The sequence below is a fragment of the Heterocephalus glaber genome, unplaced genomic scaffold (assembly GCF_053883595.1).
Source record: "Heterocephalus glaber isolate CG9 unplaced genomic scaffold, H.glaber_assembly_v1.0 deba00001497, whole genome shotgun sequence".
Taxonomy (NCBI): domain Eukaryota; kingdom Metazoa; phylum Chordata; class Mammalia; order Rodentia; family Bathyergidae; genus Heterocephalus; species Heterocephalus glaber.
Genome location: NW_028258320.1, coordinates 39,298,486 through 39,370,574, shown reverse-complemented (window position 1 = coordinate 39,370,574; position 72,089 = coordinate 39,298,486). Strand labels below are relative to the sequence as shown.

The window sequence follows — 72,089 nt, the reverse complement described above, 5'->3', positions numbered from 1 at the left end:
ATCTCCATACTGATTTCCACAATGGTTGTACCAGTCTACACTCCCACCAGCACTAGAGCAGGGTTCCTGTTTCCCTACAGCCCCGCCAGCATTTGTTATTGGTTGATTTCATGATAGCAGCCATTCTTTCTGGGGTGAAGTGGAATCTCAGCATTGTTTTCATTTGCATGTCTTCAATGACCAGTGATGTTGAACATTTTTTCATGTTTTTAATTGCTATTTCTACTTCTTTGTCTGAGAAATGTCTGTTCATTTCAGATGCCCATTTTTGGATTGGGTCTTTAAATTTGGGAGGTCTGATCTTTTTTAGTTCTTTATAGATTTGAGATAGTAGACCTTTGTCTGAGGAAGAGCAGGTGAAGATTTTTTCCCACATTGTGGGTTGTCTCTTCACACTGCTGGTGGTTTCTCTTGCTGTGCAGAAGCATTTTAATAAGAAGAGATCCCACTTGTTGATTGTTTGTGCTAGTTCACGGGCAACTGAGCTTTGGTTCATAAAATGTTTTCCTACACCGATGTCTTCAAGTGTTCTACCTAACCTCTGTTCCAACTGGTTCAGAGTTTCTATTTTAATATTTAGATCTTTAATCCATTTTGATTTTACTTAAGTTCATGGTGAGAGATACAGGTCTAGTTTTAATTTTTGGCAAGTTGGAGCCCAATTTTTCCAGCACCATTTATTAAAGAGGCTATCTTTCCTCCAGTGAGGGTGTTTGGCTCCTTTGTCGAAGATGAGATGGCTGAGTGTGTCTGGCGTTGTTTCTGCATCTTCTAATCTGTTCCTCTGGTCCTCAAGTCTGTTTCTTTGCCAGTACCATGCTGTTTTTATCACAGTAGCTTTGTAGTAGAGGTGGAGGTTGGGGATTGTGATACCCCCTGCCATGTCTCTGTTACCTAGAATTGCTTTTGCTATTCTGGGTCTCTTCTTATTCCAAATGAATTTTTCGATTGTTTTCTCAAGGTCCATGAAGTATGCTGCTGGGATCTCATTTGGAATTGCATTATATATATATATAGCAATTTTGGAAGTATGGCCATTTTCACTATATTAATCCTTCCTACCCAGGAGCAGGGGATGTCTGTCCATTTTCTGATATCATCTTCAATCTCTCTTTTCAGAGTGCCATAGTTTTCAGAGAAGAGGTCTTTGATTTCTTTTGTTAGGATGATTCCTAGATATTTCATTTTTTTGGATGCTATTGTGAAAGGAATTATTTGCCCTATTTCTCTCTCAGTGAGCCTGCCATTGGTGTAGAGGAAAGCTATTGATTTTTGTGTGTTGACCTTGTAACCAGCTACTTGACTGAATTTGGTTATTAAGTCTAGAAGACTTTTGGTGGAGTTCTTGGGGTCTTCTATATACAATATCATGTCATCTGCAAATAATGACAATTTGACTTTTTCATTACCCATCTTTCTTCCTTTTATTTCTTTCTCTTGTCTAATTGCCATGGCTAATGTTTCCAGAACTATATTGAACAAGAGTGGTGATAGTGGATATCCTTGTCTTGTTACTCATTTTAGTGTGAAGGATTTCAGTTTTTGACCATTTAGTATGATATTGGCTGATGGTTTTTCATAGATGGCTTCTATCAGTTTGAGGTAGAGACCATCTATTCCAATTTTTTTAGGGTTTTTATCATAAATGCATGTTGGATTTTGTCAAATGCTTTTTCTGCATCTATGGAGATAATCATATGGTTTTTGTCCTTGGCTCTGTTGATATAGTGTAATACATTGATTGATTTGAGTATATTGAACCATCCCTGCATCCCTGGGATGTATCCCACTTGATCAGGATGTATGATCTTCTTGATGATCTTCTGCATTCTGTTTGCCAGTATCTTATTAAGGATTTTTGCATCTATGTTCATTAGTGAGATTGGCCTATAGTTCTCTTTTTCAGTTGGGTCTTTCTCTGCTTTGGGGATCAAGGTGATTCTTGCTTCCAGGAATGAATTTGGGAGTATTGCTTCCCTTTCAATTTCATTGAAGAGTTTAAACAGTAGCAGCAGCAGTTCCTCTCTAAATGTCTTGTAGAATTCAGCAGTGAAGCCATCACAGCCTGGGCTTTTGTTAGTTGATAAGTTTTTAATTATGTTTTCAATTTCATCGGTTGATATTGGGTTGCTCAGAATTTTTAGGTCTTCTTCGATCAACTTTCGTAACTCATATGTATCTAGGAATCTGTCCATTTCTTCTGTGTTGTCCATCTTATTGGCATAGAAGTTCTGGAAGTAGGTATTGATGATCCTCTGGATTTCTGCTGGGTCTGTTGTAGTTTCACCCTTTTCATTCCTAATTGCATGGATTTGGGCCTTTTCTTTCCTTTTTCTGACAAGGTTGGCTAAGGGTTTGTCAATTTTGTTGATTCTTTCAAAGAACCAATTCTTGGCTTCATTGATTTTTTGTATCATTCTCTTAGTCTCCATTGCATTGATTTCTCCTCTGATCTTTATAATTTCCTCCCTTGTATGAGCTCTGGGGTTGTCCTGTTCTTCTTCTTCTAGAAACTTGAGGTTCAGAATCAGGTTGTTTAATTGGGCTCGTTCTGTTTTCCTAATATGCGTATTCACTGCTATGAATTTCCCTCGTAAGACTGCTTTCATTGTGTCCCATAGATTCTGATATGTTGTATTGTCACTGTCATTTAATTGAAGGAACTGTCTGATTTCTTCTTTAATTTCCTCTGTGACCCATTGGTTATTCAGAAGTGTGTTGTTCAATTTCCACATTTTTATGAAATTTTTTTAGTTTCTTTTGCTATGGATCTCCAATTTCATCACACTCTTGTCCTTTGCACTTACTTAAGCATGTTCTATGTGTGAGTATGAGGTCTAATTTTGAGAATGACCCATGTGTAGCTGAGAAGAATGTGTATTCTGATTTTGTGGGTGGAAGACTCTGTAAACATCTGTTAAGTTCATTTCTTTAAGAGTTCGATTGTGTTCTAGCATTTCATTACTTATTTTTTGTCTAATTCATCTATCTATTTGTGACAGTGGGGTGTTGAGGTCTCCCACTACAATGGTATTAGTGCATATATGATTTTTCATGTCCGTTAGTATTTGTTTTATATAGTTAGGCCCACTCATGTTTGGTGCATAGAAATTTATGATTGTCATCTCTTCCTCTTGGATTCTTCCCTTTACAAGGATGTAGTGTCCTTCTTTGTCTCTCTTAATCAGTGTTGGTTTGAAATCTACTTGATCTGCCAAGAGGATAACTTCTCCTGCTTTTTTTCAGGTCACTGTCCCATGGAGTATTATTTTCCACCCTTTAACTTTCAGTCTATGAGTTTCCTTTTGAATTAAGTGTGTTTCTTGTATGCAGCATATTGTTGGAGTTTGCATCTTGACCCATTCTGCCAGTCTATTTCTTTTGATTGGTGAATTGAGACCATTAAAATTGATGCTTATAACTGAAACATATAGACTTGTCGTTGCCGTGACTTTTTCTTTTTGTTGGGTTCTCCCCCTTTACATTTAATTTCTTGTCATTCCAGATTGGTTCATTCTGCTTTGCTTCCTGGGGTTGTGATCCTCAATGTCTGTTCCTAGGCTATTGTGTAAAATTCTTTGGAGTGCTGGTTTGGTATTCATGAAGTTCCTAAGGTGCTCTTTGTCATGAAAGTATCTTATTTCTCCATCCATTTTGAAAGATAGTTTTGCAGGGTACATCAATCTGGGTTGGAGGCTGTTTTCTTTAGGGCTTGGAATATGTCACTCCAAGCTCTTCTTGCCTTGATGGTTTGTGTTGAGAAGTCTGCTGTGATTCTGATGGGCCTTCCTTTGTATGTGATTTATTTTCTCTAACTGCTTGTAGAAATTTGTTCTTCTGTTGTGTTTCTGGAATCTTAACAATTATATGCCTATGTGTAGATTATTTTTGATCAAGACTATTTGGAGTCCTATATGCCTCACTTATCTGTATGTCAAGCTCTTTTCCCCTGCTTGGGAAGTTTTCTGCCATTACTTCTGTGAAGAATTTTTTTATGTCACCTCCACTCTCTCCTGTTTCTTCACTGACTCCAGTCAGTCTTATGTTATTCTTCTTTGCATCATCTAACAGCTGCTGGATTGATTTCTCATGTTCCTTTATAATTTTAAAGCAATTTTTCTTTTCCTGGTCACTAATTGCAATCTTATCTTCTATATCTGAAATTCTGTCCTCACATTGACTCATTCTGCTGTGTAGACTTTCAGTGGAGTTTTTCATGTCCTGGAAATCTATTTGCATCTGTTTTATGGATTCCATTTCTTTCCTATATTGGTATTGCATCATGTTCCTGAGCTCCTCTCTAGATTTATTAATCATGTCTTGCACTAGAGGCACAATTTCTCTTTTTATCTGAGAAATTATTTCTGATTTCATTTTTTCCAGATCCCCTTTTTTTGCCAGTTCAGTGGGTCCAGGTGGTTGAGTATCAGAGTATTCCATCTCATTTCCTTTTGGGGTTGCTGTAGGTGATCTGGAAGTCTGGTTTTGAGCTTTATTTATGTGTTTTCTCATTTTGACTCTGGGGTGGGGCTGTTGGCACCTACACGGATTACCTCCTCTGAGCTAGGATAGGTGGGACAGGGGCCAGGAGCAGCTGTAGGGATGATGTCCTAAAAGCCCTTTCCTGAGGGCTGGGAGCTTCAGGAGGTATGGTGGCTCAGAAGCCCCTACCTCTGGGCTGGGAGTGGTGGGAGGGATGGCAGCCCAGAAGCCCCTTCCTCTGGGCCAGGAGCAGCAGGACAGAAGGTGGCCCAAAAGCCCTTTCCTCTGGGCTGGGAGCAGCGGGAGGGATGGTGGCCAGGAAGCCCCTTCCCTTGGACCAGGAGCAGTGGGATGGCAGCTCAGAAGCCCCTACCTCTGGGCCGGGAGCAGCGGGACTCAGTACCATGATCTGGTGGTCCAGGGTCCTCTGCGTCTTTGTAGTGTGGAACCAGGTGGCTGTACAGAGGAGCGGGGTTGGGGGGGATCCAGTGGATTGTTGCTGGGGCGTGGTTTGATTCAGCGTGTTCTGCGTGACTCAAGACCTTGGTAGGGCATGGGCAGACCTGCCTGTCTGCAGTGGGCTGATTCGGCATGTTCTGTGCCACTCAGGACCTCAGTAGGGCGTGCCGACTACTTTTCATTGTAATGATGTCATTTAAAGTTCTAAATTTTGATGGAATCTCATTTATCATTTTTTTTTCTTTTGTACATCATGTTTTTTGTATCCTAGGTAGTTCTTGCCTACCCTGAATTCATAAACATTTTCCCTTATAATTTCTTCTTAAAGTTTTATACTTTTAGGCTTTCTTATTTAAGTTCAATAGATCCCTTCAAGTTATTTTCATGTATGGAAATAAAGGGTTGAGGTTAATTTTTTATATACAGATACCAGGTGTTCTAGTGCTGTTTGCTGAAAACACTATCTCTTCCTCAGCTCTTGAATTGAGTTTATATTCTATAAAATGCTAATGTTAAATAATCTTTCAAAACTCAGTGGACCATATATGTGTGGTTCTATTTCTAGATTCTCTGTTTTATTCCAACGATCTATATGTCTTTCCTTACACCAACACTGCCTTTGATTACCGTAGCTTTAGAATAAGTCTTAAAATTAAGTACTAAACATCTTCCAACACTGGTTTTTTTGGGTTTTTTGTTTATATATTTTTTTAACTTTTCTAGGTCCTTTGTACTCCTACATAACTTTTAAATTTCAATATCCAATTCTTCATTTATAGCAAGTATACACAGATCTGAATTTTTATATATACCTTGTGTTTTCTAATCCTGCTAAATTCAAATACAAGTTCTAGGGACTCCTAGAGATTTCTTAGTATTTTCTCTGTAGGTGATCATTTCATCTACGTATAAAGATTATGCTTCTACCTTGCCAATCCTATACTAATTGTGTCATTTTATTCCCAGACTATTTTGGTGGGGCCTAGGTTTCAAAGTTTAATAGGCAGATAAAGAGTAAGCATATCTGCTCTTGTTCCCCACCTTAAGGAGAAAGCATTGTATCTTCTCCATTTATATAAGGCATTCTTGCTGGAAGTATGGAGTGCATGTCTTTAATCTGTTGAGAAGTTTCTGTTCTGCTTCTAGCCTCCTGATAGCTTTTACCATGAACAGTGGTAGAATGTAGTCCAATACTTTTTCTCCAACTAGTGACAGGATCATATGGCTTTTTCCTTTTCTCTGTTAAAATGATGACTTTGGGGGGTGGATCTTCCAATGCTGATCCAACACTGTCATCCCTATAACAAAACCATTTTCTACATACTGCCAGATCTGACTTCTAATAGTTTGTTTTGTTAAACAAATTTCTATGTTCATACTTTTTTCTTCTATTATCTTTATCCAGTTTTAGGATTAGCACAATGTTAATTTCCTAAAATGAGGGGAGAAGTGTTCCTTCTTTTTTCTGCTTTAATTGTTTGATATAATTTATCAGTTCAAATGTATATGAGCCTGCTGTTGTCATATAGATAGGTTTTCAAGCTAGGAATATACTTTCTTTAATAGGTGCTATTCAAATTTTATATTTCCTCCAGAGTTAGTTTCATTAATTTGTCTTCCAAGGTACTTCTTAGAAGTTGTCAAATTTATTTCAAGAAAGATTTTTGTAATATGCTTTCTATATCCTTTTAAATTCTGTAAAGTGTGTGGTATTATCTCCTAGATCTTGATACTGCAATTTAAAAATGTATAATTGATATTGTGTAACAGGAAGAAAAGGTCTAAAGGAGCAGAGGAAGTGGGAGAGGTATGTAAAAGGAAAAAAGGGAAAAGAAAAAATATGAGAAAAGGAAAAAAATGGAAACAAAGTCTTTGCAAATAGGGAAGGGTGGAAAGGGTGAAGGAAGGGCAAGGGAAGCAGAAAAAAATAAGAACCAAGAAACTCATGTAATGGTACAAGATCCCAATGATGAATGTAACTGTATTTTATACCTAAAATGTACTAATAAACTTAATGAGGAAAAAAATCCACCAAATAGTCATCTGATTTGTGCTTTCAAAGCAAGGGACTGAATAAATTTAGTTTGAAATTAGTATGCAAATGGCACACATAACAACCAACAAGGAGATGTCAGTCTGTTCCTGACTCACCCTGCACCCTCTTGAGAGCTGAAAGGAAGGCTCCAAACACTCTAGCACAAGCCCAGTAATCTCTGCAATTACTGTGCACACATAAGTAGCATGAGTCATCCCAACTCAGACAAGATGAAGAGCCTTAGGTAACAATCACATTTTTAAGGCTCTTCATATTCTTTCAAGTAGGATTTCTTTTTTAACCTTCATTGCATTTCTTCCCAAATCAGAAAGATAGCTATTATAAGACCCTTCCTAAAGGTAAAGAAACTCAGAACTATGTCCCATATCATGTAACTACCAAAGAATAGCACCTGACTCTTAGTAGGAGCTTCTCTTTCCTGTAACTTGTTCTTCTCATTCTGACCTGTTTCTTATTCTCCAAAACCCAATTTGAATCTACCTCCTCTGAGAAAATTTCCCCAAGGACAAATTATTTACTTACTTATCTGTGTGCTCGTAACATTTTGTAACCTACCAAGCCTTTCTTGTAGGCCTTGTGTGGTGGTTACCATTAGAGGAACTTCTTCTATGTATCCAAAGTGCTTAGTGTAGCACAGGGTTGGCAAACTATAACATACAGGCCAAATCTGACCCACTGTTTATGTACAGACTTTGAGCAAAGAATAATTTTTAGACTTTTAAAGAGTTGCAAGAAAAAATAGAAAAAAAGAATATAAGATAGAATCTATGTGTGGACTGCAAAGTCTAAAATCTTTCCTATCTGTCCCATTACAGAAAATGATTACTGAAGTTTGGACAGCAGAAGCAAGATCATAGATCACTGTATAAAAGTCTCTGGGAAGACCCCACTTGGACCATCTTCTCATTAAAGCTTATTAAATTCCAGACATATCAGACCAATAATATATCAGACTTTTTCACACCTTCATGTTGTTTGCTGCACTTTGGTTATCTAATGGTGTGTATGTGTGTATATGTGTGTATGTGTGTGTAACTTGGCCTCATTGTATTACTTTGTTGTTAGTGTGGCTGATTTCATTTTGCTCTGGTTATTCAGATACACCTTACATGCAAAGAATGGAATGTTCTTAGAGTTCAAGAAAGTCTGATTAAAAGCATACATACTAAGGTATAGCACTCTTCTAACATCTCCAAAAGTTCCCTCTTGTCCTTTCCCACTCAATCTCATCTCCTATCTCAAGTCAAGAGACACCAATATTCTGCATTTCTATCTCCATAGATTTTTGCCTACTATAAAGATTTGTATAAATTGAATTATCTATTACTTACTGTTTACCAACTGTGTTTTTTCACTCATCACACTGTTTTTTAGGATCATCCAATGCTATTTCAAAGTACTATACCCTTACCATTACCAATTCATAAGAGCCAAGTGGTAAATTTTCTAAAATTTTGAAAGCTGGTTGCTAAAACCAGCTATTATTAAAAATTAAATTATATAACTTAAAATTAAATAAATTATATTAAAAACAATGATAATACTAAAAATACATTATTTCCTAATTGTTTACCTACATTTCATTACCTGTTTTTTCAAGGATAGTTATATCCATTGTACCTGATGTGCTTCTGTGTATCACTTCCCAATTCCATGTTCATTGGTAGTTTAAAATTGGCCATGGTGGGAATAATTATACCATGGAAATCAGTAAACACTATAAATCAGAACTTCTTTATATTTGTGGCTAAAGATCCAGTTATTAAACATCTACCACTAGATATATCTATATTGTATATTTTAATAGCTCATTTATTATTATTTCTGAGTAGTATTCCAGTATATGGTCTTTGCGTTAGTTTTTCTTTGCTATGAAAAACATTCATGAGAAAATCAAATGATATAGCACAGAGATTTATTTTGGCTCATGATTTTAGAGGTTTCAGTCTACAGCCAGTTGGCTTCATTGTTTTGGGGGCCCGTGTTGAAATGATACATCATCCAGAAGTGTTAGCAAAGGAAACTGCTCATCTCATGGTGTCAAGGAAGCACAGAGAAAGAAGGGGCCAGCAGTCCTATACCTCCTTCAAGGGTACACCCTCAATGATATAACCTCCTTCCCGTGGGCTCTAACTCCTATAGTAGGCAATAGTCCATGGATATAGAAATTTCACCACCTCCCACTAGTGCCACCACCTGGAGACATTGAACTTTGGAGACACTTCCAAACCACACCAGTTATGTTAGAATTTATTTTCATACTTGTTTCCATTTTTGCTAGTATGAAGAAAGTAACCATGAATATTCTTCTACAAGCATATTTGCTGACTTATGTTTCTATTTATTTCAGTGAATGCCTTGGAAAGTTGAAGTTTAGATGTGAAATTTTGTTTACTGAAATTTTTTTGTTCGGTTTGCACTGAGGGGAGCATACTGCTCTATACATTAAAGAAATTTTAATTTTATTTGTTTTATACTTTTGTAAAGAAATGGTAGTATATTTTTCCTGTTGTATCCAATTTGTTTCTGTCCTTGGTTTTTAAAATTTGGTTTTCAGCAATTAGACACTGTGTCTTGGTTGGGATATATTGAGTTTCTTGATAAAAAAAATTTTAAAAGATACTGTTTTTAATCAAATTTGGAAAATGTTGCACCATTATTTCTTCCAAATTTTTTCCTACCTCCTCTGGAATCACAATTACACTTAATACATATTAGATAAATTGACATAGGTCACCAAGACTTTTTTCTTAAGGCTTTTTTCCCCTCTGTATTTCAGTTTGCGTTGTTTGTTACTCATACCTCAAGTTCCCCAACCTTTTGCAGTACCTGGTCTGTCACCTCACCAACTCACTCCAGTTGTTTTTTCATTTTGCATATTTTTTCAGTACTAAAATTCTTATTTTGGTTATTTTTATAATATTTATTTCCTCCCTTAGATCCTAACATGTTTACTCGTGATATTCTTTTGTTCCTTTAAGATGTTGCACGTATCTTAGCTTCAAGATGGGGGAGTAGAAGCCAGCAGCTAATCACAGATTCTGGACTTGGAATTGAGACACCTGGAAAATAACTTATTAGCCAGAAGAAAGAGAAGAAAAGCTCCGGGAATCAAGAAAGAGCTATCAGAAAAGCTAAGGCTCACAAAAAAAGAGAAGACAATCCAGAGAGAAAGACAAAGCATTCTGAAGCATTCTGAAGTGCTAACTCAAGCTCTCCTTTGGAGTGGGACCTGACTCCCCAAGCTCAAGATCAGCCCAGAGAGGGCCAGAACTCCACTGATAGACAACAGACTGACAACACTAGCCCCAGTTATTGTAAGCTGCAAATTCCGTGTAAGATTTTACTCTGAAAGTTTCTCTTACTTGGCAGATTGGCTTTGGAGAAGAGATTCACTGCCGCACCCACTGTATTTATAAGTGTGAATCAAGAGCATATTTTGAGGTTTTTATTAACACTGAACCACTCCAGGAGTCAGGGGTCTCAGAGCAGCCAAATTTCAAGGACTCTGGGGTCACCCTATGGCAGTGAGTAAGTGGGTGATGTCACAAGAAAGGGTAATGGAAAGGGGGAGGGCCAGTCACAGACCCTTTGAGAAATTTAAGCAGTGGTAAGCTCTTGCTGTGGAGGACACAGTGGTCTTGTCTTCAGTAGTGAGAAGCCAGGCCAGTTGCATGGGGTTTTCTAAGGGGATTAGATCTGAAAATACAGAGATTGAGACCAGAGTATTGTCTGGCCCCTCTTGCTGCTTACATCCAGCACAGAACTTGGTGGTCCATTTGCTTTCCCCACCAGCCAGCATGATTGGCGATATGCCACCACCTGGATGTTTGCTACTTCCTTCAGTGTATGAACAGAGAGGCCTCTGGAGCAAGCAGGGCACCTCAAGCCCACAGACCACAAGTTAGTCAGGGATAGTAGTGACAAGAGGCACATAGAAGAACACAAACACTAAAATCTCCTGGAATGAATACAACTCTGAGGCAGAAGAAATACTATTGACTGACCTCAAACTAGAGGAAAGGCAGAGCAGGACAGCATTCATGCAGCAAAATCAAGTAAAAAACAAAACAAAACAAAAACAAACCAAAAAAACTCAGTACTAATCCTTATTAATATGATCAGGAAGAAGGGCTTGAAGATAAGTTTGAAAAATTAATGCATACAACCACTAAGAAAGAAATAAAAACAAGAAATTACGAGGAAAACACCCAAGAACTCTGGGACATGGTTAAAAGGCCAAATTTAAGAAGTTTTGGTGTAGAAGAGGATACTAAGGTACAGAAAAATACCATAGAATATCTGTTTAGTGAAATAATAATGGCAATTTTCCCAAATCTTGGGAAAAATGTAAACATTTAGGTATAGGAAGTATTTAGAATGCCAAACAGGCACACCCAGAAAAGGACTTCTTCATGTCACATTGTAGTTAAAGTGGCCAGAGTACAGAACAAGAGAAAAGTATTGAAAGCTGAAAGAAGGGAGAAGCAACAACTCACTTATAGAGGCAAACCCATCAGAATATCTTCAAACTTCTCTATAGAAACCTTAAAGGCTAGAAGGACATGGAACACTGTGCTTTGTGCTTCAAGCTCTGAAAGAAAATAACTGCCAATCTAAATTACTATATCCATCAAAGCTATCCTTCAAAGATAAGTATAAACTTAAGAAATTCATGACCACTAAGCCAGAATTGCTGAACATACTTATAGAAATTCTATGCAAAGAAGAAAAAGAAGAGAAAAACTATTGAACTGAACATAAGAAAACAACAAAATGACAGCAATTAGTATACATTTTTCTGTAATAACTCTGAATGTAAATGAGCTTAATTCTCCAATTAAAAGACACAGACTGACATATTGGATTTAAAAAAATAAAACCCAGTGAGATTCCCATCTTGGCACTGTAGAGAAAGCAGTGTTCACAAAGTGCTACATGGTATGCAGCAAGATCAGAGTATGATTTCAAGAGATGATAGAATTCCCAACCATGGGAATACACCCTCAACATGATAGCAGCCAGCAAAATACAGAAAATAGAAAAGTTAGAACACGAACTGAAGCAGCACATAAGTTCATGTACTCACCCTGCATGTGTCTGGAGATACTATTGTTCACTATACAGAAGAACCACGAGGTCTCTCCACTGGGACATGGCCCCAATTCTGTGATAATAATAGCAAACAGATGCCAAAATAACCAATGTAGATTCCAGCCTGTGTGGAGATCTAACTACATTTTTCAGGAAACAAAATGTTTAGGGAAAGAAGGCCTAGGAAACTATTACGGTTTGTAGCTAGATGTTTCCCCAAAGCCTTATGCATTCAAATGTGGGGCTTTTGAGAGGTGACTGCATGATGGAGGCTTACAGCTGACTTGCTCATAGATGGAACCGGGTTAGAAGAGACAGATCATTAGGGGCATGGCCTGGAGAAGTTTATCTTCCTCCTTGTCTCTACCCTTAACACTCTGTCCCCCTACCACCATGCCACGAGCACCTCCTCTGCCATGCACTTGTGCTGTGCCCTTCAGCCTTGGAGCCAGCCAACTGTGGACTGAAACCTCTAAAAACTGGGAACCAAAATAATCCTCTCCCCCCTTAAATTAGGGATGTTGGGCATTTTGTCCCAACGCCAAAGAAAGTGACTAATAAAGGAGCATATGTGGCCCTTCACTCCAGAAGCCATGGCCTGCCCACCCAATGAACTCCATGGTTTTCCTACGAGACAAAGACCAGAATCTATGGTAATAACCACAAACAAAATTCTGACCATGAGCACAGATATTAGCCCAAGTCAAGAGACCTAGCTATCCTATGAGGTGCTAAAAAGTTTCAGGGGAAGAAGGCAAGGAGTAGCTATAGGTGGGCACCTGCCCCTGGTTCTAGTACCCACATACAGACAGAGTTATATAATTCCTGCCTCTCTGACTCTGGACAAGGAGAGATGTAAGAGCTAAAGTTAAATTCAGAGTCCTTGGGCAATTAGGATTTGAGGACAATGTGATACAGGGAAAGAGGTAGAAAAAAAGTCTGAATTAACTGAGTAAACTTCCCTAATACCCAGAGGGTGCTGAAACAATAAAGGCCTGAACAAGCTGAGAAAATGGAATCTGGAGTTCCAAAAATGGTGTGGAGACAGCAAGTGCAATCTTAAAGTTCGTGACTGGCAAAGAAACCTGGTCTAAAACTCACTGAAGGGAGCAGGGTAAGTGCCTACCAAGTATCCTGAAGAAAATAGAGACTCTGGAATTTGTCAGGCTAAAGATAATGTGCCTGAAGTTGGAAAGAGGGTTGGTTTTCCCCACAAACCTACCTGCAGCCAACATGTGAGAAAAATGCATGCAGTGATCTGTATGCATTCTCAGACTCCTTCACTCCCAAAGTGTGGATGTGGGACTTTAATGTGTGTGTAATTGTGTATGGCTATGGGTTAATGTTTAGATTTCTACCTTGATTTACATAGACCTGTTGGGTTCACCCTAACCAAGTGTTGCTTCTTCAATCTTCCAATATGGAGTTTCTGTAAGTGAAAATATGCAGTTAATTGGTTCCAGCACCCCTAAAGCCAATCACACTTTCCATTTATATTTCCATCTCTTGTCTTCTTTTCTTTCTTCTGCACCCTCACATCACCTCTAAAACCTCCTTTTTCTCTATCACCACCACCCTCTGTCCAGGCATAAAAATAATAACCATCAAAATCAATTTCCTCTTTTTTCCTTAGGTTTTTTTTCTTACTTTATTTTATTTATTTATTTATTTATTTATTTGGTACCAGGGATTGAACTCGGGTCCTTGTGCTTGCAAAGCAGGCAGTGAAACTACTGAGCTAAATCCCCAGTCCTCTTACTTTACTTTGTACTTCTTTTCATTTTTTGTGTCTGATTCCTTGGCTTATTGTTTACTACTACTACTCCTTTATTACCCTCCATTATTGAAAGAGTTGAAAAGTTTTTAAATGGTTTTAAATTAAGTATTGATACACCATTGGTTCTTCAGATATTGTTATTACTGGTAATTTTTCTCTCATCACAAGGCAGTGATAGAGATTGAATGCAATACTTTAAATAGGTGAAGTAAGTAACCACACACTGACTTATACCCAAAGCCAAGGGCACATCACAGAGTGCAACTCACTTACCAAAGAAATCTCAACTATAGTGGGAGAGCTTTCTACCCTAACTGAAATATAATGTTCAAAATAAAAATACAAAAATCATGAAAAAACAAGGTCTAAAAATTCAGAGGTCCCCAAAATTGATCTCAAAGACATTGAAGTAGATGAATTTCAGAACAAAGAACTCGAAAAACTAAATATCTAAAATACTTGAAGAGACAAAAGTCAAGACCATGAAACAAGTAAATGAACCAAATTCTAAGATGTTCAATGAGCTCAAAGAAGATGTAAATAAACATTAAATGATTCAAGTAATAAGGTGATCAATGAGCTTAAATAAGATACAAATAAAACGGTGAATGATTTAAGAAAGACAATGTATCACAGACCCATCAATCCTCTGATCTGCCAGGAGAGGGGTTTGGTGAGGGCTAAAGAAAAAAAGACAAAGAGACACACTTTCAAAGTACATGAAGGACTGGGAGGTCAATGCCAGAGCGGGCAAAGACAAAGACACTCCAAGATAACCACTATTTATTGGGTGTACGCAATAATCGGAGGGAGTATCAAGGTGACTCAAAGAGCAGCAGTAATCCTATATTGATGAGGATCTTAGGTTGATGAAGATCATAGGATGGTGAGATGGGCAAAGGATTCTTACAGTAGTAGGTAGGATGAGCTAGTAGGCTAATAAGGAATTCATTCTTCCCCCAGGTGAAACTTTTCTCTTGTTTTCATTACTACTGGAGCCAGGCAGGATGTCTTCAGCTGATGTAATCATGCCCTGGAGCATCACAGCATCACAGGACCATTGAGGCCTTAGCTGTGACCAGAGGCACAGAGAGTTATGTTTCCACATGCCATAGGTGGCCCGCACAGCAAGGAGACAATAGGCCTCAGACAGCCCTAACCATAATTATGAAATGATTTTTCCCCAAAAATTATATAGAACAGCTCCAACAACAATGCAGGTTATAAATTAACTCTTTCATAATGCATTAGAGATTATGAAAAGAAATCAAGTAGAAATCATGAAAATGAGCAACTCAATTGAAAGTTTTGACAGTAGACATGACCAAGCACAAGACAAAATATCAGAACTTGAGGACAAGGTTGATACACAAGTAGACAGTTTACTAAGGGATGCTCACAAAAGCAAGACACAATGAAAGGATGACCCAAGATCTCCTACTTGACTGTAAAAGAACAAACCTAAAATTATAAGTATTAGCAAAGGTTTACACAAGGAAACTAAGGTATAAAAAATCTATTCACCAAAATATCTGCAGAAAAATTTCCAATTCTAAGAAATTTAGTAGATACATAGGTAAATGAGCCATTTAGAACCCTAAATAGACAACAACCAGAAAAGAACCTCTCCATAACACATTACATGCAGAACACCAGAAATTCAGAACAAGAACTAACAATTAAATGGAAAAGAAAGAAAACAAAACAGCAACAAGTAAATAATGCAATGACAGATATGTCAATACCTATCAATCATGACTATCAATTCACCAATCAAAAGACATAGATTAGCAGAATGGATGAAAATCCAACAATATGCTGTATGCAGAAATACACTGAACATAAAAAGACATTCATACATTAAAAATCAGTGATTGGAAAACAATATCCCATGCAACAGGAACCCAAAAACAAGCTAGAGTAGCTATCCTACTTTCGATCAAAGTGGGTATCAAACCAAAGCTGATTAAAATAGATGAAGAAAGATGTTACACATTAGTTCACAGAACTATCCAACAGGAAGAGATAACAATTATAAGCATGTATACATCAAGCCACAGTGCACCCAATTTCATTAAACAAACTCTAATACACATAAAATATCAAATAAAAATCAATACAATTACAGTAGGGCACCTCAATATCCCACTATCATAAAAAAATCAATTAAATAAAATATCAACAAAGAAATATTAACTTCAACTAAACAGTCAAACAAATGGACTTAATAGATATCTACAGAGTGTTCTACTCAACAGAGGGCACACTCTCTTCAACAGCATATAGTTCTTTCTCCAAATTAGAGCACATACTAACTAATAAAGCATTCTTAAGTACATGCAAAAGAATTGAAATCTTACTATGCATTTTATCAAATAGTGCAATGAAACTAGACATCAATAGCAACAGAAACTATGCAAATGTATGGAAATTAAACATCACATTCATGAATAATCAATAAGTCATGGAAGAAATAAGACATTTCCTAGAATAAAATGATAATCTAGTAAAACATACCAGAATTTTGGGGACACAGAAAAGGCAGTATTATAAGAGAAGTTTATAGCTGCAATACTCACATCAGAAAAATGAAGGAACCCCAATTAATAACCTAATGATATATCTCAAGGACCTAGTAAAATAAGAAAAATCCAAATCCAGAGGTGATACAAGAAATAAAATTATAAAGATCAGAGCAGAACTCAATGAAATGGAAACAAAAAATACAAAGAGCAATGAGTCAAAGAGCTCGTTCTTTGAAAGTTAAACAAAATAGAGAAATAATTAGCCAATCTTGCCCCCAAAAACAGAGGCTTATATCAATGTAATTAGAAATGCAAAAGGTGAAATCACATTGCACACTGCCAAAATCCAAAAAATTATTAGCAATTAATTCACAAACATATATGCCAAAAAAGCAGAGAACTCAGAAGAAATGGAGAGATTTTAAATACATATGAATTACCAAAACAAAACCAAGGAGACTTAAAAATCTTAAATAATACAATAACAGGTAATTAAATTTAAGCAATAATAAAAACCTACCAACTAAGATGAGCTCAAGAACTTATGGATTCACTAGCAAATTCTGTAAGAGCTTCAAGAAAGATCAAACACCAATACTCCTTAAACTCTTTAAGTAAATCACAAGGGATGGAGTACTCCCAAAATCATTCCTGGATGCTAGTATTAACCTGATCCCAACCAGACAAGGATGTAACCAAAAAAGAAAACTACAGAGCAATCTCTCTAATGAATACAAATGCAAAAATCCTCAACAAGTTACTAGCAAATAGAATGCAACAAATCATCAAAAAGATGATATACCACAACTAAGTAGGCTTCATCCCAGGGATGCAAAGATGGCTTAACATATGCACATCAATAAATGTAATCATCACATAAACAGAAGCAAAGACAAAAATCACATGATCTTCTCAACAGGTTCAGAAAAAGTCTTTGACAAAATTTGGCATCCATTCATGATTTAAGAAAAAACTCTGAGCCAGACATGTGGCACATGCCTGTAGTCCCAGCACTCAAGAGTCTGAGGAAGGAGGATTGCTGCAAGTTTGAGGCTAGCCTGGGCTACATAGTGAGTTCAAGTTCAGCCTGAACTACATAGAGAGATCCTGTCTTGGAAAAAAACAAAACCCTGAAGAAAATAGGTATAGATGGACTTTATCTGAGTCTAATAAAAACCATTCATGATTTATCTCCCACTGCATACTAAGGTCAAATAAAAATAAATAAAAAACTTAGATATATGACCTGAAATTTTGAAATTGCTGAAGGAAAACATAAGGGTGACATTTAAATCCATAAATACAGTCAAAGACTTCTTCAACAAAATTCCAATAGTGCAGAAAATAATAACAAGAATCAAGAAATTGGATTATTTGAAATTAAAATGTTTTTCACACAGCAAGGGAAACAATAACAGAGTGAAGAGACAGCTTATATAAGGGAGAGAAAGTCTTTGCCAACTACAGTTCTGATAGAGGATCACAATCTTGAATATTGACATCTTAAATTAATTAACATCTTGAATTAATATATTGAATTTTAACATCAAAAAATCAAATTACTAATCATTAAATATGGGCAAATGAATTGAGACACTTTTCAAAAGAAGTACAAATGGCCAATAAGTACATGAAAAAGTGTTCAACATCTTTAACTGTTAACAAAATGCAAATCAAAACTACATTGATATTCCATCTCACCCCACTTATAATATGGCTATCCTCAGGAACTGAATGAATGCATACATGAATGATGCTGGTGAGGATGTGAGAAAGAGGAAAACTTCTGTGCCCTGATGGGAATTTAAATTAGTTGATGTAGAAATCAGTAGGGAGTTTCCTCAAATATCTAAAAATAGAGTGACCATTTGATCCAGCTATACCATTCCTTGGTATATATACATTTGAAAGGCTTAAAGTCACCATACTATCAAGATATCTACATGTCCATGTTTATTGTAGTACAATTCACAATAACCAAGATATGGAACCAGGCTCAATGCTCATCAACAGATGAATAAAGAAGAAAATATTGTATATATACACAATAGAGTATTATTCATCCATAAAGAGAAACAAAATTGTTATTTGCAGGAATATGGATAAATCTGGAGACCATCATGTTGAGTGAAATAAGCCAGACTCAGAAAGATAAATATACCATGTTCTCCTTATTAGACAAGAAGAAAGGAATAAGAGGGAGAAATGAGGGAAAAGAAGGTGAGTAATAGAAGGAATAGATATGACCAAAATACATTTTACACACTGGGATGAAAACAAAGTGAAATTTGGGGGGAGGGGAGAGAAAGGGGATGATGGAAAGTGAAAATGATCAAAGTATGTGCATGTACGAATCTGCCAAAAATGAAACACTTTAGTCTGTACAGCAATAAAAAAGTGATTAAAAAAACATTTCAGGTATATTTATAGCCATTTTAAAGTCCTTCCCTTCTACTCCCAGCATATCTATTATCTCTGGGTCTGTTGATATTAGCCAATTTTCCTCTTGATTACTTCACTGTGTTTTGATGTCTACCATTGTTTTTTATGAAGTATATGTTGTGGATGCTACATATTGAATATCTGAATTTTATTTTCTGCTTTTCAGTGGTTCTTATGGCTTGTCCCCCCAAAGCCTCATGTGGTCATAGGTAAGGAGTTTTGAAGGTGATTCAATTAGTGTGTGAATATCAATTACAGGTGTGATACTGGGATTAATGGTGTAGATAATGGAAGCTCCACCCTGAGTATAGGTGGCACCAATCAATAGGCTTACAGCTTGGATGTAATACAAAGGAACCAAGAAGGCAGACTCACTGCAGCTATTCACTGCTTTGGCTTCTTTCTGCCTTCCTGACTGTCACACCATGGAATGTTTCTCCTCTGTGATGCTCCTATGCCATGCCACCCTCCTTTGGAACCAGCCAGCTATGGACTGAAACTTCTACAAACTATGAGCTGAAATAAACCTTCCTCCTTTAACTTAGGGTGTTGAGTATTTTTTCTCAGCAATTGAAAAGTAACTAAGACAATGGTCCTGCATTTAATTTTATCAGCAGTTAATTTGGGGCTGGTCAAACTTATCCTGGTGATACTGTTATAGGTTTTGTTAAAATATGTCTAAAACAACCTTTTTTTCTGCTAGGATCAGCCCTATTCTTCAGGTGTAATCTTTCTGGATTCTCAGCTAAATGACTAGAATGTCTTATGAGGCCTCTGTTACTATTTCAGAACCCCAATATCTTCTGGAACCATTGAGACAGGAATTCAGGAAGTGACAAAACTGGCTCGGAAGTAGGCATGAGTTATTAATTACAAGATTCTGGACTGATTAGCATGGAATGCAACATAGAAAACATGGATAAATTTACTGTGTTGTTTTTTAAAGTAAATGAATAAATGCTTTCCACTTACAGTATGACATGCTTAATTATAGAATTAATCTAAGTGTCCTACTTATATGAAAACCTGTGAACTACTTGACAAAATTTAAGAGATTAAATCATATGTTGATATCAATCTTGGAACATCTAGATTTTCAGGGAACATAGATATTGCCTTCAGCCCTAGAGAATAATGCCCCCAAATTACAGCAAACTTTCCACTATGGAGGAATGAGTTGAGGGAGTCTAGGTTCTGCTCTGGTATTCTGGTACCAATGACTGAAGGGAGAGGATATTTGCTTTTGATTAAGAGAGATGGAGCTGTCCTTCAAGCTGCTTTTAGCCAACTCTGGAGAACTTGTTCACAACACTTACTAAGAGATTAAAAACTGAAACATTAAGTGAATCTGCCAATAGCATTTCAGAGCTAAAGGCAGATACTACCCAACTTCTAATACTACATTCACCACTGAGAAGTTGCTAAGAGATTTATTACTGAATAAATGAATGAAGGACTCAACAAAAGAAGAAATATTTAAACCCAACTTTTGAAATAAAGACCTTTATCATCTCTTTTATTTGGGTAGTACATTAGTATCAGCAAAGTAATTTTCTATGCAATATCACCTATCAGTCCCCCAACAGGGTGTCACCAGATGATCTTCCTTGGAACAATGGGAGGTAATCTTTATTAAACTACTCTGCCCAACTCAAACTCAAATAAAATCTATAGAACCCAGACAGGGTCCACAGGAGAGCAATAAAAGAAAGAAATTAAACAGACTTAAGAAGAGAGGTTAAAAGAATAAAGATTATTTCAATTTGAAGTGCAGAAGGTGACTATAAACTTTCAAGCAATAAAAATATAACATACAATGGTCTTTAGCCATGAGCCAGTTCCCCTGAGAACAGAAAAAGAAAGCTGACAATTGAAGAGAAACAGATTTGTGTTAAATCTAAGCAAGAACCTGCAGGAACTATGGTTTGGAAATATGATGGGAAGGGGATCTGGGGATGGGAAGTGACCAAAAGGCACAGAGAGAAATGGGAAGTAAAAATGATTAAGATTTCATATGTATTTTATTGACTCACCAAGATAAATGTAATTATTATGTATTGCAAACATGGATCTATCTAGGGAAATATGTTATTATATAAATAATGTAGATTGAGTTCTTTCATAAGTCAAAAAAGTTTTCATTTTCAGCATGTTTCTCCTGCCATGGCTGTATGCATGTGGAAACCTCCTTATAATGCAAGGCAGTATTTGGACTTGAGACTTGAGAGGCTAAGCCAACATACAGTGAAGTTGGACTTTTTTAGTACACCAAACCATGAGCATCTGTAAAAGATACTGCCTTATTCTGACTTCTACTTTATCAGAAATAATAATATTATGAAGATGTCAGTGAGTTTTTACCGTAAAATTTACGATTGCCAGGCTAGTAAGCCTGTACTATCTGTACATTTGTTATTCTCTGAGAAAGATATAGTTACCTCTACCTTCACACAAAAACATATTCTACTAAAAAGTGCCTCTAAAGATACAATTTGGGGCAATGGAAACAAGATTAAGTTATTTCACATTGGAGAGAAAAACATCAAACTCTAATTAAATCCAGGAAAAGAATTGAGACTAGACTACTTTGGCATCAAGCTGGCCAACACTGGAAACACGAGCTGACTCTTTCACTTTTCATCCAGGTGTCCTGGAATCCAAAAATGTTAGCAAAGATACAATTTCAAAGCAACTTTTAAATTTTAAATAAAGTTTTGGTAACAAAATACCTGCTAGAGTTTGTTATAAGGCGCATAGCTGTGAATATTTAAGAAGCCTTTGCTTTAGATGCAGATCTTGGATTCTCACTGAAGAACGCCTAGAATATTATTTGGGGTGGTAGCACTGCTGGAGACTTCCAAAGACTTAGAGAGTAATACAAAAATAATGACAACCTTATTTAGGGACCAGAGAGCACTCCGTTTGGCCAAACTTCATAATATGCATAATTACAGGGAGCTATTGAGATATGTTGGAAGCAGGTATTAAAACCCTGAATCACCAATCAAAAGCACTACAAGGGAAACTTCTGTACAAAGAAATGTCATCTTGATTATCATCACTCACCAACTGACAGAGAAAGACTAGAATGGTTTTCTGAGAAGGAATCTAAGCTCATGTCTCTGTACAAAGGGAAAAATGCTTTCATCAAGTAACAATACCTGATATGGTCACTAAAGGGAGTTCTGGGGTAGATTCTCCAGGCATTTGGCTATTTGACCTCTGTATTAGTCAATTTACTGTCACTGGGACAGAACACCTGCCACTCACAACTTAAAAGAGGAGATGGTTAGTTTGGCTTATGATTTCAGCAGGTTGAGTCCACAGCCAGCTGGCTCCAAGGCAGAAACAGCATGATACAAGGGCATGATAGAAGAAAGCTGTTCAATCCATGGCAGTTAGGAAGCAGAGCATGAAGCAAGGAGCCAGGAACAAGAATACACCCTTTAAGGTCACGCCCCAGGGGCTCTCCTCTTCTGATCAGGCCCCACCTTCTAACAACATATTCAGCTATGAATTCAGGGAATTAAACCATTAGTGGTTTAATTAGTGCCCTCATGACTCAGTCACCTTCCAAAAGGCCCACTTCTGAATGGGGCGGGGGGGGGGGGCGGTATTTTAGATTTAAACCAGAATAAATACATTTGACACTGTATTACAGAGATGAAATGAGAGTCAGGCAACTCCCATTGAGAAGGAGGAAGTGGAAACATGGAACTGAAAAAGCTCAGGGCAATGTGTGGTGACCGCTGAACCTCAGCGCTTCTGCAGAGCCTTTTGGGGCAAGAAAGACCAAAGCTATAGGAGATCTTTTGGAAAAGAATGTTTTCAGCCCCTGAACTTAGAATCAGGTAAGCAGGTTTTTAACAGTCACTGCCATAGAAACACCCTTGACTCAAAATTTACGGATTAGCATGTCATTTAATGATTAAATAGTACACAGGATTTAAAGATTTTAATTACATATGTATACTTACACACATTGTATGTGTTTTTAACGAATACGTTTTTCAAAATAATAGCAGTTAAATATGTATATCCATTATAATTCCAAAGACAAACTTCAAGCATTAACACAACCCAGGAAGATGTCTTCCCTTTCCCAAATTTCTAGGTACAGTAGATTCACCATTATGGTTCCACCCCAGCCTGGGAAGGTCCAAATCTCTGCCCCAAGATTTTGCAACCTACCATGGGTTTCATTTAGGATTGTGGCCTCCTGAACTCCTGTGTGGCTGACACCGTGTTGAAGCTGCTTGCCTTGACCTAGACACAAAATTAACAAGTCTCCACAGCACCCAGTGAGTCCATACCCCCCCACACACAAACACACACAATGCCACAACTGTGCTGCAACTGCCTCACTATCTGTGTCACCCAGCTCTCCAATCTCTGAATTCCTTTTTCAGAAGATATCAAGGAGGAAATCCCCTCCTCATCTCCTCTTATACCGAGAGACAAAATATTGTTCCACCTTGAATCCAGAAAATATATCTTTACTTTTATCAAAAAGAAAAAGAGAAAAAATAATTTCACCCCAAAGAAAAATGCTGATTCCAGCTATCCCTTTAATTTTTAAAAAGAAGCACAATAGATTGCACATACACTGTCAGAGGAATTCCAGTTTAGCGATTGTGAGGTTTTTATGTGTGTTTCCGTATTTTCCCAATTGCTGTGTATTTCTCTTCAAATAAGAAACCCAAAAGAAAAACGGTTGTTGTTTTGTTGTTCTTGTGAGGTTTGGGGTTTTTTTGTTTGTTTGTTTGTTTTTCCTTTTTTCAGGAAAGCTTCGCTGAACAGAAGGCACCCTCTACGGAGGCAGAGGCGCACCAAGCCACCGCAGAATCGACTCGCGCGCCCCCTAGTGGGCGCCCTTAGGCCCCTCCCGCCCCTGCGAGGTCAGCTCCCTGTCAAAGGTCACCTCCACGGTCCGGCTAAAGGCGGTAACCTTTCCTTAGCCTAAACTGTCACCGCGCCCCTGCCGTCCGAGAAGAGGCCCTGACCCGCCGTGGGAGGACTTGTCTCCTAGGGCTGCGGCACGGTCGGCGGTAAGGACCCTGGGGCCGGGAGGAAGCAGAGCCCAGAGCCCAGAGGCCAGAGCTGACACAGCCGCGTCCAGAGACAGCTTCTGACTGCGGCCGTGTGGCCTCCCAACGGCACAGCTGTTTTATTTCTGCGACAGGACAGCTTGGTTAGTTGGAGCTACAGGTTTTTTTTAAATCGCCTTTCAGTTTGTTTCCCAATCCTTTTCAAGATTCTCTGCCAGACACCCCACTGTCCTCTAAAGTGCGGCCCCCATCCCAGGCCTCTTGGGCAGCTGCTCTCAGGGAGGGGACTGCACCCTCACCGCAGCAGCAGAGCTAGGGAAATCTCGCTCTTGAGGAGCCCTGCTTTGGGGAGACTTCGGCAGCCTATGCCACCACCCACGTGGCTTCCGTCCTGGCGCTGCTGGCCACCAGGGGGTGCTCTTCTGTCCGACTTCCACCTCTCTTCCTCAAAGTCTAAGATCTTTTGCAAATGGAAGGGGACCAAGAGGTAAAGGGAGAGAAAGAGAAACGGAAGTGAAAAGAATTAAAATGTGTTATATATGTGTACCAACTCCTCATGATGAATATAATCATTATGTACTGCAAACGAGTATTAATAAAGATTTTTTTTTGGTACCCGGAATCAAACTCAGGTTCTTGCTCTTGCCAGCAGGCTCAGTGCCACTGAGCTAAATCCCCATCCCCAAAACAATTTTTAATGAAAAAATAAGAGGGCTCTTTGGACTGTTCGCACCAGACCTAAGTTCAGTTTCTCTCTCTCTGCACCTACTCTGGGTTGAAAGGAATTTATCGACCATTCCCAGGACAACCCCTGAACCTTATGGCCTTTGAGCCAGGCTCCATCCTTCCTTGCACCCAGCACCCTGAGGCTGCCCTCACCTGTCCCTAATCAGCAGCACTCAAGCTACACTCCCCCCCCCCCCCGTACTGGGAATTGAACACAGGACCTTCATCCTGAGCTACATCCCCAGATCTCTTTTTAATTTTATTTTTTATTTTTAGACAGGATGTTGCTAGTCACTAAATTGTCCAGGCTAGAGCTGGGTGTGGCAGTGCACACCTGTGATCCCTAGCACTCAGGAGGCTGAGGCAGGAGGATGGATGCAAGTTTGAGGTCAGCCTGGGCTACATAGTGAGTTCAAGGCCAGCCTGAATGAAGCAAAACCCTGTCTCAAGAAATCCAAAAAATAATAAATAAATAAATTACTCAACCTAAACAATTTTCTATCCTCCTGCCTTAGCCTCCTAGAGTGCTAGGATCACAGGCATACGCCACCATGCCCAGCTACCACACTTCTTATCTATAGGCTGCCTCCCATTGTTCCACATCTGGCAGTTTGGTGATGTCCTGATGTTGCCTTCAAAGACATCCCACAGATCATCTGCCCAATTATCCCTTCTCTGAGGTCCCTCACCCAGTGACCTCTGGGTCCTTAAACACCCTCCCACTAGTAAATCCCTACAGGAATAGCTGTGCATCCTCAAAAGTCTGGGCCTATTTACTGTTGCCTATTTTTGCAAACTTATTATGAGCTAGTAACTATGATTTTCATATAAACTTCATTCCGAAGATACAAGAGGTGAAGGGCCCATGCTAAAGTGTCACATCTCAGGGCATTTACACTCTTTCCTCAAGCTTTTCAAGGTCTCTCAACAGTGCCTGGCATCTTCTGGGCTGGCAGTGCCTTCACACACGGGTGTGGCAGACCAAACCAAGGAGCCCCATATAATCTGTGGGCTCATCTGGGACCATTTGTTGGGTTCCAGAAGGTCAGCCTAGTGAGAAAATCCTTCTGGCCAGAGCTATTTTTCTTTCACAAGATATTATGAGAATTTAGTGCTGTCATATTCCTTTGGAGAAACACATGTTGTTTGTGTGGTTGAGGACCCATAAAAATACCTGCCTGGGATCTGCACAACCTAAGTGTGGCCCTACCTTGGAAGCAAGTACTGTTATGAATGTTATATTACACATGAGAAAAATGAGGCTTAATGGAAATTATAAAACCTCCACCAGGGCTGGGAATTTAGCTCAGTGGCACTGTGCCTGCCTTGCAAGTACAAGGTCCTGAGTTCAATCCCTGGTACAAAAAAAAAAAACCTCCACCAAAGTCTCTCTGGGAGCTGAGATTTGAATGTAATCATCTTTGACTTCAGAGCCCAACCTGTTGGCCATCACATAACATTGTCCTTCCGGTGTTTGTTTGCTTCTCTAATTTCAACATGTATTATTTTTCCTTGATATTTCTAAGGGTGGAGGTGACATGTTGAAGCCTGGAGATTCCCTCCACTCTACCTAGAACAAGTGCACAGAGGAGCTCAGCACCTGCAGGACTAGGTAGAAAGGATGGGAGGATTCTGCATAATTAAAGTCAATCTGAAAACAGTCCCTGATCTCCAGGACTCTCAGCTGCTCCACTCTGGAAATGCTGAGATGGTTCCAGACACTGGAAACCACTGAATTCATAGGTTTGTGATGGATGAAAGAAGCCAATTGAGGAGAGAAGGGCCACAGAGACTCCGGTTTCCAGAAAGCTTGGCATATTATCTTGATTCAAAGAACTGGGAAGGAGCCTGAAGTTAGTCTAACTCCACTGCAGAAGAATTACACATCCTTATCGCTGTGTTCTTCCAGGAAGCAGAGAAGGGAGAGCAGGACCAAAGCTCCCTTGACACTACAGATGCAGCTTTTGGTCCTATGATTGCAAGCTTTTGATGAGAATGGAAGAAGAATGCCTTAATGGGTTCTAACACTTGAGATTTATTTTGTAATTTGAATTCATTTTCTATGTCTAGGCAAAATAAATTACGTTTATTGATCAATTTCACTAAACTGCAACAAGTCTCATAAGTTCTTTTCATAGACTTCTCAAGGAAAGCATACAGTTTTTCAATGAGCTCCAGCAATAACAGGCTATCAATAAAGGTGACAAGTTTATAACCCTAATATAAACTGAGTTTCCCAGGTCACTCCAGCCTGGAAACAAAATCAAGGTCACCAAAAGAAAGCAGATAATAAAACAAAACACTGATTCATTCGCTCCACTTTCCACCCGCAATAGCAGAATCTCACCCCATCTTGCCCTCCTCCCTCTCCCAATCACCTCTAAATGGTCCATGGAGTTTCTGCAGGATCTTTCCTCCACGTTCCTCCTGGTCAGAACCATCCTTCTGCCACTTCCCTGTGCTTGCTGCTGTTCTGCTCCTTGGCCAGGCCACTTTGCTCCCAGTGAACTGGCACAGAGGTTTTGTTTAACTTCTGCATGCAACTGAGCTACTACATAAGGAAACTACAGGGACAGAAGAGCTTCAGTCTCCACTGCTCAAAATTCTGGAACAAGTTCCTAGGAACACTAGGGAGGAAATAAAAAATACTTACAAAGCCTCCCCCTCTCTTTCTACATTGAGTATTTTACCTGAACCAGATTCATATTCTCCCATTTTCTCTTCCCATACTTTATATTTTTCCAAAATATACTCCTATTCTTTTCTGTAAATGACTCCCAGAAGAGCACAACCAGTGAAGTAGCCCAACCTGTAACTATTCCCTTCATGTACAGCTCCTTTCCTGTACTCCTATGTACTAAAATGCCCTTTCTCCTGCCAGCAGGAGATTCTTGGAGATGGGAGGTGGGGTAATTCCAGAGTAACAGGAGGTCTCTCTTAACTTTCCTCTTTCTAGAGAAAGTCAACTGTCATCTGATAACAACCCACCACCACCAACCCCCAACAGAGACAAAACCACAAATATTTGTGGCAAAAGTCCTTTTAATCCAAGCATTTTCCTTGTACAGCTCTGGAACCCAGGGAGACATACTGGGTTTTTTCAGCTTTGATTGGTTAAACACCACACATATACCCAGAACACAGGAAAGGCTTTTATAAGTTCTCAATCTGATTATGCCCTGGAAACAAGATCCTCTTTGCTGACATGAGAAATGGTGTAGGATTTACAAAAACAAATTAACCAGCCCACTTCTTGAACATCCCCATTCCCTGGTGGAGTCAGACACTGAGCTTAGCATAGCTTGGGAACTGAAGCCAAGATCTTCCTCCTCGTCCATACGAATGCATGCACACATGCTCACATGCAGGAATATGCACAAAAGCACAGTACATTGACTTTTCTCCTGCTTGAAATACTTCTGCCTCACATCCCTCTTGTTTTGATATCCCACAGATCCCCCACCATTTCCAACCCTCTGAACTTTCCCAGCAAGAGGGAAGCTTGCTTCTGTACAACATCAAAACTAATGGGACTAGACACTCCTGTGGGCTTTGGCCCAGAAACACACACCCCTGAATGCAACAGGAAGAAAACTTCAGATCTTTGACTCTATCATAAAAGGAGGAAGGAGGGGTGGAAAATTGGTGAAGCTGCTTCAGAATGTACATCAGCCATTCAAACCATTTGATTGCTAGAGTGCTGGTATTGTCTCTTTATCCTTTATCTTATTGTCTCTTTATCCTCTTTATGCTTTATCCAAGTGGAGAAAATGTACTAATTTCATGATTATTACCACAAATTTGGTGGTTTAAACTAACAGGAAGTCATTATTTCAAAATGCTGGAGGCCATAGGTGTAAACTCAAGATGTTCACAGGTTCACACCCCCTCCGGAGACTCTAGAAGGAGAACCTACTCTTGCCTCTTCCAGCTTCTAATGGCTCCTGGAGATCATTAGCTTATGACTGCATCACTCCAATATCTGCCTTTTCTTCATGTGATCTTCGTCTCTCCAAGTCCTGTTCCTTTTCTTCTTCTGTCACTTTTAAGGACACTGTAATTGGCTTTATGGCTCACCATAATGCAAGATGATCTCAAGACCCTTAACTTAATTACATGTCCAAAGACTATTTCCAAATTGGGTCAAATTCACAGGCATGATGGGGGTGAAGAGGTAGAAGCTAGGATTTGAATATAATATCTTTTAGAACCACTATTTAACCTTGCAGAATATGGTCTTGCTTCCGGGTACTGGCAATCTCTGGTCTCTACTTCACCTTGAATTCACTGGAAATCCCAGATAACTCTTTTTAGAGGGGGAGAAAAAAACATGCTGGAATTTTGGCCACTGACCTAGTATTTTATTTGGGCTCCTTGAATTGGAGAATTGGTAAAGTGATGTGGTAATCTTGAATTTTGCTTTCCAATTCTGAGGATTGAACCCAGGACCTTCTGCACAGATATATATCCCAGCCCTCTTTATTTATTTTGAGACAGGATTTACCTGCATTGTGTTCTTTTCTAAAACAGTCTGGGCTGGGGATTTAGCTCAGTGGTTCCGCCACCTGGCTCACAAACGCAAGGACCCGAGTTTGATCCCCAGTACCAAAAACAAAAAAAAACAAACAAAATAAAACAGCCTGCTATTCCAATATTAAAAATTGGAATAATCTGTGAATTTGTTGGATCTGCAAGTTCTTTTGTCACCCCAGACACACATCTTAACTAGTGACGGCCTATTCATTAACTACTCACTGACTGTCTTTGGTTACTTTTCTCATTGCTGAGACAAAATACCCAAAACCAAAAGTTAAAGAAGGAAAGATTTACTTTTCTTATAATTTGTAGAGGTTTCACATCATACTTGGCTGGCTCCAAGGCAGGTTGGCTTGGCAGAGGGGCAGCAGAGAGGAGAAGCAGTTCATGACAGCAAGCAAGTGACAAACAACACAAGACAATGGCAGCTTCTTTCTGACCTTTTTATATTCTTTGTAGGCTACCTGTCCTCTGCCCTAGGGCAGAACTATGGAGAACTACGCCAAACCAATCAGTAGACTAATTGAGTGCTCACACACCCTTAATCTCATTATCATACACCCTAGATGCAGCTAAATCTGAAAAGCCCCACCTATGAATGAGGCTTAGGGGAGACATCTACACACTAGCCATAACAATGACCTTTGTAAGAAATTTAAGAAGGCACTGGTTGTGCTCAGGTTTATTAAGAAATAAGGGCTTGGGTTTAAATCCCATCACCTCATGAAAAATTTAGTAGAAACCTGTTCAGAGGCCTTCCAAGTCAAAATCTATTGTAATAACACTAAGATATTATTTAGCTTATCCCATCATTCCCAAGAAAACAGTGGTCTTTTCATACAACCAGCTATGAACAAATGGATTGCAAAAATATAAAGCTAGATGTCTTTGGAGAGCTCATGTTTGGGTATTCTACTGTAAATATTTAAAGTATATAATAATTCTGAGATCAAACTAATGAGTTCATGAGTTGAAATAAAGCACACAGGTAATGGGGAAAAAATAAGAACCAAGATACATCACGTACAGGCAAAACCACCCAATGATAAATGTAAACGTATTATATACCTAAAATGTACCAATAAAAGAATTTTTTAAAAGATAACTATATGTTAAAAAAATTTAAAAAAAATATTCTCACCTGAGCAAGTCCTCTATTTTTTCCCATTTGAATCAACACAGGAAAAATTATATAAAAAGCACTGAAAGAGATAGATAACTTTAAAGAGAGTATATACCTCAATTTCTAGATGCGACCATGTGAAAAGAACACTGTAAACAGCCTAAGGTTTTGTTTGTTTGCTTAGTTTTGGTGTTTGTTACTGCTGTTGTTATTGTTACTGCTGTTGTTCCAAATTCTCATGTCCTGAGACACAGAGCAGGATGTTAGAAATAGAGGAGTAACATTTCCCTTGAATTTTCTGGAGTAAATAGAGACAAGAGTGGTAATAATAAAATTGAACCACAGGCTTATAAAAATGTATTCCCATTTCCTGCTATCTCCCACCACTATCCCCACTTATCCACACAAATAACTGAACAGATAGACTAGCCTACCAAACTATAGTATCTGGCATGTAAATATTTCACATAAATGAAATTGTAAATAAATTAATAGTACCTAAAAACCCCTGAAATTTTCTAGTACAAAATCATACACAAAAGAAATGACAAGTGTGATAACTGTACATCATTTGACCAGAATTTAGTAAATACCTACTTTATGTTCTACTTTGAAGTTTGGGTAGAAGTGTGATATACAACAAATTCAACTTTAGTCCAGTGATGATATGTTCATGGTGGCAACATCAGTTAACTTTCATTAAATCTTATCATGGGCTGGGCACCATGCTCAATGCATAGTCATTATAGAAAACATTTTGGTAAATATGAGGTTCTTTATTAATTACTACCTATAATTTCACCTAATTACAGTAACTTCAAAGTAGCAAGAAGAATAAAGATATTTAGAAGAACCTGCAACAACTGTGACATAATCTGAATACCTTTATGATTTCCATTGCTAACAAAGTTCTGCTCTAAGTACTGAGGTCTGTTGCTCAAAGGTTCTGCTCTAAGTACTTTGGTCTGTTACTACTCTGATAAATGAAGGAAATGCTAAATTTCAGCCAGAAGTTAATGAAAGCAAAGATGAATTTTCCCCAGGGATCATTCATCCATGGACCCCCATATTTGAATACAGGCTGAGTTAACCTTTCTCTTTAATTTTCCTTCAGATAATGCCTTCTTAAAATAGCTATTTTTCGCTAAGAAATGTTAAGAGTAATGGAGAATCACTGACTGTCCTATCATTTTCTGTAAGGGCTATCCACCTACGTGTCCTCAGTTATCCCGTTCCCAGTTTATCCTGGGTGACACTACTCCAGTAAAATGCTTAGGAAATGCTTCCTTTGCTTTCTCCCTTTTACAAATTCACAATGCAAGCTAGCACTGGAAAGGCTCTGAAAGGAACAAACAGTGCTTTACATTGTCCAAACATGGCCTGACCACAGAACCTCCTTCCTCTTTTTTTTCCATGGTCTAATTATTAATTTCATACAATATGGGGCACACCTGGGAAGATATTGACTTATATAGTATTAAAAGAATTGGAAAAGTCCTCCTTTACCAACCAAAATATATTAACCCCATGGGTTTTTCCTAGAACAAATCCATAACAAGCTTGAGGCAGAAAAAGAAAACACATGTGAGAATAGTTTATGTTATTACAGTAATGTACACACTTGGTTTAATGAGAACCATTGTTACAGTTAGGCTTGATTGTGCCCACTTGATAGGATTGGGAGATGTCCAGGGGATTAAGGGAACACACTTCTGAGTGTGTATCTGGTCCCTTGGCCTTTCTTCTCTGTTACTGTTCCCCTGCTCTGCTTCCCAGCTTCCATGACCTAAGCATCTGTGCAACACCATGCCCTTCTGTTATTTTCTACCTTGGAGCCAGCCAACCAGTGACTGAATTCTCTGAAACTATAAGCCAAAATCATCCTCTATTCCCTAAGGTTAAGTATTATCTTTTAGTGACAGAAAAGCTAACACAACCATGCTTCTTCCTATTTTCCAAGGTGTCTCATGGTCAACCCCTCCCTACTGAGTACATACTTCTCTCATAATCACCACTAAACCATGATAATCACAATGATTTTCAATAAATCCTTAGCATTCTGAATTATTGATTAGTACTCTCATTTCAAGCAATAGAACCCATTACAATGACCTTAATTCATACTCAAGTAAAAGACAACTTCACAAAACCAGAGAGAAAGATGCAACCAAACAACTTCAAGAAAGCAATGAATCCAGGAACTAGAATATTACTTGGGCTTACAAACACTCATACTTAACCTTTCACTCTACCTCTCTCTCCCCTCTCTGACTTTCTGTGCCTCTTCATTCTTCACTTGCTCATTCTATATGCTTTTGCTTTAAGACAAGAGCTTATACTGTGCCTCCTCTCTTTACTGAGTTCCTTCTTGCCAAGTTCTATAGTATTGACCAATTTCTGATTTTCCATTCCACTGAGAAGAAAAACATGGCTACCATAAGTTCCCAAGTTTAAGTTTACATGCACAAGATACTGTACTCCAAGAGGAGGTGAGGCAATTCCAGCACCCAGAAGGAGGCTCCCTGGCCACCATGCCACTGCTCCCAGGGAAGATGAAGTGAGTCAATCCCAGCACCCAGGAGGAGGCTCCCCAACCACCATTCCACCACTCCCAGGACAGGGCAGGTGAGCTGCAGGGGTGCCAGTATGGAAAATGAGAAGACACATAAACAAGCCTCAAAAACAGACTTCCATTAGTCAGTCAAAAGCCTTCTAGACCTAACTGACAGATTCAGTAGAGTAGCTGGATAAAAGGTCAACACTAAAAAAAATAGTCTTCTTTTACGCAAATAGCAGAATCCCTGAGAGAGAAATTTGGGAAATAATTCCTTTTACAATAGCATCTAAAAAAATGAAATATCTAGGAATCAACAGAACAAAGGAAGCAAAAGACTTCTACACTGAAGACTATAGCACTCTGAAGAAGGAGATCAAAGAGGATATAAGAAAATGGAAAGATATCCCTTGTTCCTGTTTAGGAAGAATCAATATAGTGAAAATGGCCATACTTCCAAAACTATGATATAGATTTAATGCAATACCAATTGAAATTCCAACAATATACTTCACAGAACTAGAGAAAACAATCCAATAATTCATTTGGAACCATAAGAGACCTAGAAGAGCAAAAGCAATTATTGGCAACAGAGACATACCTGGGGGTATCACAATCCCCAACTTAAAACTATACTACAAAGCTACTGTGATAAAAACAGCATGGTACTGGCAAAGAAACAGACCCAAAAATCAGTGGAATAGATTAGAAGATGCAGAAACAACTCCACACATACTCAGCCACCTCATCTTTGACAAAGGAGCCAAAAACCCTCACTGGAGAAAAGATAGCCTGTTCAATAAATGATGTTGGAAAAACTGGATTTCAAACTGCCACAGATTAAAACTAGACCCATACCTATCACCATGCACTAAACTAAGATAGAAGTGGATTACAGAGCTAAATATCATGACAGAAACAGTAAACTTGCTGGAAGATAAGTTAGGTAGAACTCTCAATGACATTGGCCTAGGAAAAGACTTTAGCTTTTCAGTAGCACGGGAGCTAATACAAAGAATCAACAACTGGGATCTCATCTTATTAAATAGCTTCTGCACTGCAAGAGAAACTACCAACAGAGCTAAGAGACAACCTACAATATAGGAAGAAATTTTTAACAGCTGTACCTCAGACAAAGGTCTACTATCTAGAATATATAAAAAACTGAAAAAAATCAGATCCCCCAAATTCAAAGACCCAATTCAAACATGGGCATCCGAAATGAACAGACATTTCTCAGACAAAGAAGTAAAAACAGCAAATAAATATTTGAAAAAATGTTCAACATCACTTGTCATTCAAGAGATGCAGATGAAAACAACACAGAGATTCCACCTCATCCCACAAAGAATGGCTGCTATCAAGAAATCAACCAATAACAAATGCTGGTGGGGGTGTGGAGAGAAAGGAACCCTGCTGCATTGTTGGTGGGAGTGTAGACTGGTGCAGCCACTGTGGAAATCAGTATGCAGATACTTCAAAGAACTAGGCTTAGAGGTCCCATTTGACCCAGCTATTCCTCTACTGGTTATCTTCCCCAAAGAATTAAAAGAATCATACCACAGTGATATATGTGCACCTATGTTTATAGCGGCACAGTTTGTAATAGCTAAAGCTTGGGAACAGCCCAAGTGCCCACCAACTGGAAACTGGATAAAGAAGATGTGGGGGTTTTTTATAAAATGGAGTACTATTCAGCCATAAAGAATGAGAAACTAGAGACATTTATAGCTAAATGGATGCATATTGAGTCCATGCTCTTAAGTGAAATAAATAGGACACACATGTGTAAATACCAAACAGTATCTCTAGAGTGAGAAACTGAAAGTGTAAATAAGAATGAAAATGATTAAAATGAATAATTGATAACTTGAAACAGGAAAAGGTCCAAAGGTGGAGGGGTAGTGGGAGGGGAAGGGAAAAGGGAAGAAAGGAAAGGAAAAATTATGTGAAAGAAAAAAAAAAGGGAAACAATGACTATGTAAATAGGGAAGGGTGGTGGAGGTGAAGGGCTCACAGGTAATGGGGAAAAAATTAAGAACTAAGATACATCATGTTCAGGTACAAACACCCAATGATAAATGCAAATGTATTGTATACCCAAAATGTACCAATTAATATATAAATAAATAAATAAAACAGACTTCTAGATCACCTACAGCAAGCCCAAAGGGAAATGAGATGGAAAAATCTGATACTCAACCACCTGGACTCCCTGAACTGGCAACAAAAGAGGATCTGGGAAAAATGAAATCAGAAATACTTTCTCAGATAACAGCAGAAATTGTGCCCATAGTGCAAGACATGACTAATAGATCTGGAGAGGATACAGATAAAAAAATAGATGAGCTGAGGAACATGATGGAATCCCAACATAGGAAACAAGTGGAATCCATAAAACAGATACAAACAGATTTCCAAGGATTAAAAACTCCATTGAAAGTCTACACAGCAGAATGAACCAATGAGAGGATAGAATTTCAGATATAGTAGATAAGATTGCAATTAGTGACCAGGGAAAGAAAAATTGCTTTAAAATTGTAAGGGACCACGAGAAATCAATCCAGCAGCTGCTAGACAATGAAAAGAAGAATAACATAAAACTGATTGGAGTCAATGAAGAAACAGGAGACAGTGAAGATAAAATAAAAAACTGTTCACAGAAGTGATGGCAGAAAACTTCCCAAGGAGGGGGAAAGAACTTGACATACAGATAAGTGAGGCATATAGGACTCCAAATAGCCTTGATCAAAAAAAATCTACACATAGGCATATAATAGTTAGGATTCCAGAAACCCAACAAAAGAACAAAATTCTACAAGCAGTGAGAGAAAAGAAACAAATCACATACAAAGGATAGCCCATCAGAATCACAACAGACTTCTCAATGCAAACCCTCAAGGCAAGAAGACCTTGGAGTGACATATTTCAAGCTCTAAAGGAAAACAGCCTCCAACCCAGATTGATGTACCCTGCAAAACTATCTTTCAAAATTGATGGAGAAATAAGATACTTTCATGATAAAGAGCACCTTAGGAACTTCATGAATACCAAACCAGCACTCTAAAAAATTTTAGACAATATCCTAGGAAAAGACAATGAGAATCACAAGTCCAGGAAGCCCACCAGAATGAATCTATTGGGGGTGACAAATTAAACACAAACAGGAAGAATCCAACAAAAAGAAAAAGTCATGACAAGGCTTTTAAAACTTTTAACTTCATCTCCCTAATGAGCGTATAATTCAATCTTGTTATTGTACTGATTAGTATTTTTCTGATTCTAGTGTTGCATACCTTTCCTTGTGCTGTACTGGCTATTTATCATCTTCTTGTGTCTACTTTTTAATTGGGTTGTCTATTAATGAGCTGTAAGAGTTCTTTATATACTTGGGTCATAGGCTATATGCACTATAAATATGACCTGTTTAAGGACTAATTTTCATTTTAATGATGTCATTTAAAGTTCTAAATTTTGATGGAATCTCATTTATCAATTTTTTTCTTTTATACATCATGTTTTTTGTACCCTAGGAAATTCTTACCTACCCTAAATTCACAAACATTTTCCCTTATAATTTCTTCCTAAAGTTTTATAGTTTTAGTCTTTCATATGTAGGTTCATAGATCCTTCTAAGTTATTAAGTATGGAAATAAAGGGTTGAGGTTAATTTTTTATATATGGATACCGGGTGTTCTAGTGCCATTTGCTAAAAACACTATCTTTTCCTCGGCTCTTGTATTGAGTTTATATTCTATAAAATGTTACTGTTAAATAATCTTTCAAAACTCAGTGGACCATATACATGTGGTTCTATTTCTAGATTGTCTGTTTTATTCCAATGATATTTCTTTCCTTACACCAAAACTGCCTTGATTACTGTAGCTTTAGAGGAAGTCTTAAAATTAGGTACTAAATGTCTTCCAACACTGCTTTTTCTTTTCTTTTTCTTTTTACTTTTCTGGGTCCCTTTGTACTGCTACATAACTTTTAAATTTCAATATCCAATTCTTCATTTATAGCAACTATGCATAGACCTGAATTTTTATATATACCTTGTGTTTTCTAATCCTGCTAAATTCAAATACAAATTCTAGGGGCTCCTAGAGATTTCTTAGTATTTTCTCTGTAAGATGATCATTTCATCTACATATAAAGATTTTACTTCTACCTTGCCAATCCTATCCTGTGTCATTTTATTGCCAAACTATTTTGGTTTAGACCTATGTTTCAATGTTTAATGAACAGATGAAGAGTAGGCATATCTGCCCTTGTTCCCCACCTTAGGGAGAAAGCATTGTGTCTTCTCCATTCATATAAGGTGTTTTTGCTGGAAGTATGGAGTACATGTCTTTGGTCTATTGAGAAGGTTCTGTTCTACTTCTAGGCTCCTGATAGCTTTTACCATGAACAGCTATAGAATTTAGTCCACACTTTTTCTCCAACTAGTGACAGGATCATATGGCTTTTTCCTTTCCTCTCTTAAAATGATGACTTTTAGGGGTGGATCTTCCAATGCTGAACCAACACTCCCATCCCTATAAGAAAACCACTTTCTACATACTGCCAGATCTAACTTCTAATAGTTTGTTTTGTTAAACAAATTTCTATCTATGTTCATACTTTTTTCTCCTATTATCATTATCCAGTTTTAGTATTAGCACAGTTGATTTCCTAAAATGACAGGAGAAGTGTTCCTTCTTTTTTCTGCTTAAAATGTTTGATATAATTTATCAGTTAAAATGTATACAAGTCTGTTGTTGTCATATAGGTAGTTTTTCAAGCTAGGAATATACTTTCTTTAATAGGTGCTATTCAGATTTTATATTTCCTCCAGAAATATAGTTTCATTAATTAGTTTCTTTAATTTGTCTTCCAAGGTACTTCTTAGAAGTTGTCAAATTTATTTCAGAAAAGATTTTTGTAATATGCTTTCTATATCCTTTTAAATTCTGTAAAATTGGTGGTTATGTCTCCTAGATCTTGATATTGTAATTTGAAAAATGTATAATTGATATTGTATAATAGGAAGAAAACCTCTAAAGGAGTAGGGGAAGGGGGGGTAGGAGAAAGGAAAGAAGGGAAAACAAAAAATATGAGAAAAGGAAAAAAATGGAAACAAAGTCTTTGCAAATAGGGAAGGGTGGAGGGGGTGAAGGGAGGGCAGGGGAAGGGGAAAAAAAATAAGAACCAAGAGACTCATGTAATGGTACAAGATCCCAATGATGTATGTAACTGTATTTTATATCTAAAATGTACCAATAAACTTAATGGGAAAAAAAAGATAACATACTCTTATCTAACTTGAGTTGGGTACTCCCCTGGTCTGCCAGGGCCAATCTCTAGGAATCATGAAGAGTGGGTGGAGGGTTGGAGTGAAAGCCATGTCCACAGAAAAGGAGCCAGAAGAAAGAATAAACAATAGATGACCTACATAAATTATATCTGGGAAAGTGCTTGAACGAAGTGAAGTTTCACTTGCTATTAATTCCATGACTGTTAAAAACTTCAATTCCAGCTTCAGGTTGGAATGCAATTTTTTAAGTATATATGTCAAAACATATGTTGATTCTCTCTTCTAAACTAAACATCAAGGGCGGTGGCGGTGGCGGTGGCGGTGGAGGTGGCGGTGGAGCGGAGGGCGGGGCTCAGCTCACCTTGGCTCGGCGGGCAGGCGCGCAGACCTGGCGGCCAACATGTACCATCAGAGATTATGTCTACTTTGAGAATTCCTCCAGCAACACTTACCTAATTAGAAGAATAGAAGAACTCAACAAGACTGCAAGTGGCAATGAGGAAGCGGAAGTAGTGTGTTTTTATAAAAGACGAGATATTTCCAATACGCTTATAATGCTTGCGGACAAGCATGCTAAGGAAATTGAGGAAGAATCTGAAACAACAGTGGAGATCGACTTGACTGACAAACAGAAACATCAGTTGAAACATAGGGAGCTCTTTTTGTCACGCCAATATGAATCTCTACCTGCAACACATATCAGGGGAAAATGCAGTGTTGCCCTTTTGAATAAGGCAGAATCTGTGTTGTCATATCTTGATACAAAGGACACATTTTTCTACTCATTGATCTATGACTCCTCAGTGAAGACCTTATTAGCTGACAAAGGTGAAATCAGAGGGGGTCCTAGATACCAAGCAGGCATTCCAGAAATGCTCCTAGAAGGAGAATCAGATGAGAGGGAACAGTTGAAATTGGAGGTTAAAGTTTGGGATCCAAGTAGCCCACTTACGGACCGACAGATTGACCAGTTTTTAGTTGTAGCACGTGCCATTGGGACATTTGCTCGAGCTCTCGATTGCAGCAGCTCTGTGAGGCAGTTGAGCTTGCACATGAGCGCAGCTGCTGCTTCCCGAGACATCACCTTCTTTCACGCTATGGATACGTTGTACAGACATGGCTATGACTTGAGCAGTGCAATTAGTGTCTTGGTACCACTTGGAGGACCTGTTTTATGCAGAGATGAAATAGAAGAATGGTCAGCCTCTGAAGTTAGCTTATTTGAAGAGGCATTGGAAAAATATGGCAAAGACTTCAATGATGCATGCCAAGACTTTCTCCCTTGGAAATCATTGATGAGCATCATTGAATATTATTGCATGTGGAAAACTACGGACAGATATGTGCAGCGGAAACGTCTAAAAGCTGCAGAAGCTGAGAGTAAACTGAAACAAGTATACATCCCAACTTACAAACCAAACCCCAACCAAATATCAACCAGCAATGGCAAACCTGGCACTGTGAATGGAGCTGTGGGGAACACGTTCCAGCCCCAGAATCCCCTCTTAGGTCGAGCCTGTGAGAGCTGCTATGCTACACAATCTCACCAGTGGTATTCCTGGGGCCCACCTAATATGCAGTGTAGATTGTGTGAAACTTGTTGGCTGTATTGGAAAAACTATGGAGGCCTAAAAATGCCCACCCAGTCAGAAGAGGAGAAGTTATCTCCCAGCCAATCATCAGAGGATGCCCAAGTTACAAGTCACCTGTCCCAGCAGGCCATGCAGGGAATGCCAGTCCGAAACACTGGGAGCCCAAAGTCTGCTGTGAAGACGCGCCAAACTTTCTTCCTCCACACAACATATTTCACAAAATTTGCTCGTCAGGTCTGCAAAAATACCCTTTGATTGCTGCAGGCAGCAAGACGTCTGTTTGTTGCTATTAATTATGCTGCCATTAGAGCAGAATGTAAGATGTTTTTAAATTCTAAATCTTACATGTTGTGCTTTTCTGACCATTTTCTTTCTTTCTCTCTCTCTTTTTTGTTTGTTTGTTTGCAATAAACATGAGTTCTTGTGTAAAAAAATAAAATAAAATAAACACCAAGACCAGAATGACTTAGAAACAATTGAAATCAGCAGGACAGAAGGTGAGAATTAATTAATGATCATTAATAATAATCATTTCACCCATGCCTTAGGATTCTAACTTTCATGTTAATAAGGCAAGGTCTCAAGTGTCACACATTTTTATATGTATTTTTCTAATTTCTTCTCAAGCATTTTATAATTATCCTCAAATTAGCCTTTGATATGAGCAAGTCTCCAGGAGAGACTCTCATTCTCTCTTAGGATCTCACAACTTGATGCCCATACACATTTAGACTCATCTTTACCACTTCCCTATACCCACCTGTGTTCCACCTACATAGACTCACTTACCCCTCAGAGATTTCCAATACATACACTAGAGTATTCATTGCTTATCTGAAATTCAAATCTAACTGAGTTTTCCCTATTTTTTATAAAATTTGCAACACTGCCCAGATCACTCTGCTTTTTCAAAGCCCCCTGACATCGTCACCCTACACTCTTCACTTATGATGCCCTTCATCAGCCTCTCCCCTTGGCAAACTCTCCAAGAATCAACTCAAATGCCTTTTTCTCTGAAAACCTTCCATACTTTCCCTCAGTGGTTAGATCGTCCTATGATAGTTTCTCAAATCTTTACTAAAACAGTGACTGGTCTGCTTGCCTCCCCTGCTGACCATGAGCTCTACAAGACTCTGTTGGACTTTATAATCTTTGTGCCTTCATACACATAACAGACACTAGCATATAGGAGACACTTAGAATGTGTCAAAGCAGTGAAGTAATGAATTTCTTTGAAAATGAACTAATGCACCTAATAACAGCTATACTATTTCTATTTCCCCGACAACACTCTGATTCATTTTCTTAAAACAGTATTTTTCAAATTTTAGAACACTCCTTGGTATATGGAAAACTCAATTTAGTGAGTGAAAATCAGCATGAAATAGAGAGAGTTGGAACTTATGGGAAAAGGAATGGAAAATAGAATATAGCATACATAATAAGGATAAGTTTCGGTTTGTTTTTTGTTTGGTTGGTTGGTTTTGTTTGGTTTGGTTTGGTTTTTTGTTTTTGTTCTGCAGACAGTCTCACTATGCAGTTCAGGCTGGTCTTGAACTTACTAAATAGCCAAGGCTAGCCTCAAAGTCATGGCAATCCTCCTGCCTCAGCCTCCCAAGTTCTGGGATTAGAGGAGTCCACTACCATGTCTGGAAAGTTTTTTGTTAATTTAAGTTTTTGTGTAGTGCTATATGTGTTTGTGTGTGTTAAATTTCACTTGAAATGTACTCCTTACTGTAAAGTATGGTCAAAATATTATGAAAGCCATTACTTTTATGAGCATATTTGTGATTCCTTTTTGCTTTTTCCTGCACTCTCCTCAAACTCCCTTCAAATACCTTCACTGACTCCACATCTCATATATCCTAGGTCACCCAAAATTTTGCCCCAAACTTTACTTACTCCTTCTTCCCACAAGTAATTTCATTGCACAAATAATTTCATCCACCCAAGACATATGACCTTCTCCTTGTACATGCCATACCCCAAAATTATGGCAATAGTCTTTGCTTCATGAGTTGTATTTGTCTTATTCCACAATTTCACCACTCTTGCCACATCCTATGTCCTTTCTGCTTTCACGGCTATTTGAATACCAACATGTTCATATGACTGTATTACTCAGTTTTTCATTAGTACAATGAAATAACTTGGGCAGATTACTTATGCAAAAAAGAGGCTTATTTAACTCAGTTTTGAGGTTCAAAGTTTTTCTGGCTTCCACCACTGGCCTTTGGGACTTCCTGGTGCAGATCTTTCATGCAAACAACCATGAATTGTTGCTGTGGGCTCTTGGCCACTGGCTGGGCTCTTGCAAGACATTGCCTTGGACTCTAGGCCTTCAGCTGGACTTATGCAGGACATTGCTGTGGGATCCAGAACCTTGGCTGGATTCTTTGAATCTCTAGTGTGGGGCTAGATCTCTTGCACTCCTCTGCAATTGACCTTTTGAGTGACTATTATAAAATAATTGTATAAATGATGTATCCTGTATTAAATCTATTCCCTTGCAAATCCTGACTACAATAAAAATGGTACCAGGAGTGGGGTGTTTGCTGTGATGTTGCCTAGCCATATGACTTAAGCTTAAAAGCCTTGGCAATCAATTTGGAAAGGTTTTAAGAGACCAACCAAAAAGGCACCCCTGATACACTTTTATTGGAGACTTTGGTCAGAGAATGGAAAATGAGAGTATTGATGGAAATGCTGCCACTTAGGATGAGGCTCAGGAGGCCTCTATTGAGGACTACATTGACTGCTGGATCCAAAGCAGTGTATATTGTGCTTCAGGAAGAAGTTTGTCTGCATTTTCTCATGTCCAGAAACTTTGCCTGAGACTAAGGGTGGTGGATTAATTAATATCACAGAAGAAATTTCTTTTTAAAAAAAAATGTATTTATTTTTATTCTTTTTTCCCTCCATTAAGTTTATTGGTACATTTTAGGTATAAAATACAGTTATATACATCATTGGGATCTTGTACCATTACATGAGTATCTTGGTTCTTATTTTTTCCCCTTCCCCTGCCCTCCCTTTACCCCCTCCACCCTTCCCTATTTGCAAAGAATTTGTTTCCTTTTTTTTTCCCTTTTCTCATACCACAGAAGAAATTTCAAGGCAGGTGAATGTTGAGTTCATGGCATGGCAGCTGTTAGGGGCTTTTAGCCAGATTTATGTTGAGGATCAAGAGCAAAGAGACCAGAAGAATGGTTTAAAATGTTTTGAGTTTGGCCAGAAGGGAAACTCCAGTAAAGGTGTGGACTGAAAAATAGAACAGAGGAGATCTTGATTGCTGAGAAGGAAAAGGAGAATAGAAAAAGATGGCCTGAGGGCATCACTAGAAGCAGCAAGATTTCACCCTTTGCAGCCTCAAAATTGCAAAAGTGAAACACTTTGCTTTGGGAAGAAAGCCCCAGAGCACTATGTTCCAGGATAGTGGCAGCCTAGAGAATTTGTTCCACAGAATTCTGTTCAGAAGGTTTGGTGATCACACTTGACTCCTACAGCCAAGAGAGAAAGAATCCTGGGTAGTGCTCCAGCTGGCAACAGACCTTGGCACCATTCACATGGTGCTAGTTTTAGGTGCATGCAGAATGGAAGAGTTGTGAGGTCAGGAAGGCTTCCACACAGATTTCAGAAGAAGGCCCAGGAGGCCAAGCAGTGTGCCTCTGAGAGGACAGTGTGTGAAGCTGTGAGTGTGAAGCTGAAGGTGCAGTGGAGACCCCAGAAGTTTGGAGAAGTCAGGAACATGGATTGTCTGAGGAAAGTTGCAAGGAGGGAGCAGATCTGGCCCAAGAGAGTAGCTGTGGGAGCTATGACCACTAGAAATACCTCAGGGGTGGCTCCACCCAAGCCCTTTGGAGTTCACAACTTGCCACAGATTGCCTTGGATGCTGGAAGTAGAACTGTGGAATTTAATGTTTTCCCTGCTGAATTTTGGGCTTGCTTTTGTCGCATTCCTTTGTATCCTGTTTGTAACTTTTGGAATGAAAAGGTTTATCTCATGCCATTGCATGTTAGAAGTGTTTAAATTTCTTTTGAGGGGCTTGCAACTATAAATTTGCCTTCACTCTCAGAGGAGTCTGGACTTAGACTTTTCAGCAATGCTGAAACTGTTAGCACTTTGGCAACTCTTGGAGATGGACTAAATGCTTTTTTGCATAAAGGGATGTGCATGAGTCTTTGGGGGGCCAGGGGAGGAACGCTATGGCTTGTGCTTAGATGTCTACCTAAAGCCTCATGCTTTTCAGAGGTAGCTAAACAAGAGTGTGTGATTGATTCATGGTGGGGCTAGGCTAAAGGGTACTAGGGTTAAGAGTGTGAGTGCTACCCATTCTTAGTCTGAATAAGATAAAAGGGACAGAAAGACAATGTTGAGGTCTCATTGCTTTTACTGTCTTCTGCCACTATGAACTATTGCCACTCTGTCACCCTGCCTTGGAGCCAACCAATTATGGACTGAATCTTCTAATTGTAAGCCAAATAAATCTTTACCCCTTTAACTTATGGTGTTGGATATTTTGTCTCAGCAATGAGAGAAAAGTAACTAAGGTATGGCTCAAAGGTGAGGGGGCTATGGTCTGAAAATTCTCCTCTCAAATTCATACTTTGAAATTTAATTCTTAATGTGACAGTATTATGAGGAAAGACCTTTGGAAAAGGGAATAATGTCCATAAAAAGGAGACTGGAGAGAGCTGCTTTGCCCTTCCTATCATGAGAAAGCAAAGTTAAAAGTTGACATCTATGAAATAGAAAGCAGGACCTCACTAGACACTGAATGTGCCAGTAACTTGTTCTTGGAATCTCCAGCTTCCAGAACTATGAAAAATAAATTTTTCTATAAGCTACCCACTTTATAGTATTTTTATAGCAACCAGAACAGAGTGAAGTATGAGGTTTGAGTTCTTCAGTGTCCCAAGTCTCACAAAACTCCTGGTGCCACTTTCTGCCAAGTCATTATGATTGAACTACAAACTTAGAGGGCATATAATCAAGACCACCCTCACTTCTGACACCAATTGCAAGTTCAGAAAGTTCCCAAAAGTATCTCAGTTTTGATAATTTACTTGAAACTCTCACAGAACTCATTGAAAGCTATCATATTACCAATCATGATTTACTACAGGGGAAGGATGGATCAAAATTAGCTAAAGGAAGAGACACATAGGGCAGGCTGTAGGAGGCTTCCAAATCCGAGGCTTCCAAATCCAAGGCTTCCATCACCTTCAGAATGCATTGTACATCATGAAATGGACATGAGGCTTTGGGGGGCCAGGAGCAGAATGTTATAGTTTAGATCTAAAATGTCCTTCGAAAGTCTCATGTTTGACGGTAGGGCCTGGTTGGAGGAGGTGGGTTGTCGGGAGCAATGCTACATAATTTTAGGGAAAAATCATTTGATTAGGCCTAGTTCTCCTGCCTACAGGCCAGGTAAGGCATTTTGAGACATGATTCCAGTTTGCCCTCTGGTCACAACTGAGACCTCAAGGATCCCATGATACTGTGATGCTCTAGGGCAAGACCACACCTTCCAGGGACATCCTGGGAGGAGCCAAATCTTCATCTGCATAGTTCCTCATTGATCTAGGAATTCTGCCACTCCCCAGTCTTCTGTTACATTTGTTTCTCCTGAGTACTGAATAAAAAGGTGCTACAAACTCCAGGGCTTTTGTCTTTGCTTCCCAGGGCAGCACTGATCAGGCTCAAAGCTCAGCTTCTTCTCCAAGTCTCATTTTTTCCACCTTCCCTGTATAATAAGTTCATTCACCTTGTGCTGCTCTGGCTTGCAGGAGACTAGGACTTACTGCAGAGGTTCTAGTAATGTCCCCTTTCCCTGTTCCCTACAGTGGGTCATTAAGACATGACCTGGAAGATAATACCTGTCTCTTCCTTTCCCTCTCTCCCTCTCCCTCTCTCTCTCTCTCTCTCTCTCTCTCTCTCTCTCTCTCCCCTCTCCCCCTCCCTCTCCTCCTCCCCCTCTCCCTCTCCTTCTCCCTCTCCCTCTCTCTCTCTGTTTCCTGGCCGCCATTGATTAAGCAGCTTTCCTGTGCTATGACTTTTCACCATGCTGTTCCAGCCCTGGAGCCTGCTGATCATGGACTGAATTACCCAAAACTGTGAGCCGAAGTAAATTTCTCCTGTAAGTAACAAATGTTAGGTATTTTGTCCTAAAGATCAGGATACTATTACAAAAGATAAATAAGTATAATACACACTGCAGAAGACTAGCTTGAAACTGCACTGAGTAGACTTTAGATATTTTTGATTTGGCTTATGAATTCAGCTATTGATTAAAACTGTGAGTCACTCCCAGGCCTAAGTGTGACTTGCTAATTGACCGTGCAGCTGGTATATGGAGATCAACTTCCCTGTGCCAATGGTCACACTTGAGGAATCAATGATCAATGAGCTTTTGACATCTCTAATAGCAAGGAAACACTGTAGCTAAGGAATTATGACACTGTGCAACCATTCTCCAAGATCAAACGTTAGCTAAAAATACTGCAAGTAGCTTGTTAGCTATGGCCTGCAAGATACCACAGGTGCCTTGTTAACTGTGACCTGTCCTTCACAAGTATACACAGTTACTCCCCTTTTACAGCCTGGCTCATTAGTGCATTAGTTCTGCTATTCCCTACATCTGCCTTCACACCCCCTTGCCATGTTGTATAATCATAATACTGACTAACCTTCAAGGCCATAATGCCAGTGACCTAGTTCCTTTCCCCTAAGTCCCAGTTCCTTAAGGTTTCATCACTTTCCAACAGTGCCATCTGCTGGTCACCCAGCCTTCAACACATGAGCTTTCGGGAGACATACAAGATCCAAACCATAACAGACCCCACATTTGGGAATTCCAAGAACCGATATAAGTCTTGACTAGGTCAAGATGATTGGCTATTCTAGCTCAGCAAGCTGTCATTCATTATCTGGAGAACTTCAGCCAAAATTAGGTTGTTTCCACCTTGGCATTTTGGTTTTTCTATTTTCTTTATTACTAGTCTTATTATTTTTTCTCTAGTTTTTCCCCTTTTTTTGGTTTTTTTCTCTGCTCTTTCCCCTTTATTCCTTTATTTTTACTTTTATTATTTTCTTATTTTCTTGATTCTTATAATTTGGTTTCTCCTTTTTAAATTTATCTTGTTAGCCAGGTGTGGGGATGCTTGCCTATAATTCTAGCACTTGGGAAGTTGGGGCAGGAGGATTGCTATGAGTTTGAGGCCATCTTGACCTATATAGTGAGTTCAAGGCCAGCCTGAACTACATAGTGAGACCCTGTCTCAAAAAAAGCAAAAATAAATAAGTAAATAAAAAAACAAATAAATAGATTTCGCTTGTTGGTATTTTGGTTTTTGTTGTTATTGTCTAGCATCATGTTTTTATTCCATTATAAAGCTCAATTCATCAAATGAATTTTGGAAAGGAGCTATGCTCACCACTATACCACCAATGCCATCAAATGAACTTTGAATATTCATCTGAGGTGACTTGGAGGAAGCTCTCACTAACTTTCCCTAAATTTAAGTAGACCTTGGGTCACCTTGACACCAAGCCAAGCTGTAAGTCCAACATCCTTTTGGGCCTCTCTGCCATCTGTGCTGAGGACAAACCTATAATACAACTAGACTCCTGGACATCATCAGCAAGGGTAACCTGGCTAAAGTAAGGATGGCTCAGCACATTCTAACTTCAAGAGAAGCAGGCATGACATTCACTGAGGAGAATCAATGGAACACCTCCAGCCTCCAGAGATATTCTGTGAAGCAGGAATCATAAAGGTTTAGATCACCCCAGCAATAGTCCACCACATGGGCAACCTGACAGACAGTAGGAACACACATCCTAGGTCACCCATCTTGAAGACACCACCAAGACTCCATAAAAATTCTCAGGTCCAGATCATAAGGCAGCTCTCTTTTGAGGGTTGGCACTTTATTTCTGAGTGTGTACTCTTAAATTTCAGCCTAATAATCCCATTAAACCTCTTAGTGATAAACGTCCCCAAAATCCTTCTGTGACAGGAGTCAGTGAACTTGTGATTAATTCTACGGTCAGGGTGGGTCTAGGTTCCTTATTTCAGTGGTAATCTCCTCAGACCCTCTCTGGTGACATTTTCTCTTTGTGAGACAGCAGAAGGTAAAATCATCATCATCATCACATCACAACCATGACTTCAGAAAGCCCAGCTGAAAGCTTTTCATTTATTCTTCCCCATTTCCCCTAACTCCTTGCTCTCTGAAGTGTAGCTTACTTCTTTATTTCATTCACCCTTTTTTCTCTCTTCCATATTACAAACCATTGAAACCTTAGGTGTTTTCCATTTCAATGGTTGCAGTCTCCCAATTTCCTAGAAAAATGAGTGCTTATGTATAAAACCACCAAAGAAAAGAGGTACTAACTCCTTCTAACCAAAAATGGAAAGAAGCGCCAAGAGGAACATTTTATGAAATGGTCTCGTTAGGTATTCCTTTAGGTCAACATATGTTTCATCTGGGTGGACAAAACTAAAATTTGCTCACCAGGGAGACATATAAAGATAGCCCTATCCAGTGTTTCAAGAAGAGTTTCTCAATCAACCAGCCTGGAAAATCCAGTCCTGTGACTCAGTAGAGAGAACTCTCCTTTAGGGTGACACCCAAGGAAATTAACTCCTTAAATTCACACACATTTTTGGTTCCTAAGAATTTGAGATAAGAGGAAATCCTCAAAATGCTCTTTTAAACTTCCCCTCCTCCCCTCCTTTCTCTTCCTTTCTCTCCCCCTTATCTCTATCCCTTCCAAAAATAAAGGGTATAAGCTCAGTCTACTTGATGCCACAGCTCCCCTTTTTACGTGGCTAGGAATATTTCCTAAACTATGTAGATTCAAGAGGTCATTTGGGTGATAATTGACATTATCCTCAGGACCCAGTAGAGTATACAGATTCAAACTGAGAAGACACCAATTGGTTTTCTTTTCCTTCTCTCTTCTCTAAGAAGCCCAATCTCCTTGTCTTTTCCCCCTCTCCCAGTCTAAGTCATTTTTATCTAAGAAGGAGCTCCATTCTCTAACCTTTCTTCTGATGTTAGTTAGCATGGAGGGATAGGGGCAAGAGGACGGAAAGGGATCTGTGGGAGCTGGGGAGCTCAAGAAGTTTCTCATGGCACTGGGGACAGTTATTCTACCTCTACCTAAGCAGAAAAAAGAGCTGTCCTCTTGGTGTGCCCCACCCATTTGCAGGTACTGATCAAGAAGAGGTGAAAAATTAAGTTGTACCCAAGCTACTAGGTCAACAAAAGTCCAAATCCCCTCCAGTTCCTCACTCTTCTCTGGCCAGCACCACTCAGGAGGGGGAAGGAGAAGCATGCGTTCTCTGTGTTTTCATGCTGATATATTGACAGAGAAGAATGAATGGTATATTGAAAGAGGATATATTGGAAGAGAAGGGTGAATGGCATATCAGAAGAGAAGTGGGTTTGGTGCGGCTGGCTGGAATTTAGTCATTTGTCTCTCCTCCTCCCTGCCCACCCCCCCCCCAGCCCAAAGCTCTAAACAGTGTGGGGAAAGGGGGAAGGGAATAAACATTCCTCTCCACTGGGATGCACCTTAAAGATGTATGTCATCAAGGCTTTCTCCACAGACTCACCACAGAAAGAGCTCCAATTCAGCCTTTTGCATTTGTCTGCAGTAGCAAATCTGCCATGACCTTCCTGGGTCCTAGAGCCACCTTTCCAGCCCTGCTGTCATATTCTTCCATGGCCTCACAGGGTCATTTCTCTCTTGCCAGTTTGCTTCTTCCTTCCACTTCATTTGGTTTGGGTATTCTTATAATAACAATTTTAGCCGCAAGTTTATCTTCCTGTCTAAAATGGCACTTAATTTATACTTTCTAAGCGGCATCTCCAGGCTTTTTAAAACCTCTATGAAACTTTTTAACATTTATATGTCCCTAGATTCAAAGACTTCGAGGTAATTTTTTTAATACACCTCAGCTGTTGTATTTGACTTCTAATTTCCTGCTTTTCTAGTAGGTTGATGAAGGTTTCAATATCTGTGTTATCAGGAATAAGGACATTTGTCCTAGTCATGACAACAACACATTTCTGCATGACTGGCACAGATGGCTAGACTAGTAATGACAAGAGACAGGACAGAACTGCCATCTGGACAGTTTTGAGCATGGGGAAACAGGACAGAACTGTCACTCACTTGGGCAATTCCCACCCTTGGAAAAAGGATGGGATTCCACTTGGGAAAACCAACCTTGAAATTCTGTCTTTTCTTTTTTTCTTTTTTGTTTCCATACCACTTTTCAAATGTGCAAAGGAGATCTTGAAAGCATGCAGTGCATCTTAAATAATTATAAGTAACTCAATATCTGTCTCCAAAACCTTTAGGTTATATTCTAACCTTTAGGGTATATTCAAACCTTATATTATATTCTATGATGTTGGGATCAATTAAGATAGAATATTTTAATAGTTGACTTTTCTCCAAAATGTAAGTTAAAAAGTAGAAAGACAAGGCCTTAATTTTTTTTTTTTTTTTTTTTTTTGGTACCGGGGATCAAACTCAGGACCCTGTGCTTGCGAGGCAGGCGCCAGAACCACTGAGCTAAATCCCAGGCCCTAAATTTTGTTTTATAATGAGAGAAAATGAACACAAATCCCATCTAAAAGTCTACAGCTCTTCTCTCTTTCCCCATTCTGACTCACTGGTTGTAATTGTGTGATGTTAGCTAATGGGAAAAAAGTACTCAGAGTAACTTAGAATATTAAAGAAAATACTGTTAATATTATAGACAGCTAAGTTAGGAAGTACTAATATAGGCAGATAGGGCTAGGCCTTCAAGGGAGTCAGGGCAGAAAAGAACACTCTACAACTGTGGCTGGAGGCACATATGTTGAAGGCCAGGCCTCAAGATAAAAATAGAATGACCAGGCCTACATGTCTTCCAGTGGGATAAGCAATAAATTGAAGATTATATTATAATTGGTGTCACCTGGTCCAATAAAGTCTAGATAGACATCAATCACCCAGGTGGGTGACAAGGACTTCCTGATCTATCCTTTCCTGAAAAGGTCCTTGTTCTTTGCATGTACACTTGCTATTCCACCTGCTTCCCCACTGGATCATTAAAAGTGGCTATACTTTTAATCTTATTAGTTGATCATAGTTTTGATCCACATTATACCAACCTCATAATTTTGCTCTATAAAAGTTCCTTTGAGAAGTGAACTCATTTGCAACCCACTTTTGGGTCCCATCCTGTCTCTCACAAGCTGTCTCTCAATAAATTTTCCTACTCTTAACCTCCCTTTTTCCTTAGAATTCATTTTTCAATTCTGGGGAACACAAACTTGGTATATCTGATATCTAACAGGTTGAGAGCTACATTTGTTCCTTCTCTATCATATGACTTAAGAGAAAAGAACCTCCAGATGATAACCCTTGGGGAAACTTTGGCCTAGTGTATTTATAGTTCTAAAACTACAATTAAGAAAAAAGCTGTTACAGTCAATGCATCTAAAAATGCATTCTGATCTAATGTAACTGGTTTGCTTCATATATGTTTTGTTTGTCTGCCAGCTAATCTATGTTTTCAAAAATTGGTTAAAGTACCTGCAGCTGCTTTACTTAAAAAAAAAATGTCCCAGTACTGACAAAAAAATGTTGAATTCACATGCATTTCTTTTTTTATTTGTAATTTTGACCTTACAGACTCCTGGTTAAAAAAAATGTTCATAGAGGTTTTAAAGAGTCTGGAGTTGCCACTTAGCAACTACAAATCACATACAATTTTAGATAGGAAGTTAAACTTGAAGCTAACATTGTCATAAGAATATCAAAAAATTTAAAAACTATTTATACAAATATTCAAAGGTTACCAAACTTATTTACAACATTATAAGGCAAAAACTGTTAGGCTCAAAGCTTACATAATACTTAAATAAGAATCTTGAGAACTACAGCCCAATGTCCTTAAGGAACAAAAATTCTCAATAGGATACTAACAAAGAGAATGCAGGAACTCATGAAGATTATACACTGTGATCAAGTAGGATTCATCCCAGGAATGCAGGGATAAACCAATATACACAAGTCAATAAATGAATACCCCACATTAACAGAACCAAATACAAATACCACGTGATCATCTCTACAGATGCAGAAAAAGAATTTGACAAACACCCGATCATAATTTTTAAAAACCCTACAAAAAAATTGTAACAGGAGGTCCTTAGCTCAATCTGATAAAAGACATCTGTGTCAAACCAATATCAGCCTCATACTAAATGATCAAAAACAGAAAGCTTTCACTCTAAAATCAGGAACAAGAGAAGGATACCCACTATCAACACTCCTATTCAATATGATTCTGGAAACATTAGCCAGAACAATTAGACAAGAGAAATAAATAAACGGAATAAGGATAGAAAAAGAAAGAAGTTAAATTATCGTTATTTGCAGATAACATGATACTCTGCCTAGAACACCCCAAGAACTCCACCAAAAGACTCCTACTCCTAATAATCAAATTCAGTAGCAGAGCAGGATACAAAGTAAATACTCAAAATAAATAGCATCTTATAGACAACAAACTTATTGAGAGAAATTAAGGAAATAACACCTTTCACAATAGCATTAAGAAAAATGAAATACTTAGGAATCAATCTAGTGAAGAAAGTGAAAGACCTTCACATTGAAACCTACAACACATTGAAAAAGGAAACGGAAGAGGATATCAGAATATAGAATGATACCCCTTGTTCTTGGCTAGGCAGAGACACCATAGTGAAAATGGCCATACCATACTTCCAAAACTGTTATACAGATTTAATGCAATCCCAACTAAAATAGCAATAGCATACCTAACAGAATTAGAGAAAACAATCCTAAAATTCATTGAACCAGAAGAGACCTAGAATAGCAAAAACAATTCTGGGTGACAAAGCCAAAGCAGGAAGCATCACAATCCCAGACTTGAAATTATAATACAAAGATAAAAATAATAATAATACAGTGATAAATAATAATAATAATAAATAAATAATAATAAATAATAATAATAAATAATACAGTGATAAAAACAGCATGGTATTGGGGGGAAAAATAGACTCAATGATCAGTAGAACAGAGTAGAAGATATGGAAACAACTCCAGGCACACTCAGCTACTTTATATTTGACAAGGGGCCAAAAACTTTCACTGAAAGAAAGATAGACTCTTTAATAAATGGTGCTAGGAAAAACAGCTTTCCATGTCCCAAAGATTGAACCTGGACCCATATCTCTCACCACACACTAAACTAAAATTGAAATGAATCAAAGACCTAAATATTAAAACAGAAACACTTAATCTTCTGGAACTTAGAATAGGTGAAATTATTGAAGGTAAAGGTGTAGACAAAAACCCAATTGCACAAGAAATATTACAAAGAATCAACAATTTGGATTGCATCATATTAAAGAGCTTTTAGAAATCACCAACAGAGTAAAGAGACAACCCACAGAATGGGAAAATTTTTTATCACCTTTTCCTCAGATAAAGGACTAATATCAAGAATATGAAAAGAATTCAATAACATCAGACCCCCCAAATTTAAAGACCCAATCCAAAAATGGGTCTCTGAAATGAATAGACACTTCTCAGATGAAGTACAAACAGCAAATAAACATATGAAAAAATATTCAACATCACTGGTCATTTGAGAAATGCAAATTAAAACAACACTGAAATTCCATCTCACTCCAGAAATAATGGCTATTATCAAGAAGTCAACCAATAACAAATACTGGTTAGGCTGTGGAGAAAAAGGAACCTTTCTCCACTGTAGGTGGGAGTGTAATTGGTACAACCAATATGAAAATCAGTATGGAGTTTCCTCAAAAAACTAAAACTAGAGATTCCTTTCACCCAGCTATTCCCCTTCTAGGTATCTTTCTGAAAGCATCATACCACAGCAATATATTCACACCAATATTCATAGTAGCACCATATCTCAGAAACTGCGCAATTGCCCATTAATGGATGAATAGTAAAGAAAATGTGATTTTTATATACAATGGAGTACTGGTCTGCTATAAAGAAGGATGAACTTGAGACATTTGAAGGTAAATGGATGCACCCTGAAACCATAATCTTAAATGAAATAAATCAGACACATATGTTTAAGTATTGCATTGTTTCTCTTGTGTGAGAAACCCAAAGGGTAAATAAGAACCAAAATAGGTGATAGATATTGGGAAATAGGAAAAACATGTTCAAATGGGAAGGGCAACAAGGAAGAGGGGAGAGGAAGAAAGGGAAGAAATAAGGATAAAAAGTAAAAAGAATGAAAGAGAAACAACAGAAACAAAATTTTGTAAAGGGAGAGTAGAAGAAAAAATTAAGGGAAGGGAGGGGAATAGAGGGAAAAGAGAATTAAGATATATTATGTACAGTCATAAATTCCCGACAATGAATGTGATCGTTATGTTTGTCAAAAGTATACTAACAAAATTAAATTGTTTAAAACCTTAATGTTTGGTAACATAAAAGTTATATGATTTTGGTTAATATATGTATTCCTCTTTCTTAACTTTCAGGTATTTTTATCCTGTAGAAGTTCTATTTGATTTGGCCTATAGATAAATGGACACATGATATTAATCCAAATGCCTTTTGTTCACAGGGCTTAACAGTGAGCTAATTAAAAAGAGTTAGCAAGAAAAGAATAAAGATTTCTTTAAAGTTGAAGACATGTCTTTGTTCAGGTTGTTAGCCAATCTAAATATTTATCTTAAAAATTGGTTTTACAAACTGGGCATTGTGGTATACACTTGTAATCTCACCATTCAGGTGTCTGTGCCAGGAGAATCACTCCAAGTTCAAGGCCTGCCTCCACTATATAATGAGTTCAGGGAAAGCTCAAAGTATGTACCAAGGCCCTGTTTCCCCCAAAAAGAAATGGTTTTATTAATGCAATGTCCATTGTTTTTTGTGTACAATAACTTTTTCTTCATAAAAAAAATATATATATATCATACAGCTTAAAATATTAACTATGTTATGCTTTGGTTCTCATGAGACTTTAATTTTAAATGATTATATAAGGAAATAAAAATAAGATTAAGCTTTACAAATGTTCATAACTACACCTAAGTCATCTGTTGCTGGATATAAATTCAAGTATTCATAGCTTGTAAAAAGAACATATTTTGATCTGTTAAATGTCTTCATAATCTACTAATATACATAAAGGATGAAGACTGCTTTTGTACATGGAGAGAAATTTCTAATATGTAATTTTATATTGCAATGATATTTTTTAAATGGAGCCTAAGTGGAGAGCCACTGAATCTGGGAAACTATCTAGGCAAAACACACCTGTGCCTGAAAAAGCAGCTAGCTGACCAAACCAAATTACTTAAATTTTCTCCACTGATGGGTGGCTCCTCTGGTTTTACCCATAGTCTTATTATGTCCCAGTCCAACAAAGGTTATTTAAAAATTTTATATCAAATTGACCAAAATGATGGAGTAGCAATCAGTAACAAAATAAATCCTCTGCACAAACTGGAATACCATCACTTGGAAAACAACTGGGCAAAGAGAAAAAAATAAAAGGGAAATGTAAAGAAAAGGAAGAAGTTGGGAAGAATCTAACCAAAGAAGTGACAGACCTCCCCAGTGAAACTACAATATCCTGAAAAAGGAGATCAAAGAGGACATCAGAAAAGGGAAAGAAGGACCCCAGGGCACCCCCACCAGCCTCCAGCTTAGCCATGTGTGAGGGCAGAGCAGCCGAGGGCTGAGTGCACCCTGCTCAGTCCGGCTCACTCTGCCCACTTGTGACCAGGAGACCAAACCAGTGAGGACCCCTGGGCATACCCACCAGCCTCCAGCTTAGCTGCACAGGCACCTGCAACAACAGCCTCCCCACCACCACCCCCGCCACTTCCCGGCCTCTTGGCTGTACAGCTACAGAGGCACAGAGGGGCATAAAGGCCATTGTTCTGAGCTGCACAAGTGAACAACAGAGAGAGGGCCTCTCTCAGGCTCCCTGATGGAAACTGAACCCCCCTGGAAAAATGAAGAGAATCTCTGCAATAAAGGCACAGCAGACCACTGTGCTTGGTAAGTTGGAGGGATCATCCCCTCCCATTGGAACCTGGACTATCTTCAGGGGAAAGGCAGCTGGAACCTGCAGTAGAAACTGGTAGAGTTCAACCCTGCAAGAGATCAGGGAGCTCAACTTGAGACTTGCAGCCAGAAATCTGCCTGAATCTCATGAGTCTGTGATGGGCTTACTGAGACTCATTGACTTATAAATGCACACTGCTGCCCATGTTGTCTATTGTGACAGCAGAGACATACCCTGAAGGAGGCCCTTCATTTTTATCTTTTATTTGTTATTTTCAAAATTACCACTGTCTTTTGCTCTTATTTTTAATTTTTTTTCTTATTTGTTACTATTTTAAAATTTTTATTTTTCTTTTTTTCTTTTCTCAGTTCTTTCTCTCTCTCTCTCTGCCTCATTCCCTTGCTGTCCCACATTGTTCTTCATCTCCCTTTGTGTTTCTCTTCTGCCTCTAATTCATATTTCTTCTTTATCTTTCTTCTCTTTCCTTCTCTTGCCTGTGTCATGTGGCCTCACTGATAACCTTCCCCTATCTCTCTACTTACCTATTCCTCCCTCCCCAATGCCTTCTAATGCCCCAATCCAAAGGGTAAAGTTGCTATATTGAGGAGTTTATTCACTATAAACATATGTTGGGTTGGTCCTTGATTTTGATTTAATTCACACAGTTAAAGGTGACAGATTAATAACTACCACAACTTGTCATTTTCTAAGAGGTACTTGATGGTATTGTGTTGCTGATTGTATCACTTGGGCTAAGGTGTTGTGATTGATCTAATCAGTTGTCCTTCCTGGTATACTGAAAATGAGATAGCCTTAGAGTCATTAGAGACTCAAAACCTAAAGACCAGCTATATCTGGAAGACACTTCTGAGAAGCAACCATTCCATATGTATTCTAAATACATTATAACAAAGATACTTACAATAAATAACTTCAAAGTATCAACCCAGGTACTAAACCAAGGACAGTACCAAAAAAAAATGAGAAGACATTTAAGAAAGGCACAAACTCAGACTTTCACCCCACAAAAGGCATATTCTGTGGGAAACGAGGTGGAACAGTCTGACAATCAACCACCTGGACTGATAGCACAGGAAGTGAAAAAAAAAATAGATGAATGAGGCTCTAGAAAAATTCAAAACAGAAATAACTTCCCAGATAACTACAGAGATGGTAAGCAGAGTGAAAGTCATGATTAGAGACTCTAGAACAGAAACAGATAAAAAAAATAGATGAGCTCAGAAACATGCTACAAGCCATAAATGCACAGAATAAGAAGGAAATGGAAACTATGATCACCCAACATAAGAAAGAAATGCAATCCATGAAACAGATTCAAACAGATATTCAGGAAATTAAAAACTCCATTGAAACCATGCAGATCAGATTAAGGGAAACTGAAGATAGAATATCAGATATATAAGACAGGATTTTGGTTAAGGACCACAAAAACAGAGATCTCTTCAAAATAGTACAGGATCACAAGAAACCAATCCAGCAGCTGATAGATGATGCAAAGAAGAATAACATAAGACTGATAGGACTATACAAAAAAACAGGAGAAAGCACAATTGACATAAAAAAAAACTGTTAACAGAAGTAATAGTAGAAAACTTCCCAGACAGAGGTGGAGAATTGGACATACAGATAAGTGAGACATACAGAACTCCAACTGGCCATGATCAAAAAAAAATCTACACCTAGACATATAATAGTCAAGATCCCAGAAACCCAACAGAAGAACAAAATCCTACAGGAAGTTACAGAAAGAAACAAATCACCTACAAAGGAAAGCCCATCAGAATCACTGCAGGCTTCTCAACACAAACCCTCAAGTCAAGGAGAGCCTGGAGTGAAGTATTTCAAGCCCTAAAAGAAAATAACTTCCAACCTAGACTGTTGTATCCTGCAAAATTATTTTTCAAAATTGATGAGGAAATTAGATACTTCCATGACAGAGAACACCTGAGAAATTTCATGAACACCAAAGCAGCACTCCAAACAATTCTAAGCAATATCCTAGAAAAAGACAACAAAGGTCACAACTCCATGAGGTCCAACAGAGGGAAGCCACCAGGAAAGGTAAAAAACTAAAGGGAAAGGGAGAAAAATATAAGAAATAAAAGAGCCAACAACAGCAAAATATCATGACAAGGATGAGTCAATAGCTATCAATTATAACCATCAATGTTAATGGCCTCAATTCACCAATCAAAGAAATAGATTGACAGAATGGAATAAGAAGCAAAATCCAACAATATGCTGTATACAAGAAACAGACCTAACTCAAAAAGAAATTCATAGACTGAAAACAAAAGGATAGAAAACAGTTCTCCACACCACAGAAACCCAGAAAAAAGCAGGGGTAGCAATCTTATTTCCAGACAAAGTAGATTTCAAACCAAAACTAATTAAGAGAGACAAAGATGGTTACTACATCCTTGTGAAGGGAAAAATCCAGGAGGAAGAGATGACAATCTTAAATATATATGCACCAAATATGAATGCCTCCAACTATACAAAATAAATATTAATGGAAATAAAAAACCAAATAAGCACTAAAACAATTGCAGTGGGGGACTTCAATACCCCACTATCACAAATAGACAGATCATCTAGACAAAAAATTAACAATGAAATTCTGAAACTGAACCAAGCTATTGAACAAATGGACTTAATAGATGTTTATAGAGTGTTCCACCCCACAAAATCAAAATATACATTCTCTTTGGCTACACATGGGTCATTCTCCAAAATACACCACATGCTAACTGATAGGACATGTCTAAGTAAATGTAAAAGACTTCCAGTTACTCCCTGTATATTATCAGACCACAGTGCAATAAAAATGGAGGTCAGGGCTGGGGATTTAGCTCAGTGTTTCTGCTGTCTGCCTTGCAGGCAAAGGACCTGAGTCTGATCCCCAGTACCAAAAAAACAAACAAACAAACAAAATGGAGGTCAATAACATAGGAAACCACAAAACTCCCAAAAACACATGGAAATTGAATAACACCCTCCTGAACAACCAATGGGTCACAGGGGAAATTAAAGAAAAAATTAGATAGTTTCTGCAAATAAATGACAATGCCAGCGCAACATACAGGAATCTATGGGACACAATGAAAGCAGTTCTATGTGGGAAATTCATAGCAGTAAATACCATATTAGGAAAACAGAGAGAACTCAGATAAATAACCTAAAGCAGAACATCAAGCTCCTAGAAAAAGAAGAGCATAACAAACCCAAAGCTTGAGAAGAGAGGAAATTATAAATATCAGAGCAGAAATCAATGCAATGGAGACTAAGAGAATGATACAAAAAAATTATGAATCAGAGTTGATTTTTTGAAAGAATAAATAAAATTGATAAATCTTTAGGCAAACCTTATCCAAAAAAAGGAAAGAAAAGGCTCAAATCCATGCAGTAAGAACTAAAAAGGTGAAGTCACAACAGACCCAGCAGAAATCCAGAGGATCATCAATATCTACTTCGAGAACTCGTCCTCTAATAAAATGGAAAACACAGAAGAAATGGACAGATTCCCAGATACATACGAATTGCCAAAGTTAAATGAAGAAGATATAGAAATTCTAAACACCCCAATTACAATGAGTGAAATTGAAAATGTAATAAAAAATTTACCAACAAAGAAAAGTCCAGGTCCGGATGGCTTCACTGCTGAATTCAACAAGACATTTAAAGAACTATCACCATTACTCTTTAAACTCATCAAGGAAATTGAAAGGGAAGCACGGCTTCCAAATTCATTCCTGGAAGCAAGTGTTACTTTGATTCCAAAACCAGGGAAAGACCCAACCCAAAAAGAGAACTACAGGCCAATCTCCCTAATGAACAGAGATGCAAAAATCCTCAACAAGATACTGGCAAACAGAATGCACAGTGTCAGAATACAGAAAATCACACACCCTGACCAAGTCAGATTTATCCCAGGGATGCAAGGATGGTTCAACATAAGTAAATCAATAAATGTAATACACTATTTAACAGAGTCAAGGACAAAAACCATATGATCATCTCAATAGATGCAGAAAAGGCATTCAACAAAATCCAAGACCCATTCATGATAAAAAAAAAAAAACCTACAGAAAATTGACATAGAAGGTCTTTGTCTCAACTTGATTAACGCTATCTATGAAAAACCAACAGTCAACATCATACTAGATGGTCAAAAACTGAAAACTTTCATGCTAAAATCAGGAACAAGACAAGCATGCCCACTATCACCACTCCTATTCAATATAGTTCTGGAAACATTAGGCACAGCAATTAGAAAAGAGAAAGAAATAAAAGGAATAAAGATAGGAAAGGAAGAAGTTAAACTGTCACTACTTGTTGAAGATATGATACTTTACATAGAAGACCCAAAAAACTCGGCCAAAATACTTCTAGACTTAATTGACAGATTCAGTAGAGTTGCTGGATATAAGGCCAACACTGCAAAAACAATAGCCTTCTTCTACACACTCTCTCACTGAGAGAGAAATTCAGGAAACAATTCCTTTTACAATAGCATCCCCCCAAAATGAAATATCTAGCGATCAACCTCACAAAGGAAGCAAAAGACCTCTACACTGAAAACTACAGCACTCTGAAAGAGGAGGTCGAGGAGGATATAAGAAAATAGAAAGATATTCCTTATTCCTGGGTAGGAAAAACAAATATCATGAAAATGGCCATACTTCCAAAACTACTATATAGATTTAATATAATGCTGATTGAAATTCCAACAATATATTTCACAGATCTAGAGAAAACAATCCAATAATTCATTTGGAACCAGAAGAGACCTAGAAGAGCAAAAGCTGGGGGTATCACAATCCCCAACTTCAAACTATACTATAAAGCTACTATGATAAAAACAACATGCTACTGGCAAAGAAACAGACCTGAGGATCAGTAGAATAGATTAGAAGATGAAGAAACAACTTCAGACATACTCAGCCACCTGATCTTTGACAAAGGAGTCAGCCACCCTCATTGGAGGAAAGATAGCCTATTTAATAAATGGTGCTGGAAAAACTGGATTTCAATCTGCCAAGATGAAAACTAGACCTATATCTATCAGCACGCACTAAACTAAGATCAAAGTGGATTAAAGATCTAAATATTAAGACAGAAACACTAAACTTGCTGGTAGGTAAGTTAGGTAGAACTCTTGAAGACATTGGCATAGGAATAGACTTTACTTCCCTCAGTAGCATGGGAACCAGCACAAAGAATCAACACCTGTGATCTCATCTTATTAAAAGCTTCTACACTACAAGAGAAACCACCATCAGAGCTAAGAGACAACCTACAACGTGGGAAAAAATTTTTAGCATGTGTACCTCAGACAAAGGTCTACTATCTAGAATATATAAAGAATTGAAAAAAATCAGACCCGCCCAAAATTCAAAGACCCAGTTCAAAAATGGGCATCTGAAATGGACAGACATTTCTCAGACAAAGAACTAGAAACAGAAAATAAACATATGAAAAAATGTTCAATATCACTGGTCATTCAAGAGATGCAGATGAAAACAACCCTGAGATTCCACCTCACCCCAGAAAGAATGGTTGCTATCAAGAAATCAACCAATAACAAATGCTGACAGGGACGAGGGGGGAAAGGAACCCTTCTCCATTGTTGGTGGGAATGCAGACTGGTGCAACCACTTTGGAAATCAGTATGGAGATACCTCAATGAAATAGGGCTAGAGGTCCCATTTGACCCAGCTATTTCCCTCCTGGGTATCTTCCCAAAAGAATTAAAAGAATCATACCACAGCGATATATGTGCACCAATGTTTATAGCAGCACAGTTTATAATAGCTAAAGCTTGGAAACAGCCCAAGTGCCCATCAACTGGAAACTAAAGATGTGGGTTTTTTTATAAGATGAAGTACTATTCAGCCATAAAGAATGAGAAACTAGAGACATTTATAGCTAAATGGATGCATATTGAGGCCATACTCTTAAGTGAAATAAATAGGACACACGTGTAAATACCGAGTAGTTTCTCTAGTGTGAGTAACTGAAAGTATAAATAAGGATTAAAATGATTAAAATGAACAATTGATAATTTGAAATATTAAAAGATCCAAAGGTGCAGTGGTGGTGGGAGGGGAAGTGTCCCGTCCCGCGGGTAAGTCAACGGAGACCCTAGAGGGGGAGCGAGAATGACAAAGGACAGGGGACACGAGAGATGGAGACAAGACAGGTTTCTGATCAAGTCTCGTTTATTGCGGAAGCTGCTACAACATATATACCGTAGGGCTAGAGGGGTGGAGCAAGAGGAGGGTACTGGGGCTACTTCCTTGTTGCCGGGTAGATTTGCAGCAGGCCCGGATATGTCCGTAAAAGGCACTCAAGAGTTCTAGCGGGGGGGCAAGGCCCCCTACAGGGAAGGGGAAAGGAAAGAAGGGAAAGGAAAAATTATGAGAAAAGGAAAAAATGGAAATGAAATCTATATAAATAGGGAAGGGTGGAGGGCGTGAAGGGCGCACAGGTAATGGGGAAAAAAATAAGAACCAAGATTCATCATGTACAGATACAAGCACCCAATAATAAATGTAAATGTATTGTATACCTAAAATGTACCAAAGAAGAATTTAAAAGAAAAAAGAGAAAAGGGAATACATATCTACTCTTCTGGATAGGCGGAATCAATATAGTCAAAATGGTAATACTGTCACAACTGATGTACACATTTAATCAAATCCCAATCAAAATGTCAAATAGCATTCCTCACATATTGACATAAAACAATTCTAAAGTCAAATGGAACCAGAAGAGACCTAGAATAGGAAACACAATCTTTCTGTGCAATTAGAAAAAAGTAGAAGGAATCATTGTAGCACTATGAAGCTTCAATGAGAAAAACAGGAAAGTATTGGCAAAAAAAAAAAAAAAGACAAATAGATCACTGGGACAGAATACAGGATGCAGAAACAACTCCAAGCACATTCTACTACCTGATCTTTGACAAAGGGGCCAGAAACTAATGCTGGGGTAAGCTTTTTAAACAAATGGCCCTGAGAAAAGTGGCTACCCACTGGCAGAAGATTGAATGAATTCTCAGAATGTACTAAACTAAATTTAAAATGGATCAAAGATTTAAACATTAAAACAGAAACAATCTGCAGGAAGATAAAATAGGTAAAACTCTTTTTTTTTGCCAGTACCTGGGATTTGAACTCAGGACCTGTGCTTGTGAAGCAGGTCCAGTGCCACTGAGCCAAATCCCTGGCCCAGGTAAAACTCTTGAAGTCATAGGCACAGGCAAAGACTTTCTGAACACAACACCAATTGCACAAGTGATATCATCAAGAATCAACAAATGCAATCATATCAAATTTAAAAGCTTCTACAAAGCAAGGAAACAACAGAGTAAAGAGACAACATACAGAATGGGAAAAGAGTTTGTCAGCTATTCCTCAGACACAGGCCTAATATCTGAAACCAATAACTAATGGAGAAGCTCCAACCTCAAAAGTCAGGTGTTCGTTACTCCTTGAGTGGAAGCTGAGGATCTTGCACACCAGTATCCTAGTAGGATGGTTGTAGGTGATCATAGATGGCTGCATGCTCCAAATAAGCACCCAGCCTTGGCCACTAGAAGTAGGGGCTTGCCCAGCCCAGCTGGCTGAGGCCTTAAGACCTGGAGGATATACACAACAAACTCTAGGTACCCTCTCTGTGGGGTCCCTGGAAATGCACAGCCAGCATATCCATGACCTCCATAAGTCAGCATCATTTCCTGTGTATCTGTTGCTCTCACCTGTGCATCTGTTGCTCTCACCTGTGCTTCTCAGCCTTCACACCACCTCTATAAAAGTAGCAAAGACACATATTGTTGCCAGATGGTATCACGTCTGGTTGTTCCAGACTCCTTCTGTCCCACCCAAAAGAATACCCTGGGACAATCAATGAACAGTTAAATGCAACTTTTATTTAAAATAAAGGAAGAAAAGAAAAAAAATAAGAAAAGAGAAGAGCAAGAAGAGATATATCCCACAAGCAGGATGAGCCACTGCAGAAACAGGACAGCAGAACAGATAGATCACAGTGGTGGAGAAGTCAACTGCTGCCATCTTTTATACCCTCCTAGATCCAGTCCTTTGGAAGTTATTCTGCCCACACATCTTGGCTGTGATTGACAAGTCACATCTTGTTGATCAGTCTCCATTCCAGGGGTCAAGGTCTTAACCCAGCCTCTCCAGGAAATATCCCTGACCCCCATTCTTACTGAAAATTCTTGTATGCCTGCTATGTGACTTGCTCCCCCATTTGACCCCCATTTAATCAATATTACCTGGGTGGCTGTACTTGTAATCCTATTGTTTGGGCATGGTTTTGTCCCACCTCATGCCCACCTTGTAAATTTCCATTGGGTCTTACAGTTTTGTCTCACTTTGTATCCACCTCACCCCATGGCTTTGCCATATAAAACATCTTTGAAAAGTGGGGTAGGCAGGCAACCCACTTTCTGGTTCACCTTCTGTCTCTCTTAGGCAGGTTTCTTTTTCCCAATAAATTTTTCCTACTCTTAAAAAAAAATCTCCATTCCAGCTCAAGTTACATCCTGCTTTTAGCCATCCTCTCATGCCCTAATCTTCAACTTCAGTATAAAGGAATAAATGAGTATGTATAACTACTGCTTGCAGGGCAAGGCCTTCAAGGCAGGCTTAAAATGTCCAAAAATGGAGTCAGAAAATCTAAAAAAAAAATCTAAAGTGTGCTGAGTCATCACCCTCCACAGATCTTGCAAAAACATCTGCCAGGTGGCCTGCACCTGGCAGTGACCTCCCTAGAGCCTGACCAGGCAGACCATTAGCTCAAGGGTGGATAGGCCTTCGTGGGCACTGCATGAACACTGTATAGGTTGGATAGAGATTATATCTCTCACACAATGGCCTGAGTTCTCTTTTAAGCCCCTAGAAAACCCCTAGACAAATACCCTTCATAGGTATCCTGCTCAGGACCCAATCACAACTAGTGATATCTCTACTTCCTTGCCTTTATATCTGTTAAATAAATTTTGCTTACATCCTACTTGCTCTCTCTGTGGCTTCATCCTTTGGCACTGTGAGTCACAAACTTGGCATTCTGGTATCACTAGAAGGAAGAAGTTCCAGCTAGAGAGGGCACTGGTATGGCCTGAGGGAGGACACAGGCTCATGGTCCCCTAGCTTCCATGAGCCACTGGGAGAAAAGACTGCATTTATTTCTAGTTGTTAGCGACACCATGCACTCTCCATTCTGGGAGAGCCTCTACCATGTTCCTTTTCCCCATTGCTTTGCCTTTTAACATTAACCTTGGCTCCAGCAAGTTCACAGCAATGACTGGTCCCACTCTACTCACTGTTTTGTCTCTGTCTCCCTTTCTGACAATGTCACCCCTCCACAGGCTGCAGAACAAGCAGGGAAGAGTGGATCCAGGTCTGCTAACCTAAGGATAGGTGCAGGAGTGGGTACCTATGGGAACTTGGATGTTGGTGGCCCCAGCATCTTTCAGTGCATTTCTATATTTCTGTTCTTAATAAATGAATTCAGACCAAGGGTTTCCTTTCCTTCCATTCTGCTTCCTGTACCTCATCACGATGGGTGTGGGGTGGAATTTTGAGAGCAATTCTACATAATTTGGGGGAAAAATCATTTCACAATTAATTAAAAATCAATTTCACAATTATGATTAGGCCTAGTTTTCCTGCCTACTGGCTATGTCGTGTTGAGACATTACTCCATTTTTGCCTCTGGTCACAGCTAAATCCTCAATCGTCCTGTGATGCTGTGGTGCTCTGGGGCAGGATCACATCAGTTGAAGACATCCTGGGGAGAGACAAATTCCTAATCAACATAAGTTCCTCATTGTACTAGGATGTTCATATGCATAAATTCCTCATTGTTCTAGGATTATCTCCTTGGCCCTCTGAGTCACCTGTTATGCCTGATGAACCGAACAAAGGTGTGGCAAGCTCAAGGTCTTTTGTCTTTTTTGCCCAGAGCAGCATTGATCAGACCCAAAGCTCAGCTTCTTCTCTCAGTCTCATTTTCTATTTTAATTCATTAATTCGCCTTGTGCTCTTGTGGTTCACAGAGGACTAGGACTCACTGCAGGAGTTCTAGTAATGTCCCCTTTCCCTGTTCCCTACAATGGGAAAAAATGACGTGGCTCCTGAAGAGGGTATTGGCTGGAGGCAACACCACCAAATGGCCCACACTGCCTAGCATCTCCTCTGAGATATAGTCTTTTTTAGGAATCAAACACATAATAAAGAGTGTTAGAGGGCAGGTAGGGCCTTTAGGGCTCTATAAACACTGTAATTTTAGAGAAACAGAATAATAGCATTATAGGGTGTTCCCAAAGAACTTTTAACAAGAGAGGGCCCAAGGAGGTTCCCAAAAGCAGAGATGGGGAACCTTGACTCACCCCACCTATGAAGTAGATTGTCGGTTCACTGACTTTCCCTACAGAAAAATAATTCTCAAGATACATCTGTGAAAGCTATGAAGTCATTTATTAGGCAGAATTTAAAAGAACACACTGAGCCAGTTATGATGGTGTACTCCTGCCTGTACTCCCTGGGCAGCTTCGAAACTTAGGAAGACTCTGTCTCTAAATAAAATATAACAGAGGACTAGGATGTCACTATGAAGATCCTCAAGAGAGAGAGGCACATTATGGTCAGAAGGTGAAAGTTTTTATATGGATTTAGGGAGTGTCCTCAAGATGGTAATCTAGGATGTGTGTTCCTACCATCTGTCAGGTTTACCCACCTGGAGTGCTATGTTAGAATGTAGTCATTTACATGTGTTTGAAACTGATATATGTTTTACTATTAATAGTGTACTTTCTTGAGGATGGGCATCTGTTGGAGGAAGCAAAATTTGTAACTGAAAGATCCCAGCCCAGAGCAGAGTTTACAAACTTACTGTGTTTAAAATGAGGAATTTAGAAATTGTTTAATGAATTTTCTAGAAGGGAAAGGGGCCTGAGTAGCTTTTGTGTCCTAAACCTGTAGTTTTTCTTAGAAGTACAATTTTAAAATTATGAGTTTTCTTGTCTTCTTTCTATCTTTATTTTCTTATCTTACTTCCAATTGACATAATCTGACCTAAATTTTAACATTGTCCCTGTATTGGATAGCATTTCGGAGAACAAAGGCAGAAAGTAGATGGACATGGAAATTCTGCCATGATACAGATGGCTGGGGATGGTAGATTGGACCAGGGTTATTGGAAGCAAAAATGGGGTGAAGGTGTCCCCCTGTGGCTGATAGTTCGTGACTGCTAAACTAGCAGCTAGCTGGACTGATTTCTGACGATGCCCCAGCAGGACTCTCCCTACCTACAGGTCCAATGTAGTCTTTTCCTCCTCCTATCCCATATCACCCAGACTGCTTCTGGTAACTTATTCCAGGAGATGCAAGTAGAAAAGGCCAAAAAGAGTATGTAGGATTTAAATTAATAAATATAGAAGTAAGGTATCAATGACACAAAGTAAGAGAAGGCCACCGGTTCACAAGTCTTTGTTATAAGCAACAGAAACCAAATCAGGTTGACTTAGGAAAGGAATTTATGATAATAATACAGGGGAGATCATAAAATTGCCAGAATGGATGGAGAGTCAGGTTCTATGCAGCACAGCTGGGATGGATAGTCCCTATTGTGCTACAATTCATGCAGTGTCAGCATCTTTACCACCACCAAGCGAAAGACATTACAGCTTGTACCACAGACCCCACTGCACACTGATATCACCACCAGCTTTGCTGCTACTATTTCCCTACAGACTCAGTTTGAATGCAGGCTCCCAGTCTTTCCCTCTTTGAGTCACTGGTTCAAGTCAATGTAAGCCACGTGATTATGACCTAGTCCAAGGGAAACTAGGAAAGCAAGGCTTTAGCATTTTCATTTTCTATTAAGTAAAGCAACTCTGCATTTTACTAAGGCTAATAAATTTGGGGAAATCTCAAACATAAAAGGGAATTCAGATGCTAACCAAACCAAAAAAACTCACAAGAGTCCATAAGAAAAAGTAAATTGAATCAAGACCACTGAATGTCCTATGATTATAACATTGCCAGACAGATTTCTTTCTGTAGCTAATCTACAGTACCAAAAAGAAATTGTAAAAATTACTAAAACAATCCATTCTTTTATTGATTTATTTTGGTATTAAAAATTAAACAGCCTTTTTTTATTTTTTATTTTGAGGCAAGTCTCACTGTCATTAAATTGCCCAGGCTACCCTCAAAGTTGTGATCTTTCTTTCATAATCTCCCGAAGTGCTAGGATTAGCAGTGTGTGCCACTGCACCTAGCTTGATTTAGCCTCCTGAGAAAAACACCTTAAATAATTAATAGTTGTTTGGATATTTGTATATTATTGTCAATATGAGAAAAATTTTACTTAAAAAGCATCTGTGTGATACACACACATATATATGTGTATATATATAGAAATATATACATATAGATAAATAGAAGGCACACTCAAATCTTGACAATAGAGTTATATGATGCGATATCTGCCTAGACCCAGCTATAACTAGAGCTGAATAAACCACTCTGATTTCCAATTATTCAAACAAATAAATCACCTTCTAGGTTTTAGTTAGCTTGAGATGGGTTTCTGTCACTTGGACCTAAGAAAGTCTGAAATAAAAATATATATTTAAATAGTATTTGTATTTAACATTCACTGATTCTATTTGTTTGGTCTTATTAAATGCATTTATATGAGGCACATTTAAGTAATGTCAAGTATTGCAGATATGATAATAAAATATGAAATGATGGCAGATTTTTATAACTTTATATCTATAACCATGATAAATTTCATATTTCAAATTTTCCATCATTAAAGTTTAACTTTTTCTGATATGTGTAGGTGGGACACATGCATGTTTAACAAAAAGAAAAAATGTTCTGCTGTATTTTGAAAAATTATTTCTAAATTCCAAGCAAAACAGTTTCTATTTGTTCCTGGAAAGGAAATTGTTTTGACATGGATTTGATGTCATTGTCTGAAGAAAAGGAGTAGATTTTTAACATAGGCTATTTATAAAATATATGAGGAAAAGGAGAAAGATTAATTTATGATTAAATATAGAACAACAAAAAAGTAAGGCTCAACTAAGTATCTAAATTTAGTGCTCATACTTTCTTATCCTAAATGCACACATAGAAACATCTAGCTACTTTGCTCTAAGGGTTCTAAGACACTTGATTAAACTTTAAATAGTGTATAAAATGTGTCCAAAAATTGTATAAGATACTTCTACTAATCATCAATGATTGAACATGGACATTTGCCTCCACTCCCTTTCATAATTCCCCTAAAACAATAAGGGAATAATTTTAAAGGTCAAACTGCTGAATAAATAGAAGTGGCAAGGAGGCAACAGCAATGCAATTTTGGAACCAAGAGTGCAAATGTGTGAGTATTAGCTTTTTAGCAAACATAAAGAGGCCTAAACTTAAGCCATCAGGGATAGAAGTATGGGTGGCACACTCCTGCTGCAGATCCCCAGAAAGCTCTGAATAGGAGGCTTCTGGGGTAGAAAACGGGCAGGAGGAAGGTGGAGTTTCTGAGGTCTAAATTCCAAATGGTTAGCAGCCCATATCCTCTCCACACTGATAGGACTGGAAGATGGCTCTCTGGAGATTCAGCAAAGCTCTGGACTTTAGGGTGCAAGTCACTGCTGCAGGCAGTTAAGGCTGTACTAAAAATAGGGAACAAGTGAGTCCACATAGCCTCCTTGTCCATTAGGCTCTCATGACTTTGGTGGTTAATTTAGGGTACTGCTTTCAGGCTAACTTTACTTTTTCTTTCTGTCTATATTTTAAAGTATTTACAACCAGTATGTCATATGTACAAAGTTAAAAATAACTCAAGAGGTGAATAATTTTTAATCTATAATTCTGGATCTACCCAAACCATAAATTGTGAGACACCAGAATATACCACCCCAAAATATGAACCATTATGAACTGCGGATAAAAAGAAGCAGATACAGGGTGGCAGGGAGAATCACAAATCAAGAAGGACAGCACGGCATGGTGTCACACACCTGTAATCCCAGTACTCCAGGAAGCTGAGCCAGGAGGATCACAAGTTCAGCCAAGCCTATACAACTTATTTAGCAAGCTACTGTCTCAAAATGAAATAAAATTTTAAAAATCTAGAGAAATATTTCTGTGTGAAGGATTTGGGTTCAATCCCCAATACCACAAAAATAAATAGAAGATATAGATAGATAGATGATAGATAGATAGATAGATAGATAGATAGCAAGATAGCAGATTAAAAAGGCAAGTACTGCCAGGCTTACTGGAGTAGGAGCACCAGTGGGCAGTGCTTTCTCTGCCAGTGACTGAGAGCCAGCTTAGTTTTGGTCTGGAGAGGATTCAAAATGATCAATGAAGAACCTCTCCCCAAAAAGGTGGAACTGAATGACTCTAAAGACATAGCATGAGATAAGTTAATTCTAATATGGAAACAATATGAAGCATATGTTCAAGCTTTGGAGGGCAAGCACACCGATTTTAACTCAGATAATGTAACCGGCTCAGAGGAGTTCAAAGAAAAACTAAAGCAACAAGAGTCTGCATGCAGGGAAATCATCCTTGTTATGCAACTAGCATCTAAGGGACTAAAGATCCAAGAGTGCACTACCCAAAGCCAGTATCTCAAGCAAGTGAGATGGTCAATGACAGGGCTAATGATCAACTTGTTTTTCCTAAAAGTGAAAAGTGAACTGGAACAGACTAAAAACAAACTAGAAAGAGCCCAAAATGAACTAAGGGCCTGGAAGTTTATGTCTGATAAATATGATTTGTTTAAATTATATGCCCTAGTCAAGACTTCCGTGACTATCCCACTAAAAGAAAGATGTGGGACAGTCAAATACTTGTTTCCACAACAAAACTCAGACTTTTTGAGCCAGAAAAAAAGGCCACATTCTTACACTGTCCGACTTGTAATAGTTGGTGCAAAACTTACCAGATAAACCTTGTGTTTTAGCTTTTTTCTCTTTCCTTTCCCCTTGCTTCTGAGGTCTGACACCATCACATTATTTCAAAGAGGACACCTCCAAAAAATTCCTCTTGTAAAATATGCAGACATTTGAAAATTGTTTTTCTGTGAAGAAAATAGAAAAACAAAAGTCTTTATAATCTATGACACATTGTGTTTTCAGGCAGTTTGAAGAATTGAAAACTAGAGATTTTAAACATGAAGTAAACAAGCAATTTCCAGTAGAATGTAAAAACAGAGTATGCATTGCTCTTAAACTTGACCATAGTAACTTGAAAACATGCATATTAGTTTTGCCAACAAGACTGTGGACTTCATGAATGTTGTTGAACTTCTGGGTCAAAACTCAAATGAATTCAGCTTTGCCTTTAAAGGATTTATTTGCAAAGAAAGTCCTTTTAATAATTATGCAAATCAGGGGCCGGGGATTTAGCTCAGTGGTTTAGCCGCCTGCTGTGCAAGCTCAAGGACCTGAGTTCAATCCCCATCGCCGGTACCAAAAAAATAAATAAATAAATAAATAAATATGCAAATCAAATATGTCAGCACACATAGTACATATATTTTAATCATTTGGCTTAGGTCCTTATATTACTTAATGGAGCCTTAAATCAATGTGGTTGTGATCAATGGTTTGTTCTTTGAATTATTGCAAAAACTATAGATAATATTAACTATGGACTGTACAAACATGAATGTTTATTGTTCACTACTTTAAGAATGAAACCTTATACTACAGTGAGAGGAGATGATAAGGTCCAGACTGCAGAGAGTGAGAATCTGAAGAAAATTATGTGTAATATGAGGAAAAAGTCAGAAGTTGCAGGGAAATCTGGAGAAATTGGTACACCCAACTGGAAAGAAATGAGACCACAGTAGGGAGCTAATGAAACAAGTCTACTGCCTCTGCAGAGATGAAAGGCTTGAGATCACTGTTGGTCAGCAGAGCAGGCAGAGATGGAAAAGAGGTAGAGGCAAAACAGAGGTGATTGAGGACAAGCTAGAGCACTCTAGCCTATCTGGATGTGTCTCAGTACATCTAATATCAACTACAGAGAACAATGGGGGCTCTTTCACTTTTACCTTCCACATCTTGCAGATGTATAACTTGGGGCCTTACAGGAAATGTAGTTCCAGAAAGGGCCAAGTGGCATAAGAGAAAGTCAGTGCTGTGCAGCCCATTGTACTCTCCTCTTTTAATCACATTTAATTTCCAATGGCAAAAGCT

At 38.5% G+C, this 72,089-nt stretch overlaps 2 pseudogenes; both read left to right on the top strand.

The window, feature by feature from the left end:
- The first annotated feature begins 38,535 nt into the window (after positions 1-38,535).
- LOC101702959 (metastasis-associated protein MTA3 pseudogene) lies at positions 38,536-40,121 on the top strand (annotated as a pseudogene).
- A 30,117-nt stretch (positions 40,122-70,238) lies between these two features.
- LOC106008850 (pre-mRNA-splicing regulator WTAP pseudogene) lies at positions 70,239-70,835 on the top strand (annotated as a pseudogene).
- The last annotated feature ends 1,254 nt before the right edge of the window (positions 70,836-72,089 follow it).